This window comes from Nicotiana tomentosiformis, chromosome 1 (assembly GCF_000390325.3).
Source record: "Nicotiana tomentosiformis chromosome 1, ASM39032v3, whole genome shotgun sequence".
Lineage (NCBI taxonomy): Eukaryota > Viridiplantae > Streptophyta > Magnoliopsida > Solanales > Solanaceae > Nicotiana > Nicotiana tomentosiformis.
The window spans coordinates 106,249,915-106,316,058 of record NC_090812.1 but is presented as its reverse complement, the minus strand read 5'-3'; the positions used below and the strand labels follow the sequence as shown (position 1 = coordinate 106,316,058).

General features: G+C 38.0%; 4 protein-coding genes across 8 annotated transcripts in view; 3 read left to right on the top strand and 1 right to left on the bottom strand.

Annotated features, from left to right (window-relative positions):
• Window positions 1-29,027: 29,027 nt before the first annotated feature.
• LOC104098102 (F-box/LRR-repeat protein 17) lies at window positions 29,028-33,770 on the top strand. Its single transcript, XM_009604758.4, has 11 exons — window positions 29,028-29,772; window positions 29,940-30,041; window positions 31,113-31,257; window positions 31,365-31,549; window positions 31,676-31,780; window positions 32,212-32,309; window positions 32,406-32,626; window positions 32,701-32,767; window positions 32,859-32,944; window positions 33,266-33,364; window positions 33,531-33,770. Exons 1-11 carry the CDS (start codon window positions 29,165-29,167, stop codon window positions 33,594-33,596), a joined length of 1,782 nt encoding a protein of 593 aa, XP_009603053.1. The 5' UTR covers window positions 29,028-29,164; the 3' UTR covers window positions 33,597-33,770.
• Window positions 33,771-35,905: 2,135 nt separating this feature from the next.
• LOC138908293 (spindle pole body component 110-like) lies at window positions 35,906-37,593 on the top strand. Its single transcript, XM_070198951.1, has 2 exons — window positions 35,906-36,730; window positions 36,802-37,593. Exons 1-2 carry the CDS (start codon window positions 35,906-35,908, stop codon window positions 37,591-37,593), a joined length of 1,617 nt encoding a protein of 538 aa, XP_070055052.1.
• Window positions 37,594-47,669: 10,076 nt separating this feature from the next.
• LOC104086552 (E3 ubiquitin-protein ligase RGLG3) lies at window positions 47,670-55,114 on the bottom strand. 4 transcript variants are annotated; one of them, XM_070188953.1, is made up of 12 exons: window positions 54,957-55,114; window positions 53,584-53,859; window positions 53,119-53,203; window positions 52,894-53,034; window positions 52,686-52,799; window positions 51,929-52,026; window positions 51,757-51,836; window positions 51,576-51,681; window positions 49,339-49,466; window positions 49,127-49,253; window positions 48,960-49,016; window positions 47,670-48,140 (listed from the first exon to the last, which is right to left on the bottom strand). In XM_070188953.1, the coding sequence occupies exons 2-12, from the start codon at window positions 53,824-53,826 to the stop codon at window positions 47,973-47,975; spliced, it is 1,347 nt and encodes a 448-aa protein (XP_070045054.1). In that variant the 5' UTR covers window positions 53,827-53,859; window positions 54,957-55,114; the 3' UTR covers window positions 47,670-47,972. The 4 variants fall into 4 exon arrangements, with proteins under 4 accessions (XP_070045054.1, XP_009589140.1, XP_070045059.1 ...); XM_009590845.4 differs by having other exon boundaries at window positions 47,670-48,056; XM_070188958.1 differs by having other exon boundaries at window positions 53,584-53,870; window positions 54,957-55,110.
• A 6,447-nt stretch (window positions 55,115-61,561) lies between these two features.
• Window positions 61,562-66,144, top strand: part of LOC104086550 (putative uridine kinase C227.14) — an 11,326-nt gene continuing 6,743 nt past the window's right edge. Inside the window, exons 1-4 of one of the 2 annotated variants that reach the window (XM_009590844.4) lie at window positions 61,562-61,822; window positions 62,441-62,556; window positions 62,710-62,753; window positions 65,061-65,138. In XM_009590844.4, the coding sequence (XP_009589139.2) occupies window positions 61,768-61,822; window positions 62,441-62,556; window positions 62,710-62,753; window positions 65,061-65,138 (293 nt within the window). In that variant the 5' untranslated portion in view covers window positions 61,562-61,767. Of the gene's footprint in view, window positions 61,823-62,422; window positions 62,557-62,709; window positions 62,754-65,060; window positions 65,139-66,144 lie in introns of both variants that reach the window. The other variant, XM_033653497.2, reaches the window with a different exon arrangement.

Here is a 66,144-nt window from a genome sequence, read left to right as displayed (position 1 = left end):
TGGCGACACAACCTGTGGTTCCAGTTCAGCTCGTGGTCAGGGCAACATCATCTGAGGAAGGGCAACTTAGACTTGCAAGGTTCAAGAAATATGACCCTCATACATTCGGTGGTTTGGCTTCAGAGAGTGCACAGGGTTTTCTGGAGGAGTGTCACCGCATTCTCTGTACTATGGGTATTGTGGGGATGAGCATGGTTGCTTTTACTATGTTGCAGCTTAGGGGAGCGACTTATCAGTGGTGGCGTGCATATGAGTTGGGTAGCCTAACCGAGTTAGCTTCACTTACATGGGTTCAATTTTCAGAGATGTTTCTGAGAGAGTTTGTACCTCAGTCCCTTCGAGATGCATGGCACGCGGAGTTTAAGCAGTTGCGCTAGGGCACCATGTTAGTGTCAAAGTATGTCGTTAGATTCAAGGATTTGGCCAGACATGCACCTGCTTTGGTCGCTACAGTTAGAGAGTGTGTCCGTAGATTCATTGAAGGGTTCAAGAATGATATTCGGTTCATCATGGCTCGGGAGTTAGAGTCATATGTTTTATTTCAGCAGGTGGTAGGGATCGCTCGCCATGTAGAGGGCATGTGGGATCAGGAGAGAGAGGACATGCACGACCATGAGAGAGAGTACATGCGAGATCAAGAGAGAGAGGACAGGGAGGCGAGGAGGCCTCGTAGACTAGAGAGATTTACTGGTCCTTATTTTGGAGGCAGGGTACAACATGGTAGAGGTTTTGTGGGCAGCCAGTTCAGTTTGCACTTAAGGCTTCGCACAGTGTTTCAGGTGCTCATCGGTCTCAAAGTACCAGTACCACACAGTTCCCACAACCACGCCAGCAGATAGGTTGCTTTGAGTGTAGAGATACCACCCACAAAGTGAGAGATTGTCCTGGACTCCGGACAGGTGTGTCACAACGGAGTATTCAGGAGAGTAAAGGGCGCCCAATAGGGGAAGGCCCGACCCGTTGATGTGTCTCATATAGTAGGTTGGAGGCTGTTGCCGTTGTGCCAGATGATGTCATACATGTATGCTTTTGATTTGTTACAGAGGAGCACCATTCATATTTTGATTCGGTTCTGCTTATCGGAGCGAGTTCCCGTATTTGTTGTCCCACCTATGGGTGAGTTCATGACTTAGTATTATGTTTATGTGTTTGCCCATGTTGGGAGATTCTATGAGTGATAGCCATGTCTATCATTGTTTTAATTCATTACTGAAAGTCACGAGACTAGAAGTGAATTTAGGTTGTCCATTATTATAGGTTTGATGTGATTCCTTAGTAATTGGTTACGATTTGTGATTTGATACTCTACCGGGGTGAGAGTTCAGTAAGTGTTGTGATTTTATTGGAAGAACTGAGTTAATGGAATATTTCAATTGGTAAGATATGTATTCGGCTTGTGATTCACAGTTGAGGGTGAGACCCTCGCGATTTCCATGTGATTTGATATGTTTGAGCCCAGGCTGCGTGCCGCAGTTGAGAGTTATACCAGGATGTGATCCTTGTGATTTGTTCATATACTTTAATTTTTCCTTTTAAATTGATTTGTAGGATGGTACTGATAGAGAGTTGTGCATGTCGGGCTTGTTTGATATTTCTCTTATGTGTTTCTCTTTACATGTTCAGTCATTTTCGTTATGTGTTTCTTGAGTTTTAGCTTGCGGGATGTGTGCCCGGTGGTGTCATTTGTGACTAGTGGATTCGGGCGTATGGTTATGAGGTATTCATGTTTCTTGCATCATTGTCAGCATTGTGGAGGTTTGAAATAGGTCTCTAACGGATATAAGGCTAATTGTCGGTGTTGGTTTTGATTACGGGCATCTATTATGATCAGAAATGTTATTATGGTCCTATGTGTGGTCATACCTTGTGGGTGTAGGCATGAGTTGTTATAGCTGGTTGAGATTAATACTGGTTATAGATTTAGAATTGGGTCTTTTGAAGATAAATGGAAGGTGAGAATTTTTGACTCTATGGCTTATTGGTATTGATAAAAAGTATAAATTACAGTTGGGAATGTGTCGTCAGGCTTATGTGGATTGGGGTGATGCGGGGTTACCCACGGGTGTATGCTGGATATGTGCATTCAGTGATTTCAAGACGTCGAGGCAATTCTTGGCATGTTCGAGGATGAACATTTGTTTAAGAGGGGAAAGATGTAACGACCCGGCCGGTCGTTTTAAGAATTTAAGTCCCGGTCGGCGGTGCAAGGACCTGAGTAGCTTCGTATTATGAGTATAGACTTGCATGCGTTGTCAAAATTCAGTTATCGGATGATTCGGAGTCAAATCGGAAGAAGGATTCAAGTATTGGAAGCTTAAGCGGTAAGAGTTAACCGGAATTTTGATTTTTGTGTAAACGGCTCCGGAATGGGTTTTGGATGATTTCAACAGCTTCGTATGGTGATTTTGGACTTAGGCGTGCATCCGAATTTAGATTTGGAGGTCCGTAGGATAATTTGGAGCATTTCGGCGAAAGTTGAAAACGTTGAAGTTTTGAAAGTTCGTCATTTCGGGTTGGTTTGATAGGTTTTGGCGCTGGTTTTAGAATTTGGAAGATTTGAAAGTTCATAAGTTCGATTCATGGTGCGATTCGTAATTTCGTCGTTGTTTGATATGATTGAGACCTTGAGCAAGTCCATATTAGGTTATGGAACTTGGATGCATGCTTGGACGGGGTCTTGAGGCCCGAGGTGTGTTTCATATGAGTTTCGGAAGGTTTTAGTGGTTGTGAAGAGGTCTGAGTTCTGGTGTAATCGCACATGCGGCCCTTTGGCGAAGGTGCGATGGTCGCAGGTGCGAAGGTGGAGGCGCATGTGCGAAAAGAGTTGAACTTGGAAGCCTCCGCAAATGTGGAGAATTTGTGCGCATCAGCGCCGCAGAAGCGGATTTTGATGCGCAGAAGCGAGAAGAAACGCAGGTGTGGTTTGGACATGCGCACCTGCGGTTGTGCAGATGTAGCTAATTATGTCGCACGTGCGGTCACGCCTGGGCAGAAGGTTATAATCGAGGATTTGGCCATTTTCACCATATTTTGAGTTTTAGACCTCGGTTTTGGGAGCATCTTTGAGGGTTTTTCAAGAAAATCGATTGAGTAAGTGTTCTTCATCTAGAATTTAATATATTCCATGATATTATCTTAGTTGAGGCAAAGATTACCCCTATACTGCTTGTCCTTAGTTGAAGTTGTTGTACCTCTTTCTTAATTGCCTAACCTTAAAAGAAGTTAGATATCCTGTATGTTAGTGATTTGTCCTTATTTGGAATTATTCGCCTTGCGTTAGATCCCTCATTGTCGAACTATACATTTTGGACCGGGTTACATGATATCTCCTTTCTTGTTGAGTTGTTCTTATTATGACCTATTATTGCTGCTCCTTGTGAATTAGTTACTCTGTTTCCTGGAGTTCTGGAATTTCTGAGTTGACGTATTTGTCGTATCCTTGTATTATTGTCACTGTTGTTGTTGTTAGTGTGATGCACGAGGTTTCTATCATGCGACTGTGAGTGCGACTGTGATTATTGTGATGCACGAGGTTTCTGCCGTGCGGTTGTTGTTATGGGGTTGCACGAGGTTTCGGTCGTGCTATTGTTACTATTGATATTTTCATATGTGGCGTGACAAGGCAGTATATATATATATATATATATATATATATATATATATATATAGGTTGTGCATATGGCGAGACAAGGTGGGAATATTATTATGCACGTGTGGCGAGACAAGACGGGCACTTACTTTATTATTGCACACATGGCGAGACAAGGTGGGTTGTGTGAGGAATTGATTTGTGATGATTATTTATGGCCTGGGGGCATTCTTGTTGTTGATATTTGTGTAGTGGTACACTTACCTGTGTGAGCTTTATCTTGTGAAAGCTGTGAAAAAATATTCTACGTGATGTCCATTCGTTTTTCTTATGCTTATTTGCTGGTATGGACTATGTTAGGACACTTGCAAAACCATACACGTAGTTAAGCACTCTTATCGGATAAGAGGTTTTCTTGATATTGTTGAGCATGGATGCTCACCCTTATTTACTTGCCTTCTATTAGAGAATGGCTCTATTGGCACATGAGTCGTCAGTGTGGTTATGAGGTGTTATGAGGGCACAAGATACCAAGTGTTAGGGTTCAGGTATTGAGACTCGTGAGTTATGATTTGTCCGAGGTTGGGTACCTCGTGGAGTTTGTTGACTGAAAACCTGATATAAAAGCGGTTGTAGTTGCTCAGTTATTACTTGTCCTTGCTGTATTTATGATTCCGGATTTAGGTTGTATTCCATTCACTTTTCTGATGTCATTTTTATGGTATTCCGTTGATACTTGTTGTTTCCTTTCTTATTGCCATTACTGTATTGTGAGCCATATTGCATAGTCTTTATGTAGATATCATATTTCTGTTGTTCATATACTTATACTCTTTCAGTTTATTAGACCAGTGAGTGTCTTGACTGTTCCTCATCACTACTCCACCGAGGTTAGTCTTGATACTTACTGGACACCGTTGTGGTGTGCTCATTCTACATTTCTGCATATTTTTGTGCGGATCCGAGTATTTTTTTTTATTAGAAACTGTGCGGGTCGTTATTGTGGAGACTCAAGGTAAACCTGCTGCTGCGTTCGCATGCTTCGGAGTCACCTTCAAGTTTTCGTTCTGCATTGTTTATTCTTATTTCTGGACAGTTATATTTAGAAGTTTTCTAGCAAACACTATGTAGAGCTTATAACTTGTACTACCAATTTTGAAAATTGTACTACCAATGTGGAATAGTGATATCACGATACCCAAACGGAGGGAAAATTGAGCTTTGACATGTACCTCGTCACTATTCCACCGAGGTTAGTCTTGATACTTACTGGGCACCGACTGTAGTGTACTCATACTATACTTCTGTAAATTTTTATGCAGATCCAGATATTAGAGATAACGGACTCAGGCAGAGTTAGCTTCTTGATCGCGAGGATTTAGTGTAGAGATGATTGGTCGTCGCAGTCCCATATAGTCCTTTTTCCTTTTGATTGTACTGTTAATTCGATATCCGAACAGTATTATATTTTGTTTGAAGATATTTCTATGTATTCAGTTAGAGTGTGACTATGTATTCCTTAATCTTGGGAGGTTGTTGTGATTATTTGCGTAGGCTTGTTTCACCTTTATTTCGGTATTTATATTAAACTCTATTTTAAAATATCATTGTTAAATTGGCTTAATTGTTATAAGTAATCGGCTTACCTAGTTTTAGAGACTAGGCGCTATCACGACACCTAAGGTGAGATTTTTAGATCGTGACAGAAGCATCTTTGAAGCATTGAGATATTTATGAGAAGTTCCAATAATCCTAGCATCTGTTACTTATTGACCATACACTTGTTGAAATCTTAATGCTTTTCTAGAATCACTAGACTATGGTTATTCGAGAGAAGATTTAGTTTAATTATTTTTAGGGATAGATGATTATGTTCGAGCTCAGAAGTAATTAATATTTACATTCAAGAATATATATTAACTCAAAAAGTGAAATCTGAATTAATCATCTCAAGTCAAGTCCTTTGTCTTCTTCCTTTGGTAAAATTTTTCAATATTAGTTTAGAACTTTTGGTCACTTTAAATGCTTGTTTTAGAAATTTAGGAAAACATACTTGAATTTTATACTTTCACTTATCCAAGAAGAAATTAATTGATAAGTTCTCTAGCCCAAATGGGTTTGGCACTTTTCTATACTATCTTTGACGCATCATGAGTTCAATTTTATTATTGTATTCTACGCTCGTCAAATTTTGACGTTGTTACGGGGACTGACAACAAGTGTCAATTGATTCTTGGCATTTTTAGTATTTATATAATTTATATAACTTTTTTAGGAATTAACTTTTTTTTTTTTGTGGGGGGAGGGGGGTATTTTATTTGTTAACTTGTCTCTAAGGTTTCTTTTTTAGTGCCTGACATGTGCTAGGGAGAATCGTTTGAAGAAAATATTCCTAATATTGAACTCCAAATGCTATGAAGATGGAGTACAACCTCGGTAAAAAATAATTACAGAGTTAGCATGTGAATGTTGTTAAAAGTCAAATATCCATTTTAAATGCAGTGAAAATCATTAATGATTTGATTGTCGAGCAGATAGACATTACTCCTATAAATCGTATTATGAACGTTCTCATTTAGCTTCTAGCTTTTGTTGTCATGATGATTCATATGGTTGTAATCTAAGCGACATGAGTCAGCCACTTGAAGAGAAGAATAAGAGCTTAGAAGATCGCATGTGTAAGTTCATAGAAAGGACCGATGAGCAACCTGCACAAACTGATGCATTTATTACGAATTTGATAGCACAATTGAATCAATTAGTAAGTATATTAATCTCCTTGAATTGTGATGGTGAGCAACTTGGTGAAACAATGTCATATGATGATAGGGCAATTCAAAAGGATGAGCTAAAGACTATAGGAACATGATTATTCGAGATGATTGATGTTAACGGTTTGATTGATCTTAACTCGACATATGAGTTTATCTCTTCTTTTAGTTTTTCACAAATGCAACCTATTGTGGAAGTGAATAATAAACAAATGGGTGTTGACTTGAAAGAAGATCTAAAATATTCTATCGATCATTATTCTTTATCTTCTTTCTCTAACAATGATTCTTTGAATTTCACCATTGGAGATTTTCAGGAAGTGCATGGAATATGATCTCTTTGGATGAAAGCAATTTAAAATTTAGGATCGCCATGTATGAATATTTTACCACTCATGAAGAAGCTAATAGTGCAAAAAAAGAGCATGATGTGCATATAGGGTATGATGTACTTGGACAAATGTGCTCCAAAAATAACCCAAGGAGTAAAAACAATGAATTAATTTTGAATTAGGAGTTGATTTCATAAGTTCTTAGAGAAGAAAAAAACTATGAAAGTTTATTTTACCTCCTTTTGCTTTAATTTTTTGTGTCATGGGGACATGACAGAAGTTAAGCACGAGGGCGGGGGATAATTGTATATGTGTATTTTTTTTCCTCGTTGTCTTTTTTGTTTTCATTTTTACCTTTTTAAAATTAAAAATGACAAAAATCTCTTTTATTTTTAGGATAACTTCTTTACTTTTACTTTCATGATTTTCTTGTTTGGTTCTTTACTATGGTCGCAATATTTTGAACCATATACTTTCTTGAATTAGATTGTTTGTTTTTCAAAGTTACTTGACTCAAAACTATTATATTTTATTTGAACACTTGGGAAGGGCGAAGTTGACTGAGTAAGCCTTTAAGATACATACTCACATTTTTTTAAGTTGAATGAGCTTATTGGTAACTGAGGTTGAGTCGTGTGCCAATCCAGAATATTGAGAGGTGAAGTTATATTTACTTAATAATCATGCTCTAAAGAATCTAGAACTTGGCTTGGTTGTGATTCAAAATAAAATCCTAGGATATATTTGTGTTAAGAAATGATCGTAGGCCTTCTTTTGTTATCCCTTTTTGCCTTACGGTGTCCTACCTTGATATATTACTTAAAGACTTATGAGCTGAAAAATCTATTATTTTCTTTGTAGCTTAATTTTAACCTAGCTTAGTTTCTGAATTGGTGCTTATCTTGTTTATCTTATTATCTTATTTGACACTTTATTGAATTTGAGCATATGATTTTACCCAAGTGTGGGGGAATTTTCTTTTATGTTAATAAATAAATTAATGTTGAGAAAAAAAATTCAGATGCTTATTCTCATGAGAAGAACAAACAAAAAAAGAAAAAAAGGAAGAAGAAAAGACTGAAAAAAATGGCTATGTAAGGGTTGAACTTAAGAGAAGTAAGATAGAAAGGAGGATGTGACTTTTGCTAAAGGATCAAGAGAATAGTTTTTTGTGTATAATGCTCAAAATGTATAGTGTCAAGATAGGAATTATGCATCACTTTTCTTCATCTATCATTACTTGTCCTCGAGTTTATACTTTAACCAAATAGTCCTACATGATCTTGATTCATTTGTTTCTACATTAGCGGAAAGTCACACAATTGCCAAGCTTATGGTATTCTTGAAAACATATTTATGAGTGTGAGAGAAATAATGCATAATTGCGCGATTTTATTCTTAATGAGTACGTTGTCTGATGTAAGGTGTTAAGAAAGGGATCACGTAGGATTCTATGAAGTATAGAGGGGTAGAATAGTCTATTTTATATTCTCAATTAGTGCGTGTATTAAAAGTAGTTGGCTAGATAATTAGCTCTTGTATATATAGAAAAATCAGTTACTGATCAATAACATATTTTATTATTCTCCGCTCACTTTCTCTCTCTGCTTTACGAGCTCTCACATCATTCTCCTCTCTTATTTGCTTCTCAAATAAAGGTTTAAACAATTTGATCCCTTAATTTTATCATGGTATCAGAGCCATAAGCTCAATACTCAAGCTCGTGGATTGATTCAATCCTTCCCCTCCTCTATATTTTCTTTCCTCTGTATTTTTTTCTCTTCGTCAATTCTTTGTCTTCTTCACCAATTTCAGAGCTAATTCACCAATGGTGGTCGACGATCTAGACCATGAAAATTCGACCGATGTTGCTTCAAAAGCATCATATGATGATGAATTTGATGAAAGAATCACAGTAGCAATCACTCACCCACTTTATCTGGCTCAGGGAGATACTACCGGTATCTCCTTAATCTCATTTCAATTAATTGGCCTGACAATTACTCGTTGTGGCATCGCTCCATGCGTATTGCATTATTAGGAAGGAACAAACTTGGAATGATGGATGGAAACGAGCAAGAAAAGGTTTCGTGACAAATATTGGTACCAATGGAAGAGGTGCAATGCAATTCTATTATCGTGGCTGATGAATCATGTTTCTCAGAACCTGTTCAGTGGTATTGCATACGCTACCAATACCCACACAATATGGGAAGATCTCGTAGAGTGATTTAATAAGGTGAATGATACTTGCTCCTTCAATTTACATATGAAAATTACAACCCTAACTCAAGGTACCTCATCAATTTCTATATATTATATGAAATTGAAAGATTTGTGGGATGAATTTGATGCATTAGTCCCTTCCCTGACTGTGTTTGTCCTATGTCTAAGGACTTTGTAGTATTTTTGGCAAGACAGAGAGTATATAAATTTCTTATGGGTTTGAATAATTCATACATGCAAGCTCTAAGTCAAATCTTATTAATGATCCCCCTACCCAATGTTAATCGAGCACATGCCATGCTTATCTGTGATGAGATTCAAAAGGCTATAGCAGTCACTACTGGTATTCTTGGTTCTGCTCCTAATATGAACTTGAATATAAGTAATTTTGAATCAACAACTTTATACATTTTTAGATATTGAGGTAATCATAGTGCAAAAAGAAATTATATTGTTCAATGTGAATTCTGCAAGCTTAAGGGACATAGTAAGGAAAACTGCTATAAGCTTGAGTTAATATAGCGGGTGCAAATAGTGCTCTATTAGTTACTCAAAATTATAAAGAATGTATCATTGACACTGGTGCCACCAACCATATGATTTCTGACATCAATTTACTTGATAACTCTTCTATTGTTGAATCTCCTAAGTCTAGGACAGTCTCTCTTCCCAATAGAGATAGTATCATATGTCACACGCACTAGTGCTAGTTTGATCTCAGCCAGAAGCACACTTAAAAATATCTTTTATGTTCTAGAATTTAAGTACAATCTTCTATCAGTGTCTAAAGTGACTAGAAATATATGTTGCTCGATGACTTTTTTCCTGATATATGTGTATTTAAAGATATCTTCAGTGGGAAGGTGAGGGAGATTGGTAAGGAAGAGGATGGACTTTACCTTCTACTCAATCAACCTTCTGGAAAGACTATAGCAAGAACACTTGCAGCTGATGCTCATAGTGAAGGGAATAAAGTGGACATATCTCTATGGCATAGAAGACTTGGGCATGTCTCCTCAGTAGTCCTTAAGAGGATTTATTTCTTGTTCCTTTTATCACATATCTACTGCTACAAGTAAGTGCATTGTTTGTCCTTGTGCAAAGTAAACTGGACTATCATTTCCTGCTAGCAATGTTAGAAGTTCCAATGCATGTGACTTGCTTCATATGGATATGTGGGGACCATATAAGACTGCAACGTTTGATGGTAATAAATACATTTTGACTATAGTTTATGACTATACCAAGATGACTTGGATTTTTCTGTTGAAGCTTAAGCCTGATGTCTGTGTAGCCTTACAACAATTCTTATGTATGTTAGTACTTAGTTCAACAAAATAATAAAAATTATTAGAACTGATAATGGCATTGAGTTTGTAAATTCTGTATGTGAAAATTTATTTTAAAAATTGGGTATCATTCATTAGAAGACTTGTGCCTACATCCCTCAACATAATGGGGTAACTGATAGGAAGCACATGCACACCCTAGAAGTCACTAGGGCAATCAGGTTTCAAGCTTTCATTCCTCTCAAGTACTGGGGACACTATATACTTGCAGTAGTCTACCTTATCAACAGAATGCCATCCTCTATTATTGGAGGGAGATCATCCTATGTGATTTTATATGGCAGAAAGCCTCAGTTGGATCACCTGAGAGTGTTAGACTGTCTATGTTATGCTAAAAATGTGCATGAATCTCACAAGCTCCTATCCAGAACAAACGTTACAGTGCATATGGTCTATTCAGATGTTCAGAAGGGGTACATTCTCTATAATTTAGATAACCATGTATTTTTGTGAACAAGGATGTGGCATTCAGAGAGGAAGTATTCCCATTTCAAAAGAATACCTCCTTATCTACATCAGAGTCATCTGGTTCTCAAGATGGAACTCACCCTACTCCAAGTATTTCTACTACAAGTAATTCAGACTACAGTATACCTGTTGATATATATACAATTGATCTTGATCCTGACAATCTCTCACTTGGTGATGGAAGCTCAGCTAGCAACCCTTTTCTAGGTGATGATAACACACAAGTAGAAAACCTGGTGCCATCGTTGGAGAGTTCATAAGCACCAGGCCTTCGAAGATCCACTAGAGAGAAGAATCCTCCCATTAGGTTAAAGGACTTTGTTACTCTGAATGTCATTAAGGATGTTCCTTATCCCATATCGAAATGTGTGTCATATGACAAATTAACTCCAAAATATCAGGCTTACATAACAACCTTCTCTACTATTGTGGAGTCTACTACCTATGAAAAAGCTAGTAAGGATCAAAGATGGATAGAGGCAATGGAGGCTGAGATTGCTGCACTTGAAGACAATCATACTTGGGACATAGTATCCTTACCAGTAAGCAAAAACTCAATTGGTTATAAGTGAATTTACAAAGTTAAGTACAAGGTCACAGGAGAGGTTGAGAGGTTCAAAGCCAAGCTTGTTGCAAAAGCATATAGTCAACAAGAGGGTATTGACTATCAGGAGACCTTTTCTCGTATTGTCAAGATGGTCACAATTAGGACTATCTTAGCTATTGTAGTTGCCAAACAATAGCACATCCATCAAATGGATGTATATAATGCATTCTCGCACGGGGACTTGTATGATATATATATATATATATATATATATATATATATATATATATATATATATATATATATATATATATATATATATATATATATATATATGAATCCTCCTCAAGGATTTCAAAGCTAGTGGGAGTCAAGGCAAGTCTGTAGGCTCATAAAATTAGTGTATGGGCTCAAACAGGCACCCAGACAGTAGAATGCAAAATTAACAAAAACTTTGCTCAAATTTGGCTTTCTACATAGTCAGTATGATCACTCTCTATTTGTTAGAAAGACAAGAAATGGAACCACAACCATTTTGGTATATGTTGATGATTTGTTAATCACTGCACACATTTAGAGTTGATTACTAAAACTAAAATAAGACTACAACAAACCTTCAAGATAAAGGACTTAGGGGAACTAAAGTACATCCTAGACATTGAATTTTCCAAGCCAAAACAGGGATTGTAAATGCACCAAAGAAAATATGTTTTGGAACTTATATCTGAAGCTGGTTTAAGAGTAGTTGGCCTATGTCAAACTCACTACAAAAGCGTTAGATGATCATATGACTGCTACCAGTGTCACGACCCAATTTCCTATAGGTCGTGATGGCTCCCAAAATCGCCACTAGGCAAGCCAACGGTGAATTAACCGTGTATCTACTCCTTTACCATTCTTGAAATAGTTAGTTTTTAATTATTACAGAAGGAGATGAGAATATTTAATAAAATAAAATGTAACAAATTGTAAGATCAAGTGTAGCGAAATAAATACTCAAAATTCATTAAGTGTCTACTAACAAAATTTCAAGACCTGGTGTCACAAGTGTACGGGCTACTAGTAGAATACACAAAACACTAAAGTAGACATAAAGTAAATACAAAGGAAAAACTTTGGGTGCTGCAGAATGGCTCAGAAGGCAGCTCACCGCTAAGTCTCGATGTATCAGGAGTGCGCGCCAGGATGATGTCAAGATGCACCTGCCTCACATCCTCCACGGTTAGTGCCGAAGTATAGTGTGAGTACATAATTAACATGTACCCGGTAAGTATCTAGTCTAACCTCGAAGAAGTAGAGGCGAGGGGTCGAATTCGACACTTACTATGGGCTAACAACAAAATACCGAAATTTTAAGTAAGTATGAGTTATGTAAACAACCATAAATCTCCATAACAAGCGATAAACAAATATTTCTTTCACTAATCATAAATTCCAAGACAATTTTTATCATTTAAATAATTGTAACCTCTCGAGCCAATAAAATAATATCAAGAAGATTAGGCTCCAAGTATTATTATGCACGATTTAAGTTGAGTTCGTACGGCCCGATCCAAAATATATGTATATACTATGTGCATTATCTAGGGTCGAATGACACGAACTATAGATGCATCTATTAACATGTCGAGGCGAACAACCCGCTCCCCTGAGAGTAGAGAAAATTTACCTCGCAATAATACTTGCGACGCGAGAGGACATAGATTTCTCAAAGTTATTATAAAATTCTTCCATTCTTCCTCACACATAAGAAAGTTAAACGGGAGACTTTAAATCTTAAAATCCTTAATCTCAGCTCTAGTTAAGGCAATTAATATGTATGACCAACATAATAGAGCAAACAAAGTATGGTGTAAGCCTAAGACTACCCGGACATCACATAGAATATAGCTACGCACGGACTCTCGTCACCTAGTGCGTTCGTAGCACTCCACACATATAATTCACAACAAAAATACGCTTAAGGGGATGAGTTCTCTCTTACAAGGTTAGGCAAGAGACTTACCTCATTCTCAAGCTCACTCTCGATCCACAAATATGCTTTAAAACCTCAACTCATTGCCAAACGACCCAAAACTAGTCAAATATTATATAAATTAATCAATACATGTTCAAAATTTCATAATTTAACTATTAGAGTAATTACCCAACCCAAATTGAAAGATTCCTAAAATTCACTCCCGGGCTCACGTGGCCGGATTCTGAAAATTTTTGAAGAAAGTGGTTACCCATAACCTCACGAACTCAAATATAGTTTTTACTCAATTCCATAACCATTTTCGTGGTTAAATCCTATTTTTATCAAAACCTAGATTTTTCACCTAAATCCATGATTTTCAAATTTTTAACATGTTAAACCCTATCCATAATCTATTTATTTAACTCACCTTGTATAGAAATTACTTACCTCAAAGTGCTAGGTGAAAACCCCTCTCCAAGAGCTCCAAAATCCCCTCAAGAGATGAAAGAAAGTGAGCCAAAATAGCCTAAGTCCCGCATTAAATGGACCATTCTGCCTCCAGCGATTTCGCACATGCGCTCACCAGGCCGTATCTGCGGTACCGCTTCTACAGAAATAGGCCCGCTTCTGCGAAATTCCACAGGCACATTGCTGGCCGCTTCTACAGACATGATCCCACTTATGGGGTCATGCTTCTGCGGACAGGGAAGCACATATGCGGCCTTCTCGCACCTGCAGCTCCTCATCGTAGAAGCGAGTCCGATTTTGCGCACTCCTCTTAGCTTCTGTGGACCATTGGCCAACTGCTCCCAAGCTGCTTCTGCGGCCAAAATCATGCACCTGCGGGCTCGCATCTGCGTCCAAAAGCTTGCAGGTGCGGGCATACCAGAACTGGTGCACCAACATCCCTTTCGAGTCCAAGTTCAATCCGTGCATCGCCCGGATTGCACCCGAGGCCCCTTAGGCCTCGCCCAAACATACCAAGAAGTTTGTAAACATGAGACGGGCTTTCTCAAACCCTCGGAACGCAGAAAACAACAACAAAACTAAGAATCACACCCCAAACCAAATTGAATCAATTTATGAACTTCAGGTTCTTCTCACTTACTCTGAACTCGTCGAAACATACTTAAACTACTCGGAATGACTCCAGATTTTGCGTGCAAGTCTTAAATCACCATACAAAACTATTTCCAGACTCGGAATCCCAAATGAACATCAATAACACCAAAACATACTCTAAACAAAATTTAAAGAACTTTAAAACCCTCAAGGTGCCAACTATTAATATTAAGCGCTGAAACGCTCCTGGGTCACCTAAAACCCGATCCGAACATACGCCCAAGTCCAAAATCATCATATGAACCTATTGTAACCATCAAATCCCAGTTCTGATGTCATTTACTCAAAACGTTGACTCAAGTCAAACTTATCCCTTTTTAGCCAACCTTAAGGAACCAAGTGTTCCAATTTCAACCCGAACCCTTCCAAATCCTGAACTAACCATACCCCGCAAGTCATAAAATAGTAAAAGCACATACAAAGAGTCTTATTTAGGGGAACGGGGATCTAGAATCATACATAGAGTGCTGAACACGTGTGGATATCTGCTTCGCATGTCCTCCTCGGTCTCCCAAGTCGTCTCCTCGACTGGTTGACTCCTCCACTGAACCTTTACTGCAGAAATCTTCTTGGACCTCAACTGGCGAACATGTCTGCCAACAATGGCAACTGGCTCCTCCTCATAACCCAAGCTCTCATCTAATTAAACCGTGATGTAGTCCAACATATGTGACATGTCGGCATGATACCTCCGGAGTATAGACACGTGAAAAATCGGATGAACTCCCGATAGACTAGGAGGCAAAGCAAACTCATAAGACATCTCCCCAACTTGTCTTAATACCTCGAACGGACCTATAAACCTTGGGCTCAACTTGCCCTTCTTTCCGAACCTCAGGATCCCCTTCATCAGCGAGACCTTCAAGAGAACCTTCTCTCCCACCATAAAAGATAAATCACATGCCTTCTTATCCACATAACTCTTTTGTTTGGATTGTGCAGTGCGAAGTCGCTCTTGGATCAACTTTACCTTTGTCAAGGCATCCTTTACCAAATCAGTACCATATAACTTAGCCTCGCCGGGCTCAAACCATCCGATGGGCGAACGACATCACCGACCATATAAAGCCTCAAATTGAGCCATCTCGATGCTAGACTAATAACTGTTATTGTAAGAAAACTCGGTCAAAGGCAAGAATCGGTCCCACTGCCCTCCTAAGTCAATCACACATGCTCTGAGCATATCCTTCAAAATCTGAACTATCCGCTCTGACTGGCTGTCGATCTACGAATGAAAGGCTGTGTTGAGCTCTACATAGGTCCCCAACTCACCTTGTACTGCTCTCCAAAAATGCGAAGTAAATTGAGGGCCTCTATCTGATATAATGGAAACAGGCACACCATGCAACCGAATAATCTCCTGAATATAAATCTGGTCCAATCTCTCTTAATAATACGTGGTCACAACCGGAATGAAGTGTGCCGACTTGGTCAACCTATCGATAATGACCCAAACTGCATCAAACTTCCGCAAGGTCCGCGGTAACCCAACTACGAAGTCCATAGTAATGCGCTCCCATTTCCACTCAGGTATAGTCATCTGCTGAAGTAGGCCACCTGGCCTCTTATGCGCATACTTGAACTTCTGGCAATTTAGGTACCTCGCCACATACTCAACTGTATCCTTCTTCATTTGCCGCCACTAATAATTCTGCCTCAGGTCATGATACATCTTCATAGCACCTGGATGAATAGAATACCAAGAACTGTGTGCCTCCTTTAGGATCTTCTCTCTCAAGACATCAACATTAGGAACACATAGGCGACCCTGGAGTCGCAGATTACCATCCTCGTCGATAGTAACTTCCTTGGCACCACCATGTAGTACCGTCTCTCTAAGAACCAACAAGTGCGGATCATCAAACTGGCGAGCCTTGATCTGCTCGAATAATGAAGACTAAGCGACGTCGCATGCGAGAACTCGACAGGGCTCTGAAATATTAAACCTCATAAGTCTATTAGCCAAGGACTGAATGTCTAAAGCTAGTGGCTTATCCTCTGCTGAAATGGAGGCCAAACTACCCATACTCTCCGCCTTTCTGCTCAAGGAATCCGCAACTACATTCGCCTTGCCAGTATGATAAAGGATGGTAATATCATAATCTTTTGGTAACTCGAGCCACCTGCGCTGCCTCAAATTGAGATCCCTCTGCTTGTACAGATGCTGAAAGCTGCAATAATCGGTGTAAACCTCACAAGACACCCTGTAAAGATAATGCCTCTAGATCTTAAGAGCATGAACAATCGTGACCAACTCCAAATTGTGCACGAGGTAATTCTTCTCATGTGGCTTCAGCTGACGTGAAGCATATGCAATAACTCGCCCCTCCTACATCAATACATAACCTAAACCAATGCGTGAAGCATCGCAATACACGGTATACATCCCCGAACCAGAAGGCAACACTAACACCAGTGTTGAAGTCAATGCGGTCTTGACCTTCTGAAAGCTCGCCTCGTAATCGTCGGACCATCGGAACGAAGCACCCTTCTAGGTCAATCTAGTCAAAGGTGTTGCAATAGATGAGAAGCCCTCCACAAACTGACGATAATAACCTGCTAACCCTAGGAAGCTCCTGATCTCAGTCGTTGTAGTAGAATGAGGCTAACTCTGAACTGCCTCGATCTTCTTGGGATCTACCTTAATACCCTCGCCCGATACAACATGTCCCAATAATGCCACAAATCTAACTAGAACTCACACTTGGAGAACTTAGCATATAGCTTATGTTCCCGCAAGGTCTGGAGCACCACTCTCAAATGTTGCTCGTGCTCCTCCATGCTACGTGAGTAGATCAAAATGTCATCAATGAAGACAATGACAAACGAATCGATATATGTCCTGAACATCCGAATCATCAAATCCATAAACATCGCTGGCCATTAGTCAAACCGAAGGATATCACTAGAAACTCATAATGGCCATATCTAGTATGAAAAACCGTCTTCGGAACATCCAAATCCCGAATCTCCAACTGATGGTAACCCGATCTCAAGTCGATCTTGGAGAACACCTTAACACCCTACAACTGGTCAATTAAATCATCAATACGCAGCAATGGGTACTTGTTCTTAATGGAAACTTTGTTCAACTGGCAGTAATCAATGCACATCCGCATAGTCCTATCCTTATTCTTCACAAATAACACCGGTGCACCCCAAGGCGACACACTTGGACTGACAAAACCCTTTGCTAGCAATTCCTCAAGTTGTTCTTTCAACTCTTTTGTAGCCACGTGGTACGATGGGATAGATATAGGCTAGGTACCTAGAGCCAAATCAATACAGAAATCGATATCACGATCTGGTGGCATGCCTGGAAGATCAGAAGAAACACATCGTAAAATTCCCAGACCACGGGAATGAAATCAAACGCCGGAGTCTCTGCGGTAGTATCCCGAACATAAGTGAGATAAGCCAAACACCCTTTCCCGGCCATGTGTTGAGCCTTCAGAAAGGAGATAACCCAACTAGATGTACTGATGGATGAACCCCTCTGCCCCAATCCAGGCAACTCTGGCATCACCAAGGTAACAGTCCTGGCATAGCAATCAAGGATGACGTGTTATAGAGACAACCAATCCATGCTCGGGATGACCTCAAAGTCGGTCATATCAAGCAACAAAGCATCTGATAGGGTCTTATAACCACATAAAGTAAAAATGCAGGACTAGTAGATCTGATCCATAATAATAGAATCGCCCACTGGAGTGGACACATAAACATGAGTACTCAAGAACTCCCGAGTAATACCCAGGAAATGAGCAAACAGAGATGAAACATACAAATAGGTAGACCCTGGATCAAGTAGTACTGAAGCAACCCTATCACAGACAGAAATAATACCTATGATCACGACATCTGAGGCCACTGCATCTGGTCTGGCCGGAAAGCATAGAATCTAGCTGGAGCGCCACCTACCTAGCCTCCACCTATCTGACCTCCACCTCTAGGACGACCCCTACTCACCTGCCTTCCTCCTCTGGGCGGGCGTATGGCTGGTGCGGTAGCTGGTGCGGTAATTATGGGCTCGTAACCCTGTTGTACTGCCTTTCCCCGAAGTTTGGGACAAAACCTCTTCATGTGGCCAAGGTCCCTGTACTCGTAACAACCCCTCAAAATGGAGGACTGCTGACCTGAAGTCTGATCCTAATGGCCTGAATACCCATTGGAGGAACCCTGAATAGCTGGCGGCCGGTAGGAACTCTCTGGCATGGAGCTGAAGTAGGGTCATACTGGAGCACCCCGAGGAGGCGGCAATGCTGGATATGTGGGCCTGCAAGACTGACCCCTCACGAACTGACCCCTACCCCCAGTCAAGGAACCATTGAACTCTCTAGAATACTGAAACTGCTTATCCCTCGTAGCCTAATCCCGACCACACTGACGTGCATCCTCGATCGAGCTATCTCTACAACTACCTGGTAAGAAGTACCCAACTCAACCTCTCGGGCCATAGTGGCCTAGCTAGTAGAGTGCAAACCTCCCATAAACCTCCGCACTCTCTCTATATCAGTCAGAAGTATCATAAGTGCATAAGACAACTCAGAAAATCTCGCCTTATAGTCGGTCACCAACATCTGGCCTTGTTGGAGTTGCTCGAACTGAAATCGCAACTATTCCCCTCTGAGAGGGTGGAATATATATGTCCAATAAGAGGCGTGTGGACTGGTCCCAAGTCATGGGAGGAGAACCTACTGGTCTGCCGAGAAGATATGACTGCCACCACCTACGGGCTCTGCCCTCCAGCTAGAAGGTAGTAAAATCCACCCTATGGGACTCCAATATCCTCATGTTGTGCAGTTTGTCCCTGCACCGATCAATAAAGTCCTGAGGGTCCTCGTGTCGCTCACCTCCAAAGATAGTAGGTTGTATCTTGGTCCATCTGTCCAATAGCCTATGCGGATCGCCAACCAAAGCCGGTATGGGCCCAGGTATAGCTGTTGCAACTGGCTGAACTTCTCTCATGGGTAATACGCCTGGGGTATGATATACGGAAGTTGCATGCCCTGAAGCCTGAGCGGTAGGGGTCTGTGCTCCCCCTCCCGCCTGAGATGTGGATAGGTCTACTGGAAATAAACCAGCCTGAGTCATAGAATCCATGAACCGTAACATACGACCCATGACCTCCTGGAATCCCGGTGCGGGCACGAAATCCACTGGGGTTGGCTCTACTGCAGGCACCTCGCCCTGCTACTGAATAATAGGATCCTCTATTAGATCCATTGGTGGCATAACTAGAGCAACTTTGGGACGTCCTCGTCCTCTACCACGAGTTGGAACCCTCCCTTGGCCTCTGCCCTGGCCTTTAGTGACAGGGGGAGCAACTCTTCCATGGTCGGGTACATCTGCTACGCGCGTTCTCACCATCAGTGAGAGAATAAGAGAGAGATACTTAGCACAACATCAACTGCACGATTGGAGATGAAGAAAGAGTAGTTTCATAACACCCTTTAGCCTATCGAAGATAAGTACGGACGTCTCTGCACCGTTCCGCAAGAATCTATTAGGGCTGCTCAAAACTTGTGAGACCTATGTGAACCCAGGGCTCTGATACCATGTTGTCATGACCCAATTTTCTATAGGCCGTGAGAGCTCCCAACATCGCTGCTAGGTAAGACAACAGTGAACTAACCGTGTATCTACTCCTTTAACATTCTTAAAATGGTTGATTTTTAATTATTACATAAGTAAGAGATGAGAAGATTTAATAAAATAAAATGTAACAAATTGTAAGATCAAGTGTAGTGACACAAATAATCAAAAATCATTAAGTGTCTACTAGCAAAATTTCAAGACATGGTGTCACAAGTGTATGAGCTACTAGTATAATACACAAACACTAAACTACTGTCTGAAATAAAGTAGACAGAAAGTAAATACAAAGGAAAGACTTCGGGTGCTGCAGAACGACTCGGAAGGCAGCTTACCGCTAAGTCTCGATGTATCAAGAGTGCACGTCGGGATGATGTCTAGATGCACCTGCCTCAGATATTGCATGGTTAATGCAGAAGTGTAGCGTGAGTACATAATCAACATGTACCCAGTAAGTATCTAGTCTAATCTCGAAGAAGTAGTGACGAGGGGTCGACTTCGACACTTACTATGGGCTAACAATAAAATATCAAAATTCTAAATAAGCATGAGTTATGTAAACAACCATAAATCATCATAACAAGCGATAAGCAAATATTTATTTCACTAATCATAAATCCCAAGTCAATTTCCATCATTTAAATAATTGTAACCTCTCGAGTCAATAAAATCATATCAAGAAGATTAGGCTCCAAGTATTATTATGCACGATTTATGATGAGGTCGTACGACCCGATCCAAAATATATGTATATACTGTGTGCATTGTCGAGGGTCGAACGACACGAACCATAGATATATCTACTAACCTGTCGAGGCAAACAACCCACTCCCATTAGAGTAGAGAAAATTTACCTCGCTCGCGAAAATACTTGCGACGTGAGTGGACATAGATATCTCAAATCTATTATAAAATTCTTCCATTCTTCCCCACACATACGAAATTTAAAAGGGAGACTTTAAATAATAAAATCCTTAATCTCAGCTCTAATTAAAGCAATTAATATGTATAACCAACATAATAGAGCAAACAAAGCATGGTGTAAGCCTAAGACCACCCGTACATCACATAGAATATATCTATGCACAGACTCTCGTCACCTAGTGCGTATGTAGCTCTCCACACATATAATTCACAACAAAAATACGCCTAAGGGGATGAGTTTCCTCTTACAAGATTAGGTAAGAGACTTACCCCGTTCTCAAGCTCACTCCCGATCCACAAATATGCTTTAAATCCTCAACTTATTTCCAAACAACCCGAAACTAGTCAAATGTTATATAAATTAATCAATACATGTTCAAAAGTTCATAATTTAATTATTAGAGTAATTACCCAACCCAAATTGGAAGACTTCTAAAATTCACCCACGGGCCCGAATTCCAGAAAATTTCGAAGAACATTGTTACCCATAACCCCACGAACTCAAATATATAGTTTTCACTCAATACCAATCAAAACCTAGGTTTTTCACCTTAACCCATGATTTTCAAAAAATTTACATGTTAAAACCTACCTATAATCAATGTATTTAACTCACATTGTATAGAAATTATTTACCTCAAAGTGCTAGGTAAAAACCCCTCTCCAAGTGATCCAAAATCCCCCAAGAGATGGAAGAAAGTGAGCCAAAATAGCCTAAGTCCCGCATTAAATGGACCATTCTGCCTCCAGCGATTTCGTACCTGCGGTCACTGGGCCGCATCTGCGGTACCGCTTCTGCAGATATAGGTCTGCTTCTACGGAATTCCCCAGGCCCAGCGCTGGCCGCTTCTGCGAATGTGATCCCACTTCTGTGGTCACGCTTCTGCGATCATGGAAGTGTATATGTGGCCTTCTCACACCTGCAACTCCTCTTCGTATAAGCGAGTCTGCTTCTGTGCACTCCCCTCCGCTTCTGCGAACCAATGGCCAACTGCTCCCAAGCTTCTTCTGTGGCCAAAATCACGCACCTGCGGTCTCGCATCTACGACCAAAAGCTCGCATGGGCGGGCACACTAAAACTGGTGCACGAACAACCCTTTTGAGTCCAAGTTCAATCTGTGCATCGCCCAGATTGCACATGAGGCCCTGAGGCCTCGCCCAAACATACCAACAAGTCTGTAAACATGAGACGGACTTACTCGAACCCTCGGAATACGGAAAACAACACCAAAACTAAGAATCAGACCCCAAACCAAATTGACTGAACTTATGAACTTTAAGTTCTTCCCACTACTACGAACGCGCCGAAATATACTTAAACTATTCGGAATGACTCCAAATTTTGCATGCAAGTCTTAAATCACCATACAGAACAATTCCCAGGCTCAGAATCCCAAACAAACCTCGATAACACTAAAACTTACTCTAAACCAAATTTAAAGAACTATAAAACCCTAAAGGTGTCGAGTATCAATATTAAGCGTCGAAATGCTTCCGGGTCATCCAAAACCCGATCCAAACATACACTAAAGTTCAAAATCATCATACAAACCTATTTTAATCGTCAAATCCCAGTTCCGAGGTTGTTTACTCAAAACGTTGACTCAAGTCAAACTTAGCCTTTTTAGCCAAACCTTAAGGAACCAAGTATTCTGATTTCTACCCGAACCCTTTCAAATCCCAGACTAACCATCCATGCAAGTCATAAAATAGTAAAAGTACATACAAAGAGTCTTATTTAGAGAATGAGGACCTAGAAAGTAAAACGACCGATCGAGTCGTTACAACCAGTAAGGAATCATATGAGCTACTAGTTGATGTAAGGAGTTACCAGAGATTGATTTGGAATTTATTGTATCTTACAGTATTCTGATCAAACATAGCATACAATATGCAAACACTAAGCGAGTTTCTACATAACCCTAAGAAATCCCACATGGTTGTTGCTCTAAGAGTGGTGAGGTATGTGAAAACTCAGCATAGACATGGTATTCTACTGTCAAGCCTCAACAAAGACATTGTTATTGCATATTGTGATGCAGATTGGGCAGCCTACCCATATACCAGGAAGTCTGTAACAAGATTTTAATCAACTTTAGAGACTCATTGGTATATTGTAAATCAAAGAAACAAAGCATTGTATCTAGAAGTTCAGCTAAAGCTGAATATATAAGCATAGTTTCCACAATTGCTGAACTAACATGGCTATTAGGATTGATCCAAGTCATTGGAGTGGAGGTCCGGCTACTAGTGAATTTGTTTAGTGATAGCAAATCAACACTGCAGATCGCAGTAAAATCGGTGTTCCATGAAAGAACCAAACGCATCAAGATAGACTGCCATTTCATATGCGAGAAAATTCAACAAGGCTTAGTTAAGACAGAGTATGTGGCAACAAGAAATTAGTTGGCACATATACTGACAAAGAGCTTGAATATAGTACAACACGAGTACTTGAATTCTAAGCTAGGTGTTTTCGATCTCTTCATGTGTCACGACCCCAAATTCCCTCCGTAGGAGGTCGTGATGGGACCTAGTCTCTAAGACTAGGTAAGCCTATCAATGTAGAATAATCATAAATATCTGAAATAAATAAACTATAATTCAAATAATTACAACTCCCAAAATCCGGTAGAAATAAGTTACAAGCTTCTAAAATTTATTATCAATATTTCTATGTATCAAGGTCTAAAGAAAAATAAGGAAGCAACATAAAATGATAGAAGGGAACTCCGGAGTCTGCGGACGCTGGCAGATATACCTCGAAGTCTCCGTGCGCAGGTAGCTTCACTGACGTCTAAACTGGTAAGATGTACCTGGATCTGCACAAAAAAATGTGCAGAAGCGTAGTATGAGTACACCACAGCGGTACCCAGTAAGTGCCAAGCCTAACCTCAATAGAGTAGTGACGAGGTCAGGTCAGGCCCTACTGGAGAATAGATAATGACATGGGAAAATGCTTAAACAATTTAATAAGATAAAAATGACTGCGGAAATGAATCAAATAGTATGTCACATTTAATGACACCAATTAATTGCAAATAATATCTCGTGGAATCAAAACAGAATTTCCTTTTAGCTTTATGAAAATCACAACAATTAATCAAAGGCAACTGCGGCCATAAATCAATATCAACAAGGGCACTACTGAGGTACCACCTCGTAGTCCCAAATTATAAATAATTTCATAATATCTCATTTCCTTATATCACCGCGGGAGCCTTCACAATTTATTTAAAAAAATATTTTTTTCCGAAATAGTATCCTGCGTTTTAGCCTCCCTTATCACACCGCATGACTTCTAGTAGTCACCCCTACTAGTCACGCGTATCAAGCTACCCTTATCTCACCGCATGCGTTTCAATCCCCAGACCTTATACCACCGCATGCATATCAATATTACAATATATCACAATTTGCACCTCAAGTGCCCAATATTTTGATTTTTCAAAAATAAATCAACAACAATATTTTTTTCAATAATAAAGAGCTCACGGCTCATGCCAGAATAATCCAAAAATAATATTTTTTCACAATAAAGAGCTCACGGCTCCATCACAATGAGTACCAAAAATCTTGCGAAAATAATCAGGAATAAAATAATTCAGGAAAATAATATTTCATATTAATAATATTTAATTTAAAGAAAAATCAACCTTCAAATAATGCACAGTATAAAAGAAACCAAGTTTCAATCAAACAGGTAAAACAATTAGCAGGAAAATGTCAAGCAAATTTAAGGTATACAAATCAAATCATTAATGGAGAATATAACAAGATTTAATAATTTAATTAATATGTAACAGTGATCTTCATAATTTGAACACATAATCCTTCACATTTAGTCCGTGTACACACTCGTCACCTCGTGTACACGACTTTCATCATATTACAATTAATACCAATCCTAGGGAAATTTTTTCCACACAAGGTTAGACAAGTCACTTACCCAATATGTCTTTCCTTGAAAATCTGTCAAAAGTCGCCTCTGTTCAAGCTCAAGTTTGTCAAAAAATGACAAATGTTGAATGCCACTTTTTTTATAACTTACAGATCTGTCCAGTTCGATCTTGGGAGCTCGATCTGTCCAGTTCGATCAAGGACCTCGATTTGTCAGGGACCTCGATTTTGTCAGGGACCTCGATTTTGTCAGGGACCTCGATTTTGTCAGGGACCTCGATTTGTCAGGGACCTCGATTTGTCAGGGACCTCGATTTTGTCAGGGACCTCAATTTGTCAGGGACCTTGATTTGTCAGGGACCTCGATTTTGTTAGAGACCTTGATTTGTCAGGGACCTCGATTTGTCAGGGACCTCGATTTGTCAAGAACCTCGATTTTGTCAGGGACCTCGATTTTATCAGGGAGCTCGATTTGTTAGGGAGCTCGATTTTGTCAGGGAGCTCGATTTTGACAGGGAGCTCGATTTGTCAGGGAGCTCAATTTTGACAAGGAGCTCGATTTGTTAGGGACCTCGATTTTGTCAGGGACCTCGATTTGTCAGGGACCTCGATTTGTCAGGGACTTCAATTTGTCAGGGACCTCGATTTGTTAGGGACCTCGATTTGTCAAGGACCTCGATTTTGTCAGGACCTCGATTGTCAGGGACCTCGATTTTATCAGGGAGCTCGATTTGTCAGGGAGCTCGATTTTGTCAGGGAGCTCGATTTTGACAAGGAGCTCGATTTTGTCAGGGAGCTCGATTTTGTTAGGGAGCTCGATTTTGACAGGGAGCTCGATTTTGACAGCATTTCCAGCAGAAAAATTGCAGCAGCTTTTGCAGCAGCTAAATCCCACTTTTGATCCGTTAACCATCCAAAACTCACCCGAGGCCCTCGGGACCTCAACCCAAAACACCAACAAGTCCTAAAATATCATACAAACTTATTTGAAACCTCAAATCACATCAAACAACGCTAAAATCACGAATCATGCTCCAATTCAAGCTTAATGAAACTTAGAATTTCTAACTTCTACATTTGATGTCGAAATCTATTAAATCAAGTCCGATTGACCTCAAATTTTGCACCCAAGTCATAAATGACATAACGGAGCTGTAAAATTTTTTAGAACTGGATTCCAACCCCGATATCAAAAAGTCAACTCCCCCGGTCAAACTTTCAAACTTTAAATTCCTATTTTAGCCATTTCAAGCCTAATTTCACTACGGACTTTCAAATAAAATTTCGATCACGCTCCTAAGTCCAAAATCACCATACGGAGCTGTTGGAATCATCAAAATTCTATTTCGAGGTCATTTGCACATAATTCGACATCCGGTCACTATTTGAACTCAAACTTTAAATTTTTTATCAAAATTCCATATCTCGGGCTAGGGACCTCGAAATTTGGTTCCGGGCATACGCCCAAGTCCCAATTCACGATACGGACCTACCAGAACTGTCAAAATACTGATCCAAATCCGTTTGCTCAAAATATTGACCAAAGTCAACTTAGTTATGTTTTAAACATCTAATTCACATTTTAATCTATTTTTCACCTGAAAACTTTCCGAAAAATTTTTACGGACTGCACACGCAAGTCGAGTAATGGTAAATAGTGCTTATATCATATAATTAATTATTAAATTTAAAGATGATATTTTGGGTCATCACATCATGGCATCTAGCTTGAGGGAGAGTGTTGAGAAAGGGATCACATAGGATTCTATGAAGTATAAAAGAGTAGAATAGTCTATTTAATATTCTTAGTTAGTGCATGTATTAAAAGTAGTTAGCTAGATAATTAGCTCCTATAAATATAGACAAGCCAATTACTGATCAATAACAAATTTCATTTTTCTCTACTCACTTTCTCTCTCTGCTTTACATGCTCTCACATCTCTCTACTCTCTTCTCTACTTCTCAAATTAGGGTTCATACAATTTGATCCCTTGATTTCATCATAAGGGCATAATCTTTCTTGTGAGGTATGTCGAGGATTGGTAGATGGCTCGATTTCGATTCCAACAGATTAGAATGATTGATGCTTGTCCATTATCTTGAGGAGTCGATCAAGCTTATGTGTGAGTTTATTTCTTTTCTTTGCTCGAAGACGAGCAAACATTTAAGTGGGGGGAGGGGGGAAGGGGGGGGGGTATTTGATGTGTACATATAAACTGTTTAGTTTGGTTATATTTTATGTGTTTACTAGTTATTTTGGTGAGTTTTTTTTATCACAAAGCTCACTTTTATATTTTGTTGATGTGCATGCAAGCTTTGAGCTTAAATGTTAAAAGAGAAAGGTGAAAAAGTTCAAGAATATATAAAATATAGTAAATGGGATTTTTTGTGTTTTGAATATGAATTTCTAAAAGTCAAATGGCGACAAGTAGTGAAATTTCAAGTAATAGATATTGGGATTTAGAATTTGGAGCAATTGTTTCCCTCCAAAAACATGTGATCCAACTTAAACAGATGATATCTCCAAATCTATGAGGAGTTTTATCAATATTCTTGTGGTAAAATATAAAGCTTTGAGTCTAGTTTCCAGTGATTCAAATGACTCGTCGTTTCGACTCTCCCTACACAAAGTTATTATATTTTTACTGAACAATGCTAAGTCTGCGTGCCCACCGGCGTGTCTGGGGCTTCATGTGTGTTGTCGTGCATTGTATTGACGAGATTCTTTTTTCAAGGTTAATTTTGGAATTGCATTTACTTATCCCTTGACCTATATAATGCTTGAGCTCGTCCTAATTAGGTTATCTTGGACTTTTACAACTGTACCAGAAGATTTTTAATACTTTAGATTGAAGTTTTCAGCAAAGGAACAATTGAGAGATTTTATTCCCCAACTTGGTTGTAATATTTTTTCTTCTTCTCTTTTACATGGTTTATAATATGAACTACTTCATGGAGTAATTTTCTATGGGAACTTGATGATGAATTAGTTTAGACTTTAGTTTCTTGTTTTAACATCTTTCGTGTATGATTGACAGTATGTCCTTTGGGTTTGACTATATTATATTCAAGAGAACTAATAAAGTTGTTAGTGTACTTGAATTGATTGTCATAATTTATTTATTCGAGAGAAGAATATATTATAGGATTAATTCTCTATAACCCGCTTATTTGAGACAAGATTTAGTTATAGAAGCATCTTTAAAGCATTGGGATATTTGTGAGAAGTTCCAATAATCCTAACATCCGTTACTTATTGATCATATACTCGTTGAACTCTTAATACTTTTCTAGAATTGTTAGACTATGGTTATTCGAGAGAAGACTTAGTTTAACTGAATTTATATTCGAGAGAAATAATTAATATTTATGTTCAGAAATAGATATTAACTCAAGAAATAAAATCTGAATTAATCATCTCAAGTCAAGTTCCATGTCTTCTTCCTTTGGTAAAACTTTTCAATATTAGTTTAGAACTTTAGATCACTTTAAAATTTTATTTTAGAACTTTAAAAAAATATACTTGAATTTTATATTTTTACTTAACCAAGAAGAAATTAATTGATCACTGCTCCAGTTCTTATGGGTTTCTATAATATTTTTGACGCATTACGAGCTTAATTTTATTATTGTGTTCTAACTTCTACGCTCGTCACTAATCCATAATCTCAGTTGATGATATATCTGTGACCCGCTTACTAGGAAAATAATTATAATAGCTAAATAGTAATGGTCAATAAAATATCCAATTATTGAATTTAGTTGAAAAGTAAGAAATTCTTTATCTTTTTACTAAATCAAGGTGAAAAAATAAGATTACTCACTTTCACAAAACTAGAATAAAATTAAACAAAAACAATTCAAGATAAATTCACAAGAAAGTAATATCCTTCCCTTAGAAGAATAAGCAATTCAATCTCCTACAAGTGAAGGAAAAAAAGGAAAGAAAATAAATGAAAAGACAATTATGGGCATGACAAAGACTTCCTTCCAAGTTCCAAATAAAAAATATAACAAAACAAAGATAAAAAGCATAATAGTTCGAGCACAGTTTATAACATGATATTTTTCACTCTTTCCTAACTATGTGTAGGAAAAGAATTGTCTTTACTTTCTAGCACTCGAGCCAGGTGGGTGACGACACAGTAGCACATAACACGCTCCTTCGAGCGCTCCACCCCATTTACAAATATAACAAAATTCAAAGACACAGGCGCCAAATTTCCCCAAAACTCCCGCGCCTTTCCGACCCACATCCCCCGCCCTTTATTTCTTCGCCCATTTTACACACACACACACACACTCATCTCCTTGATTCTCTCCTCTCCCCTTCACTTTCACACACTCAAATTCATTTTCATATCCACTCTCAAATCCAGAAATGCAAATCCCCCATCCCCACCCCTCCACCCCCATCTCCGACGCCTTCGTCCACAAGCGCGGTAAAAAACGCGGTAGCTACAACTGCGGCCGATGTGGGCAACCCAAAAAAGGCCACGTTTGCCATATCTCTAACGACCTTAATAATCATACAGATGTTCCTACTCCCACACCGACCGATGCCAAATCATTTGTTCTCCCTTCTCCGCTATCCGTTATTCGTCCTCAGCAACTTCCACCTCCGCCACGTCAGCCACTTCCCCAGCTCCGGCGAGCGCTTTCTTTCGATGACGTGGATGTCAGCGATGATGAGTCGCCTGTATCTGATGATGATGACGTGGATTGTTTGGATCTGGAGAGTGAGTTGGATTTAGGTGGGTCCGGGAAGTTACCCGCGAGTGCTTTGTGGGAAGTGCTTAAGAGATTGCCTCCATCAGCGCTGCTTTCTGCGGCGAAGGTGTGTAAGGGTTGGAGGGATGTTTCTAGAAGGATCTGGAAGTCGGCTGAGGAGCTAAGGCTTGGAGTTCCTGTGAAAGCTCAGATTGGGCTTGTTGGATCAGTGTTGCAGAAATGCCCTGGACTTGTTAAGCTTTCACTTAGAATGGAAAGGTTGGCTTAATTAATGAATGATGGTTAGAACTTAGATCTTAGATCTAGAGATTAATTAACTGGATTGGCTTTTTAGGAATAAAAATAGCAGCTTTATTGAAGGCCAATGAAGATATTAATGTATATCACATGAAATACTATTAACTTACTGCTTTTGGTGTTGACAGTGATGTGGACGCAACGATGCTGGCTTGCATTGCATTTTCCTGCCCTAATCTGGATTCAATGGAGATCCTTACTTCAGATACCTCAGTTAATCGGATCACAGGGTATGCTTTGGATCTCTAATTATCGCAAATGAATATCATAGTTGTCTTTTAGTCAGATTATGTCTTCTATCTTTCATAAGTCATGCGCAGCATATGCGCTTTATGTATGAGTCAATGCACAAGTAGAATATTCCTGATAATTTTTGTGGATCTTGATTTCTTTAGCTGGTACTGTTGTTAGCAGTACTCTTTTGCCAATGGATTTGTTGCTAGTTTATTCATTCATTTTCAGTTTCATTGGATGCAAAGAGCTATGTTTGGGAAGTCAGTGATTATGCTACTTCACTTTCTAACAACTACATGAATTATGTGTCAATTCCAAGTTAGTTGGAGTTGGATATATGATTCCTCACTATTCGTTTTGCTTGATTTAGATCCTTTTCTATCCACTATTCGATACTTTAGGTTTTCTAACAGACTGCCACTAGATGTTCTCTGCATTTATTATCATTATACAAATATATAACAAAATCAATACATTTCTAACGAACATAGGATTAGAAGTAAGTTTATCAACATGTTTGAGCCTTAATCCCTATAAATAACTTTTATTGCATTGTGTTCTCGTCCACGTTTAACAATGTCAATCACTATTGTTTTACACCTATAAATTGATGCAATCTCAAACAGCCTTACCTTATTTATCCTCTATGTTAGTACTTACATCTTCTGTTAAATGTGATCATATTTAATCTTATCTAATGACTGCACATGTTATCTACCTCGCATCATAAACCATATTAAAATTGCACGGTATATTTATAGCCCCTGCTAAATATCATACGAGAAAGATTACATGAATCTCACTACCAATCATAGCTGTATCAATTTTTTTTTGAATTGACACAACATGATCGGTTCTTGTTTGGCATCCGTATTGTTATACTGTTACTATCTTAATTGGTGTCCAACTTGGAATGCTGGTAATTTTTGCTTAATTAGACATCTTCCGGAAGATCCCTAATAGAATTACAAGAGCTGGCATATTTTCCTATTCAGTAATGTTTTGATAATATTATCAACATCAATGTGATCTAATGGTATCTAGTGAAACCCATATGTCTTATATAGGGATGAATTAGGCCGTTTTGTTGCTGACAGAAGGTGCCTTACCAATCTCAAGATGGAAGGCTGCTCAAATCTTGGGGCCTTTACTCTTTCTTCAACCAGCCTTTCCACTCTTTGCCTTTCGGATCTCTTTTGTCACTCTAAGATGGTAAACTGTTTGATGACATTATGGCATTAAGTCACACAAATAGCTATCTAAGTTTAGTCCATTTTCCCTGGCACAAACCTATGTCTTACATGTATTCACTTGCTTAGGTCTTCAACTGCCCCAATTTAAAGGAGATTTCCCTGGATTTTTCTCGCCAAGAGAAGGATAGCACTGATCTTACTGCTATGGTAGATGGTCTTGGAAGGAGCTGCCCAAGACTACAGAACATTCATGTTGCATCTGTTCGGCTTACACATGCTGTTGTGCTTGCTCTAACAGCAGCAAATTTAAGGTTTGTAATGGTCTTTGATTTTGGATTCTTTCATTTTTTCCTTGACATGTTTGTGTTTTATGAAAGATACATCTAATATACCTTCATGAAGCTTATTTGTTTCAATTTTACTGCCTTAAACTTCAGGGGATTACGAATGCTTTCCCTAGTACTAGGGTCAGAAATAACTGATGCATCTGTCGCTGCTATTGCATCGAGCTACTCGAGGCTTGAGTTACTTGATTTGAGTGGGTAAGTTTCACTTCTTGCCGCTTTCTTTGGTTTCTCCATATTGCCGGGGACAGAAAATAATGGAGTGTTGGGTTATAAGTGGACATATTTTAATATTATCCTAGTAGTATGACAGGTGAATTATTTTCTTCAAGTTTTATTTTCTTTTTATTGGGATGTCTTAATATCCTCAAAGGTTAGTACATTCCTAAAGTAAAACAAAAAAACCGTAAAGTGAAAAAAGCTGCCCTTTTTATGGTATGCTGAAGGCTGCTTTAGCATCACATTAGGGTAGCAATTGAACCAACTTTGACGGTTGATTAGGAGGCTAATATACTTCTGTGGATTGGGAAATTAATTTAGAACAAAATTTTGCTTATGTCACAGCAACGACTTCAGTGAGAATGGGCATGGGCCTGGATTTCTAATGTCAACTATTTCTCTTGTTACAGGTCAAGTATTAGTGACAGTGGCATTGGGATGATATGCAATATATTTCCAGAGACATTGTCTAAACTTCTCCTTGCTCTTTGTCCAAATATCACTTCAAGTAATACTCGAATTTGCTTCTTTGACTATCCAAACCCAGCATCCTTTGTGGCTTACTCACTAATATCTTTTGCTTTCTTGTTGGATTACCCTCTAGGTGGCATTCAATTTGCTGCAGCTCAGTTGCCTAATCTAGAGATAATGGACTGTGGAATGACCATATGTGATCCAGATTTAGACAGTCCAACAACTCAGGAAAATGATAACGGCGAATTACAAAGAACACCGATTAGTAAATTACACCTTATATATCAGAAACTGATTATCAAACACAACCGCTTAAAGAAACTCAGCTTGTGGGGTTGCTCTGGCTTAGATGTAAGAATTATCTGTATTACATATAAGGTTTCTTCATGTCATTGCTCCTGTAGCTTATTGAAATTTTCATGCAGGCATTATATCTAAATTGCCCAGAGCTTAATGATTTGAACCTGAACTCCTGTACAAACTTGAATCCAGGTCTGCACTTCATGACCCTCATTTAGGTTGTGATCTCTTTGAACTTTGGGGCTTTTCTTTCTTTATGTGATCTATAAATACTTGACTACAGAAAGATTGCTACTTCAATGCCCCAATCTGGAAAGTGTGCATGCATCATGCTGTCAAGACACATTGGTTGAAACTCTTCAGAATCAGGTAGACCAGCAGATGTCTCCTGCATTTAGAGTTAGTTTTCAATTCTGCCTCATCCTTCTGGCTAAATGACGGTCTTTTCCACATCATGCTAGTTAGGACTGGTTGTACTCTTGTGTATATTGGCAGAGCAATTATATGCCCTTATTTTGGCAATCTGATTACACCTTTATAATGTTGGTTCCCTCCTGCTGTATAAGGAACCAAACTTTCTTAGTGTTATCGAGAAGATTCACTTAATTCACTTTTCGCCCAGTTTGCTTCTGTTATGCCTATACTGCTCTCCAAGAATGGGTTCTAAAAGATTGACTCCCTTTTCTGCAGGTTTGTGGTGATTTTATGGCTGGAGACAATCATTTTCCATCCAAACGTCTTCCTGATGGCTCAAAAAGGATCAGAGTTCCTCATTTATTCAGCCCCCAGGTAATACCAAAGAGCCTGCACCACTACAAGCTGATCACACAACAAAATACAAGCATCACACAACTGCATAAGGACATTTGCTTATATTCTAGCCATTTCTGTTAATTTGTTTAGATATTGCTTTTCACATGATTTCTATATAAAAGATTACTTTATTTATGTACAGCCATTTGATGATGAGAAGAGAAAGAGAAGGATTTCAAAGCGACGGTGCGCGGTGCTTGTTTATTAGTCAAATACTTGTCTTGTACTGGCTTTGTTGTACTCTAGACCAATTGTCCATTATTTGTTATATAGTGATCTGAGGCTAAGGCCTGATCATGTAATTTTCATTGATTAAACTATACTCAACGTCAATACAGGGATTGTATTTCCTCTATCAATAAAAAGTACTTGGTTCCGTGAACTTGTGATCAAAGTTAAAAGTTTATGTCATAGCTTTAGCAGTTTACCCCTCGATAATACAAAGGTTGGTTTGAAGAAGGTGCATTCTACTTGTACATGTCAATTGCTCTTTTTGGTCAATGTGTTTACCCAAAAAATCGGATAACGTTGAATTTGTATATGGTTCTAAGGGTACGTAAAATCTTTTGATACAAAGACAACAATACAAGAATTTTGGCTATGAGAGCAGAAAAGATGAACAGGAATTTTTTTTATAGGATGGCGTAAACACAGGCTTAAGTAGATCTCTTTTTTTGTATGAGTCCTGGTCTCCCTTTTGTCTACAAAGGATGCCCTTTTTATAAGAGAGGGTCATTGCTCTATCTACAACAAAATATAAAATAATACATATAGTGGAGGACCTATGATGATTTGTCTCCTCCTTGATTTCCGTTAAGATTCTCTACCTTGGTGCGGTTGCAACAACTTTTGTCCGCGAGCTCGATACTGGTTCGAGCTCGATACTGGACCGAGCCATCGGCCTTGGTCGAGGCTCGATTCTGACCTGGGGATCTCGGTGTTTGGCGTGCAAGTTGGTCGGTCTCCGTATCCTCGATGATCTCTACCTTGCTTCGTAGTCTGATTTGGGTATGAGCTCGATAATGATATTGAGCTACCATAGGTCGTTCTCGATGCTCGATAAAGATATCGAACAGGTCATTGACCGGTCTTGAAGCTCGGAGCTCGACGTCCCTATTTCGTACTTTGACCGGGCATGTTATGCAGATGTCCTTTGATCGATACACCATTATCTTCGACCAGCCCGTATGAATGACTAAAATCGGTTTTAACCGTATACAGATAGTCCCCTCGTTTCTCGGAGAAGAATTTAATGAGAAACTATATGATTTCCCAACATCTCGATTAAATATATACTGACGTTTTCATCGATATCGACCATGATGTAAATGATAGCTATCCCGTCGGTTTGGTTTTACCGAGGCATTTAATGTGTCAGGCGGCGGTCGGCCACATATGATACTGAACCGTTATTGCTTCAATATATAAATGGCCTTTTCTTCCACCATTCGTCATTTTCATGTCTTCAAACTTCCCAATTTTTCAAGTTCCCCAGAATTCTTCCTTAGAGCACCAAAATACCCTCATTCTTTGTCTACGACATTTTCAAATGGCAAAAACGTCTAAGTCTGTTCCGCAAAAAGAGACCGCTTCTTCTTCTCGACCTTCTGGTGGTGAGGATGTGGGAGAGCCCCGCCTTGAGGAATTCGTTCCGATTGGGTGTTCGACTGTAGGTGATTTTAAGATTGAAAAGCCTTCTCCGATACCGGGTCGGTGTGAGCCGATGTCGAGGTACCAATGTTTGATTACCGAAAAAGTTCTTGATAAAGTTATACATGAATGTAATTGGGATAATAAACTCGTGGTAATCCCATCGCCCGATGAATCAATTATTACCTACGTCGACGGGTTCTTAAGTGTTTATACTTATCCTTTCACGTTGGGACCCCTGGACCCTGTCGTCGTTGCCTTTTGTAAGAGGTACGACGTGACACTCGGCCAAATTCACCCTTCCTTTTGGAGGATAGTGATTCTTCTTCGATTTTTCTCGAGCAAGATCGAGGGGCCTATCTTCACCCTCGACCATCTTATACGCCTTTACAGTCCCCGACTTTATCGAGGAGGGTTGATCAAGCTTGCTCGCCGAGCAACCAAAGCGCCATTCTCGAGTATTGACGAGACTCGGGATCGGGGTTGGATGGGCCGCTTTGTTCGGGTCAGAACCTCGGACCTGATATCAGCCGATGACTTGCCGTTTCCTGAGAAATGGAATATGAGCCGTGAGCAAAAGTTTTTATTTGCCTGTTTTGATTTCGCTGATTGCCTTCTATTTTGTTGATCCATTTTTCGTTCCTAATCGCAGCCATAGCTCGAGTGCCGGAACCGATCCCGGACCTTAGGCAATGGGTTGAAAGCCTGGTGTTGCAAAGACCATACTCCGAGCGTGCTTGGGTAGAATTATCAAAGGGTCGATGGGAGGGCCGTAATCATGGTAAATCCTTTTTAGACTTGCTTTTCCATCGATTCGTATGGTAAATCCCCATTCTCCTTTTTGTAGGACTTGGGAAAGATGTAGTCATGAGGCCCCCATCTGGTGACGAAAACGTTCCTGTCTTGAAGCAGGTAAAGGAAAAGAAGAGAAAAGACGTACCTAGTCCCCCGATCTCGGAGAAGAGGAAACCGGCTAAAAGATCTCGAAATCCGAAGGGGGGCCCTGGTGTTGTGCTTCCGGAAGCGGTCTGCCATTCAAGGGGCGAACCCGAAGAAGGAGAGGAGAAATTTGCCTGCGTACAGGCTAATGTTGTGATTCAACAGTCTTCCGATTCGGTGGAAGCAAATCAGGGAAACTTGGCCATAATCCTCGAACAAAATGAAGCCGAGATTATTCCATCTCGAACCAAGCTGATAGAGAGGAAAGCCGAGGGCGGATCTTCTCGGGCAGTAGAGGATATTTTAAGAGAGGAGTTCGGGACAGTTGACATTGGCGGATCCCCTCAGATTTCGGATGCCATGATTCGAGACGCCGTCTTGTTGGAGGATCGGTCCTATGAGGGTATTCAGGAGTCGACCTATATCCATGATTTTCTGGAGGGGCTCGAGTCAGGTGCCTCGGAGGAGGTTACTGGTATTGGTGAAATGGCGGTTCCCAAAAAAGCATCGTGGTCGGGTTCTACCGAGCCTCTGTTGGTTTATAAACTGGTGGACCGATTTCTGGCCCCAAGTATCGATCCTGACCGGAGGCGGAAGATAGAGTTTTTCGTACCTGCGGATACCCGAATTTTTTCTTCCCCCATGGGGGTCGCCAGTTACCTTCGGCCCATAATGACCGAAGAGGATCAATCAGTGATGAATGCGGTGGGGCCTGCTTGTCTCTTCAACGAGGCCCAACATGCTTTGAATCGGGTAAATCTAATGGTAATTAGGTTTACATTAGAGTTTGTTGGTAATTTTAATGCTTCTTCTTTTGTTCGCAGGCTTTAGTGTTGCATCACGAAGCCTTTCTTCGCATCCGGGAGGAGCATGATGCCGAGGTTCGGAGCCTTACTGAGAAAAGTGACTCGTACAGACACCTTAGTGAAAATCTTCGAGCGGACTTGTCAGCGGCTCGGGAAGGACATGGGGAAATGGCCGAGCAGGTATTCCGAATGTTCCATGATAGTGAAGATGAAGAAGAGATAACTACTAATGATCCGGTTCTGCAGGTTCGGCAGCGGATTGAGCAGGTTGGACGGCTTAACTCGCAGGTAGAAGCGCTACTGGCCGAGGCAGCTGAATTCAAAAAGTGTATGGATATACTTGCCTCGAAAAAGGAGGCCGTTGAAGCTCAGTTGGAGCTGTCCGATGCCCAACTTCGATCGGCGAAAGATAACGCCTCGGGGCTGATCGAAAAGATGAAAGATCTTCAGCACCGATTTGATTTGGCCACTTCCGACAAGGCAAATTCGGCCAAAGAACTTGAGGTGGCTAGATCTGAGGCGATCGAGGCCAATAAAAGAGCTGATGCCAAAGTGGCTCAGTTCCGGATTGATGTCGAGGTTAACCAAACCAAAGCTGAGAGCATGGTCGAACATGCAAGATGGCAAGCTCGGAGAGAGGCTCTCGAGGAGGTAAGAGTTCAGGGCTTCGATGTTGGGATCGAGAATGAAGTTGCCAGGGCGGAAGAGAACAAAGCTCGGAGGTTGGCCTTTCCCGAAGAGGACTCCGATGATTCGGGGGAGTCTGAAGATGAGGACGATGCTGCAAATACAGCCTCCGGTGAAGATTGAGTCACTTAAGTGCTTAGGTCGTCTGCTTTCTTTTGGTATCGTTTTTTGGTTTTCGCATAAAGAACCTTTTGGCAGAGTAGATGTCTCTGTAAATATAAATTTCTCTTCTTTTGAAGCAAAATAGCCTCACGGGCTAAGTAGATAGCTTGAATTTTAATCTCTGTTGCCTTGTGGGTAGTCCCCTTTGTTTTGAAAAGCTCGAACATCCTTCAGTTTTAAATAGTCAGCTGTTCGTTTGAATTCGGAGATATGAGTATCTTCACTTGAAATAATGTGGCCCGTAGGTGTAATGGTCGAGTGAGTGCTGATCTTGAGGTAAAAGCAGCCCGTAGGCTTTGCAGTCGAGTGAAGGATTCGAACTTGATGCAATGTAGCCCATAGGCATAATAGTCGAGTGAGCGCTTTGGTTGAACTCGAAATAAAAAGAGCCCGTAAGCTTGGTGGTCGAGTGAATGCTTGTTCGAACTCGATGCAAAATAGCCCGTAGGCATAATAGTCGAGTGAGCGCTTTGCTCGAACTCGAAATAAAAAGAGCCCGTAGGCTCGGTGGTCGAGTGAATGCTTGTTCGAACTCGATACAAAATAGCCCGTAGGCATAATAGTCGAGTGAGCGCTTTGCTCGAACTCGAAATAAAAAGAGCCCGTAGGCTTGGTGGTCGAGTGAATGATTCGAACTTGATGCAATGTAGCCCATAGGCATAATAGTCGAGTGAGCGCTTTGCTCGAACTCTAAATAAAACGAGCCCGTAGGCTTGGTGGTCGAGTGAATGCTTGTTCGAACTCGATGCTGTTTGCATAATTAATCGTAAAATATCGATAAAGAAGATTGATCACTCAAGTCATTATACATGTGTTCATGTTTTGCATCAGGCTCGGGCCAACTACATAAGCATTGTTTGTTTTGTTGAGACACTGTTTGTCATGAAATAACGAAGTAACATCCTTTGCTCTGAACTTTGATAATCATCACAGATGTGTTCAGTGGTAAAGCCCCCCCATGCAAGGTTGATTTTAAAGAGGCCTCGGATACTTAGCAATAGCATTGTTTCCGCTATATGGCTGGTATCGATCTCCGGCCGATTTTTGTTCGGTAGTTCTTTTTGTAACTGACCTAGACATCGACTGGTCATCCTCGACTCTTATTTTGGCTTGATATCGATTGTGCACATCGGTCCAAGTAATAGCTGGGTACTCGATCAGATTTTGTTTCAGCCATCGTGACGCTATCGAGCCCCGCTCGTTTAGACCTTGAGTGAAAGCTTGAACAGCCCAATCGTCTGTGACCGGTGGCAGATCCATTCGTTCCCTTTGAAAACGAGATACGAACTCCTTTAGCAACTCGTTATCCTTTTGGGTTACCTTGAACAGGTCCGACTTTCTGGTTTCGACTTTAATGGCTCCGGCGTGCGCTTTTACGAAGCAATCGAATTTTTTCAATAACACTGATTCGATCTCATCATCTTCCAAATCATTGCCCTTGACGGCAAACGTGTAAGAAGTGACGTGCTCGTTGGGGTCGGTCGTTCCGTTATATTTGGGTATTTCGGGCATACGAAATCTCTTGGGGATTGGCTTTGGGTACGCACTCTAAGGGAAAGGCTTTTGAATGAATTTTTTCGAATCTAGCCCTTTCATCATTGGTGGAGCTCCCGGGATTTGATCGATCATGGAATTGTTTCTACGATTTTTTCGTTGGCTTCGACTCGTTTAGTGAGTTCCTCGAACATCTTGGTAATTTCGGGAGTAGACCCCGATTCCTGTTCATTCGACTTCTCTACGGCTGGTTCCGTTCTCGGGGTGATTTCTCGAAGTGGGTTGGATTCCGGTGTGCTACGTATGTGATTTTGGCTCTGTAGCTAGGTTATCGCTGCTTGTTGGACTTGTAACATCTCGGAGATCATCCGTAAGCTGACTCCGATCTCCTCCCCGTTATGGGTGTCTCGAGCTATAGATCGAGTGTCGCCCTGAGCGCTTTTTTCCGGTTCGGAATGTTTGTTTGCCTCAAGAGCCACTTGTGAATTGACATCTGACGGTACTTCGACTTGAGCTTTGGTGACATCGTTAATTTGCCTTCCGGCCCTGGGTGTCAAGTTATTGATTTCATCTTGAAGGCCGGCGTCGAGGTTGATAGGCATATCCATTGTTGACTTTCAAGTTGCAAGCTGGAGTGTACTGTAGATTTATATCAAACAATTACTGTTATCCTTAGCCCCACGGTGGGCGCCAAACTGTTTACCCGAAAAATCGGATAACGTTGAATTTGTATATGGTTCTAAGGGTACGTAAAATCTTTTGATACAAAGACAACAATACAAGAATTTTGGCTATGAGAGCAGAAAAGATGAACAGGAAATTTTTTTATAGGATGGCGTAAACACAAGCTTAAGTAGATCTCTATTTTTGTATGAGTCCCAGTCTCCCTTTTGTCTACAAAGGATGCCCTTTTTATAAGAGAGGGTCATTGCTCTATCTACAACAAAATATAAAATAATACATATAGTGGAGGACCCACGATGATTTATCTCCTCCTTGATTCCCGTTAAGATTCTCTACCTTGGTGCGGTTGCAACAACTTTTGTCCGCGAGCTCGATACTGGTTCGAGCTCGATACTGGACCGAGCCATCGGCCTTGGTCGAGGCTCGATTCTGACCTGGGGATCTCGGTGTTTGGCGTGCAAGTTGGTCGGTCTCCGTATCCTCGATGATCTCTACCTTGCTTCGTAGTCTGATTTGGGTATGAGCTCGATAATGATATCGAGCTACCATAGGTCGTTCTCGATGCTCGATAAAGATATCGAACATGTCATTGACCGGTCTTGAAGCTCGCAGCTCGATGTCCCTATTTCGTACTTTGACCGGGAATGTTATGCAGATGTCCTTTGATCGATATACCATTATCTTCGACCAGCCCGTATGAATGACTAAAATCGATTTTAACCGTATACACAATGTTTTATAGGATATTTCTGATTGAGTCACTAGTTTTGGCTGGAGGGGATAGAACTGTGAAAGAGCAACTGTTAGCAATGATGCATAAATGCTAAAACCATAAAACTGAAGATGAAATTGATAATCAGACTCTAAGCTAAAATCTGCTCTATCGAAATTCATTCCCTTGCCAAGGCCAGCTCTAGTCCAAGGGCACTGAAATAACAGTTGTAGGCTTCAAAAATTGAAGGTAACAAATTTATTGTTATTATTAGTCTTAGCATATGTGAACCTCTATCAATGAACCTCTATCAATGAATACAAACTTTATAAACACCAAATAGATATTATTTAAAAAGGGAAAATGTCCAAATTTGGCCTCGAACTAAGCGAAACTGTCTAGACATGCATTTCGTCAATAGTTGGGGGTCATGTGTGTCCTTATTAAGGGTGGCAAGTGGGTCGATCGGGACCGCGGTTCAAATGGGCTAAGTGGGCCGGGACCGGTATATGTGATCCTGGACCGGTCTCGTGGGTCGGTTCTTGGCTTTGGAACCGAGACTGTTTGGCCCGCCAAGGGTCCGGACCGGTCCCTTGACGGGCCAAACAGACCCAATGGTAGTTTTTTTTTAAAAAAACTAGCCGTTCGGAAAATTTAAAAGACAAATGTTGGGCTTGTAGACACAGAAATTTTAAAGGATCAAGCTAAATCATAAATTCAAGATACTACAAGACTCTTGAAATCCTAGGAGTCTATCAGATTTTGTTGGAGGTTGCTCTACCTAAATCCTAACGCACACCTATATAAACGGATACATATTCCCTTGAAGATGCGTCTCAAAAATCCCATAAATTCTCAGGATATTCACAAAGGGATCAAGGCATAAAATAATGTCGTGATCAATAGATGTTCTTATTGATAATCAAATACTTCAAGAAGAATATCCATACAATGATCGACTTTCATGGAGATCAAGTGATCCAGAGAGGTCTGTATTATCCTACTTTCGAGAATACGTTGATCCATCACTCGAATCACAGAGAATAATCCGGAGGAAGAATCAAGGGATAAACATAGTTGTACCCGTAATGTTTTTAAAATCACTTTACTCTTTTGTGATTAAAGTTTATTTTTCGTATGTTAAAAATTTATTGCAAACAAATTGGCACGCCCAGTGGGACCAGTTCTGGCCTTCATCTCTTCCTCCTGCAAATTGAAAACTACAAGTTTCAAGATTATCTGTTGTGAGTGGTGGGGGTACTTCAAGTCTCGTATTCAAGTTTTAGCAAGCCTGCACCTCGACAAACCTTGAAGTAGGGGGGATTTGTAGACACTGAAATTTTAAAGGATCAAGCTAAATCCTAAATTCAAGATACTACAAGACTCTTGAAATCCTAGGAGTCTATCAGATTTTCTTGGAGGTTGCTCTACCTAAACCCTAACGCACACCTATATAAACGGATACATATTCCCTTGAAGATGCGTCTCAAAAATCCCATAAATTCTCAGGATATTCACAAAGGGATCAAGGCATAAAATAATGTCGTGATCAATAGATGTTCTTATTGATAATCAAATACTTCAAGAAGAATATCCATACAATGATCGACTTTCAAGGAGATCAAGTAATCTAGAGAGGTCTGTATTATCCTACGTTCGAGAATACGTTGATCCATCCCTCGAATTACAGAGAATAATCCGGAGGAAGAATCAAGGGATAAACAGAGTTGTAACCCATAATGTTTTTAAAATCACTTTACTCTTTTGTGATTAAAGTTTATTTTTCGTATGTTAAAAATTTATTGCAAACAAATTGGCACGCCCAGTGGGACCAGTTCTGGCCTTCATCTCTTCCTCCTGCAAATTGAAAACTACAAGTTTCAAGATTATCTGTTGTGAGTGGTGGGGTACTTCAAGTCTCGTATTCAAGTTTCAACAAGCCTGCACCTCGACAAACCTTGAAGTAGGGGAGATTTGTAGACATTGAAATTTTAAAGGATCAAGCTAAATCCTAAATTCAAGATACTACAAGACTCTTGAAATCCTAGGAGTCTATCAGATTTTCTTGGAGGTTGCTCTACCTAAACCCTAACGCACACCTATATAAACGAATACATATTCCCTTGAAGATGCGTCTCAAAAATCCCATAAATTCTCAGGATATTCACAAAGGGATCAAGGCATAAAATAATGTCGTGATCAATAGATGTTCTTATTGATAATCAAATACTTCAAGAAGAATATCCATACAATAATCGACTTTCATGGAGATCAAGTAATCTAGAGAGGTCTGTATTATCCTACGTTCGAGAATACGTTGATCCATCCCTCGAATCACAGAGAATAATCCGAAGGAAGAATCAAGGGATAAACAGAGTTGTAACCCGTAATATTTTTAAAATCACTTTACTCTTTTGTGATTAAAGTTTATTTTTCGTATGTTAAAAATTTATTGCAAACAAATTGGCACGCCCAGTGGGACCAATTCTGGCCTTCATCTCTTCCTCCTACAAATTGAAAACTACAAGTTTCAAGATTATCTGTTGTGAGTGGTGGGGTACTTCAAGTCTCGTATTCAAGTTTCAGCAAGCCTGCACCTCGACAAACCTTGAAGTAGGGGGGATTTGTAGACACTGAAATTTTAAAGGATCAAGCTAAATCCTAAATTCAAGATACTACAAGACTCTTGAAATCCTAGGAGTCTATCAGATTTTCTTGGAGGTTGCTCTACCTAAACCCTAACGCACACCTATATAAACAGATACATATTCCCTTGAAGATGCGTCTCAAAAATCCCATAAATTCTCAGGATATTCACAAAGGGATCAAGGCATAAAATAATGTCGTGATCAAAAGATGTTCTTATTGATAATCAAATACTTCAAGAAGAATATCCATACAATGATCGACTTTCATGGAGATCAAGTAATCCAGAGAGGTCTGTATTATCCTATGTTCGAGAATACGTTGATCCATCCCTCGAATCACAGAGAATAATCCGGAGGAAGAATCAAGGGATAAATAGAGTTGTAACCCGTAATGTTTTTAAAATCACTTTACTCTTTTGTGATTAAAGTTTATTTTTCGTATGTTAAAAATTTATTGCAAACAAATTGGCACGCCCAGTGGGACTAGTTCTGGCCTTCATCTCTTCCTCCTGCAAATTGAAAACTACAAGTTTCAAGATTATCTGTTGTGAGTGGTGCGGTACTTCAAGTCTCGTATTCAAGTTTCAGCAAGCCTGCATCTCGACAAACCTTGAACTAGGGGGGATTTGTAGACACTGAAATTTTAAAGGATCAAGCTAAATCCTAAATTCAAGATACTACAAGTCTCTTGAAATCCTAGGAGTCTATCAGATTTTCTTGGAGGTTGCTCTACCTAAACCCTAACGCACACCTATATAAACGGATACATATTCCCTTGAAGATGCGTCTCAAAAATCCCATAAATTCTCAGGATATTCACAAAGGGATCAAGGCATAAAATAATGTCGTGATTAATAGATGTTCTTATTGATAATCAAATACTTAAAAAAAAATATCCATACAATGATCGACTTTCATGGAGATCAAGTAATCTAGAGAGGTTTGTATTATCCTACGTTCGAGAATACGTTGATCCATCCCTCGAATCACGGAGAATAATTCGGAGGAAGAATCAAGGGATAAACAGAGTTGTAACCCGCAATGTTTTTAAAATCACTTTACTCTTTTGTGATTGTAGTTTGTTTTTCGTATGTTGAAAATTTATTGCAAACAGGGCTATCAAAAATAGTCGTTGGCTATTTAGAAAATAGTCATTTAACCCCCCCTCCCCCCCCCCCAACTTTATTTTAACCCTAAACTTTTTATAATTACACTTTTCCCTATTTTTAACTATAAATACTTCCTCATTCTTTTATTTTTTTCTTACAAAATTAATATCAATCTATCACAATCTCTCTCTAATTTTCTCATATACTTGCTACTATTGCTTATTTTATTCCAAAAAATAGTTCAAAAATATTGAGATTGTTACCATTTGTGAAAAAATTGTGAAGTTGGTGAATTGAAGTATTCAAGTCTTCAACGATAATCAATTTTCAACAAGTTGTTCGTCAATTCGGTAAACTCGTTCCAACTCTTAAGTATTAATATTATAGTTTTTGTTTGTTTTATTTATTTTCTATTACTTGATTAATTAAGATGGCTTCCTTAAAAAATTATTTTAAGGGAAAATCCAAGAGTGGCGAATCTAGTGGTCATGTTGTTCCTCCTCCCATGCCCCCGGCTCCCCGAACCAAACCGCATATCCGTCCTACACCTGCTATTCTTGATAGCGATAATAGTTTATTACAATTTACCGAGAGTCAATTTTGCCATAATATAGCCCGGTGAACAATTAGACCATGAATTAATGAATGCTATTTATTCTAATAATCATAATACTATTGATGAAAATGATGATGAGGAAGTTGATCTTGATGAAACTCAACCGGATGATGATACACCCACTAGTCCTGCTCCTGATGTTAACCCAACTAGCGATAACCCTGCTAATCCAAATAATGCCCCATCTGATACTCTTGTTACTGCCCATAGTTTTTCTAAAAGAACTGCGGGAGTAACATCACTTAGTGCTTGGGCGGAGTTTAGGGGTTCTCAAGGTTCTAGTAGTAGTATTTTTTTTACAACTAAATGAGCTTGAAGTTTATTTGTCGCAGGGAATTGAGGAAGTAAATCCCGATAGCTCCTTTAATCTTTTGCAATGGTTGAAGGACAAAGAAAAATACTTTCCGGTTCTTTCAAGGATGACTCGAGACATTTTAACTATTCAAGCTTCAATAATGGCATCAGAGAGCGCTTTCAGTCAAACAAGACTTCAACTCGGTGATTATAGAACGTCTATGAGGGAGAGCTTGGAAAAATCAATACTTTTCACAGATTGGATCCGTTCGGAAAGAAAAAACTTTGGACTTGCTAAATCAAAACTAGAGGAAGACGAAGCTTACGAAGAAATGCTAGCTGAACTTGCGGAGGATGCTGCTTCGCCCAACAATGGAAGCAACGATGACCAAGCTACTTTTCCGCCACCACCAACGGAAATTTCTCCGGACCTTGAAAGATTTATGAAGTTTGTAAGAGATACCATGTAACTTGTATGAACAAAAATTAGTATGTATTATGTAACTTGTATTTTGGCACATCTTAATTAGTTTCTTTTTCTTCTCAATGGTGGTATTAGCACCTTGTTGTGTTCATTCCATAGGGGGGAGGAAGACTAAGAAAGATATTGTCATATTTTTTTAATGCTATAATAAAATTACAAGGCATTGCTTTGGATATCTCTTTACAATATTTTTGTCTTTAAATTTAAATTAAAAAATTTAGGTCACAATTCTATAACTGGGACCGGAACCATTTGGACCGGCCCACTTGACCCGTTTAGGGACCGGCCCACATGCCAGCCTGGCCCTTATTGTTACTAAAGTGGCGCACAACCGTTAGTTGGATTTGATTAGCATGGCTACGACGCCCCCATGAGACCAACTATTCATGGAGGGATATCCAGACCATTTCGCAATGTTTAGGAGCAAATTTGACTAATTTTTTTACTTTCATTCACTATCTTTCATCTTCCAAAAAGCCACCTCACACAGTCACCTTCTTAGCGAAAAATCCTTCTCCACCGGAAAATCAAACAAAGCCTAGCAAAGAAGTTGAGGAGGCAACAAACCTCCCATCGTCTCTCTTTTCTCGCTCCACCACCAGTATACAACAAAAGGCCTTGGTCCTTCACACTCATTACATGGCAACACCATAATCTCAAATCATACACCACCAGTAGGCCTCTATTGGTTCCTCACAGAAAGAAAAAAAAAACTCACCAGAAAACTACATCTGAACCGCCACCTATATAATGTTGTCCCAATCATTAATAGTACTACATTAGTACTGTCATGGGCGGCTTTCCAGCCGTGCCCCATGACCCCTTGGACGCGCCCCATGGCGTTCTAGCAAGCCTCCCCCAACGCCTAGCGCCATGGACGGTCCCCTGGTCTTGGCCGCGCCAAGCGGCAAGCGTGCATGTGCCTGTGTTGCCCCATCGATAGCCCTCGCCAGCGCCTAGCCGTAGGCATATGCCAACAGTGCCGCGCGTGCAGACTCTGATGCTAAAGACAAGGTTGCTGCCAACGGACCTGCTTCTACCTTGTAGGAATCTAAGTCCTTTTTATTGTAAATATAGAGTAGTTTTACTTCTCGTATTTCCATTATGTCTCTCTAGCTTAGTTATGTCAAGTCCTCTAACTTTGATTTATTTTTTTTAAGCATTATTAGGGGGATCAAGTAATCAAACTTTCAAGCAAGCAAACAATCATCTGTATCGGCGTTCCCCCGGACACCATGTTGCCTTTCTGTAATAGCTTTCATTAATGCAATCAAGCTTTCTTTCATTCTCATTCCCTTTTCTGTTCTCTCAATTGCTCTTGACATTGGGTTTCCAGTCTCGTCTAGCTTACGGAGGGGACCCTAGTTGGCGGATAGTAATTGCACGGACATCGGTTGCTTAGCCTTATGTCACTTTTCCAAGAAATCTCAGGAAGGCCTCATATGACACAGTTGAACCTACAGCAACAGAAAGAACTGGAGAAGCTGTAAACTTCAGTAGCTGGAATATATTTCTTAGCAATTCACTAGTTAACTTCCGAAAGTTTGACCAGTGAGAGCCACAACTTACCAGGTAGTAGAGTGGTCGGTGATGGTTAAATAAGACTTGTGCAAAACAAGCAGAATAAAAAAGAAGCAAGAACTGATCTTTGGTCGATCAACTGAATGAATTTTCGCTGCTGTGAACTGACTTCCACAAAGCACCTTTGGGCAACAGCTACTATTGAGATCCAATTTCGAGATCAATTCAACAATAAACTCTTTAAGAATGTTCTTATCCCTCTCATTTCTCGACACGATACAAAAGACTGACTTTTGAGAGTCACTTAACCACTGACCTTTGCTCTCGAAAAAATCCTATGTGGTTAAGCCGATTAAAGACAGAGAGATAAGGTAAGATCGTTTGCTCATGGATATATTGTGCCAAAAGATGTAGGCGATTTTCAGTAGTATGGAAAATTTTGTTTTCATCAAAAACGAAGAGGTAACAGAATCAGTGACAAGAATATCAAGTATCAACATAGAAGTCTCTCATACATTTAGTTATGTACATTTTGCTAAATAGGTACTAAAAATGTGCACAAACAAAAAATAGGACAGGTGAAGAATTCTAGATAAGCTATACATAGGTTACAGCTCATTTACAGTTTTGATATATTTCACATCAGCTATGATATGACGACAACCTGAGGGCTCTTCTTCAAGGCACAAGGAAAGTTTACACCTCCGGAATATCGTCTTTAGTTGACATCCCGGAGAAACTGCGGATTTTCGGTAGTTCAGGAGATAGTTCTGTGCATCTAGCCGTACAGTCTTATGCGAGTTGTAATGGGCTCTCGGCATAAAGGACACGTTGTTATTGTGACACCACACTCCTTGCATGTCTGATTCAGAAAACGCAAGGCAAAAAATTTGATAGCCATTTCTCGGTCATGAGTAAGAGCTGTAGGTAATCTAACATTCAAATGCTAATAGCAAAAATTAGACGATACGTACTAGGAGAATCCAGAACATGAGAATCAGTGGCAGCATGAGTACTAGGACAATTGAAAGCACTAAACATGGGCCCTTTCATCGGTCATGATGAAGTAGCCTTACTAAGTGACCTCGAAAGAGCTAAACATTATGATCATTCAAATAGGGCACACATTGAATCTCCTAAGTCACAGGTTAGATGTGCTTATTGTCCAAGCTTTAAAGAATGCTTTGGAGTGAATAAGTTCATTAGGATAACCGTAGTCGTGCAGTGAACAGTAAATAGAGATATCTTAATTTCATACAAGTATCTTAATTTCTATTATTCTGGCAGGATATGCATGATTAAGTAGGAAATGTAGGTGAATGGTAATTCACTATGTAAATGTCAGAATGCCAGTATTCAAGCTTGTTTTCCTTTTGAATAACGTTTGCAAGGAATTCCAGAAAATGATACCCTCACTATTTAGTGACACTCTCAAATGATTTCTTTTAAAGGATTGGATAGGGAAACCAAAACAAATTGCAAACTAAACGTGTCATCTCTGACCACTAACTTCCACCATTTTGTTTACCTTCAAAGATGAGATCCTTATTGTCATCATTCTTTATGGAAAATGAATTGATCTAAGCAGCATAATGTTAATGCAATTCAAGAAGACGTGGCCATTTAGACATTCTCAAATCGTATACTCCAGTTGACTATAGGGTCAAACGGCACATGTAAACATGAAAATATTATGCCTTGGATAGATTTTAAGGATTGAATTCAACACTGATAGTAGCTAAGTGTCACTTCTATACTCACTTACCAGATGACCACATCCAAAAGCCATGTCCTTTGGGTTTGTCAAGCAAATGGGACAATCCTTAAGGAAAATGGAAAAGATTATTCAGAAAAATGAACAGAACGAAAGAAATAGACTGGTGTGATCAATGAGTTTACAACAAGAGCAAGAACTATACAATAAACACTTACTCTTTCTGCAGCTCCAGAGTCAGCAGGTTCATAGCTTTTCGCATGTGGCAATGATTTGACTGCACTGTCATGATCAATTACTTCACGAGGAGGAGGAAGTGGCCTTGTCCGAGGGCCTCTTTTGCTTCTAAGGAACACATTTTGAAGAGGTTAGGCTTCATGTAGATGCTTTCTACTTGCAAGAAGAATATACACAAATAGATGCTACTCACTCTCTGAATTGAAGCCTTTGTGTGGCTCGGTACTGAATCGGAATTTCCATGAGTGCGGCAAGAGCAAAGGCTGTTTCCTTCTTTTCCATCGCTGAACGCTCAGACATGATTTTTGTAAAATTGACGAACTGCAAGTGGATACACAAGTAATTAGGAAAACTGAAGTTGATTAGCATTGGAATTTTCAGCGCAAGAAGAAGAAATAATCTCCTATAGGAACCCCACATATGGTAGGACTGTGCAAGGAAATTTCCTTCCAGAAAGCTAACCTAAGTATCTAACAAGGGGGAATTATACAAAACCCAGCAAAATTCAGTCCATTTTGTAGCATGAGCTACTAGCCTCATGCTTTCCTTCTGTTGAATCTGCTCCTGAATCCCCCGATATTCCAAAAGCTCATCAGCTGCTTTACCCTATTTGGCATGACCCAACATGTGCCAAACATGTTACGTGTCTCCTACCACAACTTCAGAGCAAGATTTCAATGCAAAAGACGAGGATGAGATTTCTTTGAATTCCCTTACATGTAAAGAACCATATCACAAGGATCTTTTTTCTCTTTCTATAAATTTCAGTAGCAAGAATGATGCCCATGATTGTCCAAACAAATACAAAACTGACTTCCCTAGGAAGTAGGAACTATTGAGTTCACAATTTGACGATAGCTTACATATTAAAAGTGACGTACAAAAGGATTTAAAAGAGAAAATGGACACAGCATTACCCTGCCAGCCCCAATGCAACACAAATCCTTGTTGTTTTCAATTGAAATTTCTCCACAAATCCTTGTCTTTCTCTTGAAAATTGAAGGAATGAAGCAAATTTATAGACAACTTCCCCCATCTCCTGATAGTCATGCAAGTTTCTTTTTTTTTTTGATAAGAGGGAAACCCGCAGCCGCTACAACTGGTGCGCACCGGGTAAACCTCCCCCTGTGTAATAGCCTGCAAACCACACAGGGGAGGTAAACCGCACTAGGCAAGCCATGTGCGACAGGCTCAACCCAGAAGGCATTGAGGGGGATTCGATCCCAGGTCATCCGTATGGATGACCGCCCTCCAAACCAACTGGGCAACCCCGAAGGGTTTGATAGTCATGCAAGTTTCTCATAACTTTGCAATCCAAAACCATGGTTCCTCTCTCTGTTCGTAAATTCAGCTACCATTAAAGTTTTATTCAAAAGAAAAGTAGCATATATCTACTGAAATCTGCTTCAAAACATCCACTCCACACCAATGTTTATCACAGAGAGAAAAACTTCTGCTATCACCAACCACTCAAATCATCTCCTTTTCTAAATCATTTAGTAGCTTCATGATGTCCTTCCATTAGGCGGTGCCATTTGCTCACTATCCCCTTTTTCTATACCATATATCTCGCCTATCACACAGCTACTCCGTGTTACCAACTTATTGTCTTTTGCAAAGGCTTTCCCTTTCTAGCATCTTCACATTCTCATCCTTATGGAAAAGAAGCTTGTTACTATGTTCTATCTTTTCTAACAGATTATAATTCCAGACAGAAAATTGGTTTACAACTAAGAGCAGTTGGAGGAGTGAGGGTGGGGAGTAGAGAGTATGAGCACGCCTAGAAGTTGTAAGCAAAATCATTCACAAAAGCATGGTAACCGGCAGCATATGAAGAAATAGAGCAAAAAATCCCTAAAATTTGCAGTAGCTTTTATTGGGCACAGATGTCACAAGCTGTTTAGAGAAGGTTCCCGCAAATCCCCTAACTTGAAATCAGTTCCAATTCATCCCTCAGATTCGACAATAAATCCCTTTTGTGGTATCTGTTTAGAATACGTGAACCAGCTAGCAATCAGACTGATAACCTCCAACTGGAAAAGGCACAGTCTCTGTATAAATTTTCCCCCCCCCAGATATGCTAGACAGACTAGGATCAGGTTAGTTCAACATTTTTTTCCGAGAAGAGTGAATGAAGACCCCCACGGAGCAGTAAGGAGACCGATGTCAATTATTTCCTAGTCGACGTCAACCAAAAGGATAACCAGCAACCAAGCTTGTCAAAAAGAAAAGGAGAGGTATTATAACATGGTAAGACAATGACTTATCTTAGATCTCTAAGTGCCAAAAGGAAAAAAGGACCAAAGGTAAGCCTCATAACAAAAAAAAACATAGCTGTTTAATCCAGATGAAATAACAAAAATATCTAGAACAGATCAAGACATGCGAAAGAGATTGAAGGCAAAGCACAAGAATGTCTTTCAGTCATGCCTGGAAGTTATCAAATGCCCGTTGGGGAATGTTATCATCAAACCGTTGCATTTCATCCCACGGGCCATCTCCAACACCGACCAGAATAATTGAAAGAGGATATTCACTGCATGTAAGCATCTCAAGTCAGGCAGGAGAATGGCACTATAAATCAACTTCCCAGAAAAGGTCACCCGTTTACCTAGCAGCAACAATAGAATTTACAGTAGCCTGTTCTTGAGGGCTAAGGCTTCCAGGTGGAGTGTCAGTTCTCCTTGTTACCTGTATTTTTTTTTTAATTTAAATTTGGAATAACTAGGGGTGAACCAAGGAAGAAGTCAAAGGAATCAAATTATTTCCAAGGAGATATGAACCTGTCCATCTGCAACAATGACAAGGACATGGTACTGCCCATTATTTGCTTCCACTATATCTATTGCGGCGTTGACTATTGGGGCAAATGAAGTTGGACCTACATGTTTCACAGATGAGTTAGGATAATCATAAATCCATATATAGCTTTCAAACAGGAGCATCTCATCTCTGACTATTCATTTTCTAGTTATTACTCCTTTAACAGTAACTTTCCTGGCGTACTCGACCCTATTTTGCAAACTCAAAATTCACCACCTCATATTTGAAGATAATAAGAATGTAGGAAATAAGAGCTAATTTAGCATTTGAGATAAAAAGAGTTAATATAGTATTAAGAATTTATGTACATTGGAAAAGATAAGATCATAATCATCAGTTGTTGCTCGTGTACATATAAGATTTGGTTAATGTATATAAAATAGCCGAGTGCCAAAAACACTAAGCAAATTAAAATTAAAAAAAGTTAGTTCCTCCATTTTTTTCCAATCAGATTTTCAACTGTATTTCAACAATGTAAAGAGATACACTAACTATTAATCAGGGGTTCACTAAAACTATCATAACACAGTTTAAACTTTGTCATTGAAGACACGCATAAGATGGATGAGATGTCCTTATAATAAGATTATGGAACACCCCCCTAATAATTTAAGATTCAGAAATGCAGCCAAGAATATCAAATACTGTATACCACATAGATTACCGCTATCCGGCCACTGAATAAAGGAAATTCTGAAAGCAGTATTCAGCTCAAACCTGATAATTTCAGATAAGGAACAATTTCCTTATATCTTGCAAGAGCTTCCTCAAATCCATGGCAAGGGCGATGATCAGGGTAAAAGCTAAACACGTGCTGATCGTGTGTGGTTGCTGAAATTTACAGAGACAACAACCCATGGTCAACACTATTCAAAACCATCTTGATTGTCTGTGAACAAAATAAGGATCAGAAACAAAAACTAACCATCACCAAATCCAAAACAAGGTATCAAGTTGTCCTCATCAAAAGGAGACAAAGTTCGCCCAATTATAGAGATGGCTTGCTCGTATGGGTTAGCTGTGTGACCAACTAAGTGAAGGCTTCTTCTGTTGAATGAATGCTTTCCTACAACCTTAAATTTTCAACCATCGCCTCCACAGATAGAGACAAATACTAAGACTAATAGTATAGTGGAATGAAGTAGTTCACCTGTCCACTCATTGCTTTTGGTGAAATCAATGCCAAGAATCAAGTTTGACGATTCAAGGCCTGCTTCTCGCAACGCGGTAATAACCTACGCATAAGAGTATCACTCTTTCTGTGATTTATATATTACATTGCTCAAAAGACCAGCTACTGCAGTTCATTAGCAAAGTAAGCAGTAAAAATAGAAACTCCACATGAACTGATTCATTGTTGACTTTTTGCCTAATATAAGTTGACCTGTCAATTCTAAGTTTCTAACTAGAGAAAATGCTCAAACAATGAAACCAATGCTTTTGATGACCATCTTTCAGAATACTAGTTGATCTGTCAATCCTAAGTTAAGGGGAAAAACACAAAATTGCAATTTTTTGTTCATTGAATCTGATCTCACCATGTTGTCCACCATGAGGTGTTCTGTGGAACTCTATAAAACTCTGCAAAGAATGATCAAGTAATTAAGAAATTAACCTCATCCAAAGAGTTATAGTTATCAGCTATGTAAGAGGCTTGCTGGTTCCTTTGAAAGTTCGCTCTATCTGAACCTCCGGCATGTGATGTAACTTGAGCTCGATAATTAGAATCCGTGGAGCTTTCTGCATGAGTAGTAGGTTGATATTGAGGATTGGAGCCATTTTCATTTCTTACATGTTCTGGGCTGTGGTGATAATAATCACTGTGAGCGTCATTTAAGGCAGACTCTTGATTCCCCATTATGTATGAATATATTCAACGATATTAAGAGCTCTGCAAAGACACTATGATGAGCTATATTATATACCAGTGATTTGAATTGTATTCACAACTCCATACTAATTAGAAAAGCGGATGTATTTCTAGAGCCCATGAAACTATAAGTGTGAAATCAAAAACTCGTTCCATGTACATGAAACTCATTTTTAGGATTGATATTGATAATAATAAACAGGTTTTTGGAGCTTTGGGTAATAACATAACAGCAACATGCTTCTAAAGAAATAGAAGTTCCAAGCACATAGCATTGTGCCTTAACCCAAACTTCTGATCGAGTTCAATAATTCCTTTTGAACATCCCCTTACAGCAGACACCATTAAGCATAGTGAACAAACTCTAGCACTCTATCATAGAGCTAATAGCTCGTCGTGAATACCTCCCACTGGGGTTTGCTATGCCAAAAGCGAGAGAAAAATCATTCCTTTAGCAACACATAAAAATATTCCTCTTAGAGTGGTTCATAAATGTTGGAATCTTGGGTTACTAATTGGCACGCCTCACACGTAGAGTCTAAGAAATTCGTGCATTGATGGATGGTGAGGCTGGAATTCACCAACCCACTTCATAAAAGTAAGTTTGTACACACACACACACACGCATATATATATATATATATATATATATATATATATATATATATATATATATATATATATAGAGAGAGAGAGAGAGAGAGAGAGAGAGAGAGAGAGAGAGATGCTGAATTCGTAATTGATGTTTACATATTCCTCCAGATGCAATAAAGTTACTACTGACCAGATGCAAATAACCATTAAAAGGACCTGTTTTCTATTATTTGACTTCCCATGTACCTAAAGAAACACCAAAGCAGCCTTGTACCAAATTTCTGATCTCAAAAAAAGCAAACAAAGACCGGACAATTCCGGCATTAGATATTCTCATGCTTAAATTGTTCAAGGAAAACTTAACAAAACCTAGCAACCCCCCCCCCCCAATCCCAACCCCAACACACAAATGCAACCGCACAGAAATCAAGAACCAGAAAGCACCAGTAAAGAAACATGTAAGCCTATGGAAGAGAGAGAGAGAGAGAGAGAGAGAGAGAGAGAGAGGGAGAGAGAGAGCAGACCTGAAGGATATCCTGGTTCGAGAAAGAGGAATTTCAGATTCACAGTGAATCTGTTGGCAGCTACTTTTGATAAGTACTTTCCAAGAGTTGCAGTAGTCAGAGTTGTCAGCCCGCTTACTAGGGGAATTAAATTCCTAAGACACTCTTATATAAATTTTAAAGACAAAAGTGTTAAGAACGGTAGAATTAGCGTTAATGATATAATTTTTAAAAACTCAATTTTTTTTTTCTTTACGTAAAGTCCCCTCCTCCTACACCCCTATTCCTCCTCCCACTCCTCCCCTCCTCCTCCTCCTCGTCCCGCCACTCCTCCTCCTCTCCTGTTTGTTCGTCTCGCAACGCTCCTGTCTATCCACCCTTTGTTCCTCCGTCTCGCAACACTCCCCTCTATCCCCCACCACTCCTTATCCTCAAACATTTACAAAGATGTTTCAAACATCTACTTATCCTCCATCTGAGATCAATGAGAACAACACTAGAAAAAAAGATAGAAATAGAAGAAATATCTTGAGATGTTTCAAACATCCGGGATGTTTCAAATATCCTTAGAGATGTTTCAAACATACCGGGGATATTTTGTAGAATACTCATTTATGGGGATGTCTCAAAATATCTCGAGAGGTGTTTTGCAAAATACTCACTTTGTAAAATTTCGCATTTTTCTCTTTCTCTCGTACTAGTATTAGTACCCACGCGATGCGCGAACATGAACCATGTCAAATTATGATTTGGGTTATTTGGATTATATGCAAATAACCTTAAAATTAAACCTTCGATATAGAAATTATAAATAATTATTAGATATAAATTAAAAAGAACGACATGAAATTATTTTTCAAATCTCATAGTGGATAAGTTTGTTTTATATCTGTAATAACCCAACCCCTTAATTTTGGCATTTGTATTTTGCTTTACGCTCAATATTAAAGAATACTAAATATATAATGTTGTGATCTGTTTAGTTTGAGCACATTAAATCATATTATTTTTAAAAAAATATTATTACTACCACTTTGTTTTTCATCTCAAATTCAAATAATTCTTATCCTTCTACATTTTTAGACAATTTTTTTCTCTCTTTATTGTTCCTTGCTTATAGTTTTTGCATTATTTATTACTTAATATTGTTATATTGTAATGTGGTCTTTTATTAGCTTATGAATTGACTTAATGTCTTGCTTATTACCCTTTTAATAATAATCAATAAATATAATTTTTTTTATTCTTGAAATATAATATATTTTTACACTATTATCCTCATACTCGGAACTCTTTTATCATTTAAATCTACCAATAATATTTTTGAATATTATTAACAATTTAATTTATTTATTTTTAAATAAATTTAAAATATAAGTATCCTCGCACTATCTCTATTTTCCTCTTTATACATTCTCTTCCCTACTAAGAAATTTTAATTAGCTTTTTAGATAAATATTTTACCTATGCTCAAAATAATATCACATTTTATTTTAAAATATAACTTTGAATTACTCTAAAAATTAATACATAAGCTCTTTTATAATATTTCAAATCTATTGAAATGTCTTATAATTATTTTTGCATCACATATAATGAATTGTTTTTCTCTTTAGTTATAAGATACAGATTCGGCTTTTTTAATTTTTAAAATTACCTACGCGAGATATTTATGTAGTATACTTAAATTTTTAATATGGTATCAATTTTTATTTTTCTTTATCTAGCAAGACTTTAATTCTATTGTCATATCTGTATTTTGAGCATTCTCATAAGAACTTTAAAAACTTTCTAGTTGCAAGTTCAAATAGTCTTTTCCTTTTAGTTGAATTTTAATTATTTTTCTTACTTTTGTTATAACGTTATCTAATATATAATATTATTACGTTTTCATGTGAGTTTTTATTAACTTTTGACTTTATTTAATATTTTTATCCACTACTATTTTCAATATAATATAGATATATATATAATTTTTTAAAATTAAATTAAATATTTATTTTATTTTTAAACTATTAATTGAAATTCTTAAATTACTTAAATTTTTAATAATATTTTTAAGTTGTGTATACTTACTTGATTTTATTTTCTAAAGTAATTCTATGTATAAATATCCTCACATTATATCTAATTTATTTTATTATTCAATACTTTTAATTTTTTTTTATCTGTTTGACTTTGGTTATATGGCCTTATCCACATGCATGTCATTTCTTACCATATTTAAACAAAATTTTCTCATGTCAAATTTAAATAAGTTTTATCCTTCTTTTTTTGTATGATGAAATTTTTGATTTTTTTCTCTATTTGTTCCTTGGTGTTGCTATTATATTATTCGACACTTAATATTATTACATTAGCTTGTTTAAATTTAATATCTATTTTTATCATGCTCATTCTAATACAATACAAATAAAAATAAAAATTATTTCATTGGTAACTTTGACTAAATTACTCAAATTTCAAAGTATGATTTTTCTTATCATAATTTTTGTAGAAAAGGGTCTTGTCTCAAATTCTTACAACAATAGTTCCACTATCATTCTTTTTACATAATGTTTCTAAAAATAAAAAAATTATGAAATGAAAGAAAACAAATCACGTGGTTAGTAAATAATTATTAAAATGGAAATTCTTATTTTTTAAGTTTTGGAATCTATTTACAATAAGAATAGGAGTCAACCTGAATTGATTTACAACTTTAAATTAAATTGATTTGCCTTAATTCTTACTAAATTTTGGCTAAATATTTTTAGATTTTATCCTAAAAGTACCCAAGTCATTTTTTTCAGTAAGTCACTTAGCTTAATATTGACTACCCTCTTTCTAATATAATATAGATATAAATATCTATATCCTCTCACTATTTAAATTTGAATTTAAGCATATATAAGAAGCAGAATTAGTTGTACTTTATGTATATTCTTTCGCATAGTAATCCATTTGCCATTTTTCCGAGTGGTTAAGATTTGTTCTTACCCCAAAAATTAATTCTTGTTAGAATCATTAGTTTAGATATTTTAATTATATAAAAAATATTTATTTACGTTTAATATATTCATTTGCTTGATTTTTCAATATTAATATGACTTTATTATTTTTGTTATTGAAATATTTTAATGATTATTTAATTTTTTCGTACCTTATACATAATTTGTATAGTTTATGTAAGATCTTATTTTGGTGCTTGAAATTTTTTAATTTTTAAAGTCATCAAATCTTTAATATCTTAAGTAAATTTTAGTTTTATTTTATATTTTAACTTACTCCAAAATATAAATAGGCATAGTTTATCTCAATTTACATCTTTCTATATTTTTATTTTTTTATTATAGTTTTTTAAATAATTCTTTACCTCTATATTTCTAGTTAATATAGAAGAAAATCTATGAATGGATCAATATATAGATAAAGATACAGATATATAGATAAGATTTGTCTAAGATATATTTAAATTATGTCTAAGATCTATTTCATTCAACTACTTCCGTTAATTATATTCCATTTATAGTTTTTAGTTATTAATGTTGTCCTAAAATTGTCAAATGGCTTCCTTTTAATTTTTTACTTGGCTTAACCACTATGCACACTGCCCTCTTTTTAATATAATATAGATATATATATAGATTTATATATAATTCATATGTAATATGTGTATAATCACGTGTTGTCGGTATATCATTTATGTATATCAGCTATAAAAAGTAAAATATAAATCTAGCCAGATTTTTATGTAAATATTCCATAAGATCTTTGTTACTTTATTTTATCCATGATATGACTTCTATTATAATAATTTTTAAAAACTCTCTACTAAAATTCAAAAATATCTTATCCTTTTATTTTAAAAATTATATTACATTTTAAAAAATAATCCCATTTCGAAATAATTTATTTATATATATTTTTTTAAAAATCACGTCATACCAATTTTATTTTTTTAAAATATACATTTTGTTACACTTGAAAATCGATATGGAAACTATCAATTAGAAACTAATATCCCTCTTGTTGAAATTCGTGAATTTTTTTTTCATATAATCTAATAATTCACAACTAATATTCTTCAACGGAAAAAGTATTATACCCTTGCAATGTTGGCTTGACTGCAGCTAAATAAAGAGATTTCAGCTTATATCCTTCAATTCCTAGAAGGTGCTAAATTGAAATTAATGATAGCAATTGTATAGCCAAAGTTTTGCTATTTGTTTGATGTTCATTTATACAAATTGACTCGTCAAACAAACATTCTTCAAAAAGAAAAAAAAAATAACTTTTTTTGAATATTGACCGATTTTTGTGATGTTTCTTTCTCTAGCATGTAGGTTAACTTTATTATATATGTAAGTAAACTTTTATTTAATTTTTAAACTCTTTATTGTTATCTGGATAAACATAGACGTGTACCCTATATATTATATTTATTTTAAAAGAAATTTCCTTTATTCAAATCTAGCTATAGTATTTTAAAGAACTTTGATTATATGGGTTTAGATGTGAAAGAGTTTTATAGTTATATGGAGTAGTTTTATTATTATTATTATTTTTTGCCAGAGGCGAAGTAATATTTAAATAATTAGAAAAAATAATAAAAGTTCCTAACATGATTGCATATGATCATTAAACCGAATTAAGTACCAAAAGATAAATTTATTTTTTATTTTAATTCAAATTTAAAAACTTATCTATAAATTAAAAATTATCCTTTAATTTAAATTCAGTTTTATATATATTTGACTAACATAGCCAAATATAGAATAAAGTTACCATATATTATTGCTATTTATTAGCTTGTCACTTGGCTTAACCACAATGTCAATTATATATGATAACTTTATTCTTTTAATATATATATATATATATATATATATATATATATATATATATATATATATATATATATAGATGATACCAAAAGATAAATTTATTTTTTACTTTAATTCAAATTTAAAAACTTATCTATAGATTAAAAATTATCCTTTAATTTAAATTCAGTCATATATATATATATATATATATATATATATATATATATATGACTAACATAACCAAATATAGAATAAAGTTACCATATATTATTGTCATTTATTAGCTTGCCACTTGGCTTAACCACAATGTTAATTATATATGGTAAGTCCAGAGGCGAATCCAGGATTTAAATCCTATGGGTTCAATTTTAAGATTTTTAACATTGAACCCATTATATTTTTAAAGTTATGGGTTCATATATACTATTTTTGTAATTTTAATGAATTTTTACATACAAATTTTTACTCTGCGTCGAAAGTTATGGGTTCAGTTGAACCCGTAGCTAGTACGCTACATCCACCTCTGATGGTAACTCTATTCTTTTAATATATATATATATATAGATATTTTAAACCACCAGAAGAAAAAAAAAAGAAAAAAAAAGAAGAAGATGAAAATGAGATGAAGAGGGAAAGAAGAAAAAGACAAGGAAGAAAATAAAGAAGAAGAAGACGACATAGACGAACCAGCACCGCAACAACGAAAGTTGAAGAGAAAGAAGAAAGTAAGTAAGAAAAATAAGAGAACGAGGAAGAGAATGAAGGAAAAGAAGAAAAAGTAGAGAGGGGAAAGAAGAGGGAAATAGAAATTTAAAATAATTTGAATGTGTGTGGTTTTTTTAAAATTTTTGAAAACTTTAATATTTATCTACAACTTTTTCTACTTGTAATCTGACCGCCGACCCCCTTTAATTAACCTTCTTTTGATAACTTGTTCTTGAGTTCTTTAATTTGGAATAGGAAGCCTAGGAATCTCGACCTCTAATTATCCCCAACCTCTCCTAAACGAAATTATTACCCTCTCAAAAGATTAGCAACAAAAATTCATCCGGACAACATTTAACTCATAAATAAGAGTGTCAGAATCTTTAAATAATCGATTGAATCGCAACTGTAACTTACCAAATCGACTATATTAGTTTTTTTTAGTAAAAACAAAAATACATATAGGCCAAATACATTAACGGCAGCTCAAACTTAGGCATAATATCTCATGTTGTCACTTTATCTTTACGTTATACATATTGAACATCTTAAATTGTCTAATATGTGTTATGTAAGTTAATCGTGTGAGATTAACCGCAATGATATGACAAGAGTACGAAGAAAGAATGATACTTGGTTATTTCAAATTTACGTTTTATTTCTTTTCTTCCTTTGTTATTCGTCTTCTTCCAAGATATTTATTCCATGCGATCCAGAATAGGTTATATATACAACGGTAGATTAAACAATGATTAGGGATATAAATTAACGTTGTGTTATTAAAAATGACGTTAGTAGGCTATGGTAAGCATGGAAATGTGTCTAGATTTCACTCTAAGAACAATAATTATGATTTGGGTGGCAAGTAAAAAATGGACAACTAAAAGCGAAGGAAATAAGCGAGAAAGGAAAATACAATCGAGCCAAATAATAAAATAATAGAATTAAATTATAGATTTATTATCAATTCAAATATTATATTCACACAAAATACAAACAACCATCAAATAATTTTTTCTTAATTATGTATCATACTAAATTATAATTATGTATTTCGGGTTCCAACTAATCTATATTATTCACTAAACTAAAAAGGGGAACACTCAGGTTTTTTTCTATTTCCAGGCGAACTCGAGAGTTAGAGAGATTCTATCCATTGGTTAGAAATAAAACCCATAAACGACGGAGGGAGTTGAGCAAACCGGAGCTGGGAGATTGACACGCAAGGGTAGGCGTGTGATACACCGGAGTTGAGCAAACCGGATGTTTCAGTCGAGCAGCGTAATTTGCCTATGAAAATTTGCGACTGAGCTTCTCCGATGGAGGTTTCATCATTTTCGACGAGCTTTGCGAAACTCCGATATCCGTTTTCAGGTTTTATAGTTTCTGGATTTTACTGCTCTAATTTAGTACTTACTCTATATTAATTCAACAGCAATCTCATATAGTCAGTCATATAGATCAGCTGAGAGAACTCTTGATTCCATTTTTGAATCAATTTCTGCTTGGCGCATAAGTGTTGCTGTATTCTTCTGTGTTTAACATTTGAATTTTCGATTATGGAAGTGTATTTGCTGTTTTGGCGATTGCCGTGCTCAATAATGATTTTGGCGCCAATTGATGTATTTAAGTCTCAATTGAGAAGCATAAATTTTCTTTCATCTTTTTAAACAGATGTTTTAAATCTCGTTAAGACCGTGGAATACTATAGTGTGCAACACTCGGTCAATCAATCAATCGTTCAATTACACCTCAATCCGAAATCCATTTCATCCTGTTTAGTCTCTGAATTTAGAGGCTAATCATAGTTAGTATAAATTTATGCTGCCGTCACCTGCTGTAGCCATCTTTTTTATATGAGATTTAGATTGGCTATGGTTTGTGGGGAGCTCAAATAGGCAGACTTTGCACATTATATTATGTATTCTTCAAAAATTATACTCCTAGCTTACAACAATCATTTGGGCTTTGCAGAGACATTGCTGACAAAAGGTGAAAACTTCCCTGCGTGGATTAAGTGTTATGCATCCCCTTCATCCACGAACAATGCCACTGGAAGTTTACTCTGTCAAGCTGGGTTTCCTACTCGGAAGTGGAGTCTTTTGCAGGTTCAGCTTCTATGGCCAGCTTGGCTTATATAAAACTGACATTTTTGCTTTCATGTGACTAGACCTGTATATTTATCTAGAATTGCAAAAAGTTCTTGTTTTTAAGTCATTGATGATTTCTCTTTGCAAATGTAATTCATATTTCTTTTTCAGGTTTCATGTAGCCGAAAGAGTGATATTCCTGTCATAGAAGCTGGGTATGCTAGCTATCCAAGATCAATTAACAAAATATTTTGAATTTTACATTTTGAGAACTATTTCAGTTTTGCCATACCCTAAGGCATTCTATTTGCTTCTGTCCTGGATTTGCTTGTTGAGATTTGTTATTGTTCAGTCTCCTGCCGCTCCAGTTATCTATATCAACGTATAATACTGTGTAGTAGGATCATACTGCTCGAAAGATTTCATATCGTAAACTACGAGTCAATATTAAGAGCATTCTGGGCCTGGGCACTTTTCTTTAGTTTCTTTACTACTATTTTCTTTATCAGTCATTTTTGTACTGCTAATGTTGAGTTGTCCCACATCGGAGGGATTTGAGCTCCTTGGTATCCTTATATGGTTTTGGGAAATCCTCACCTCATAAGCTAGCTTTTGGGGTTGAGTTGGGACCAAGGTCCATTTATCATGGTATCAGAGCCAGGCCCATCCCAATTATTGTTACCGATGTTGGGCCCCCATTTATGTTGTCAACGCTCCAGTTTGCATGCCTGGGTGTGAGGGGGGTGTTGATTGTCCCACATCGAAGGGATTTGAGGTCCTTGGTCTCCTTATATGGTCTTGGGCAATCCTCACCTCATAAGCTGGTTTTTGGGGTTGAGTTAGGCCCAAGGTCCATTTATCATCTAATATACACATTCTTCTGCGAGGCTGCCTTTAAGCAACCTAAAGAAACCTCCAACTTGTAACTTGTAAGAGAGCTGACTAAATCGGTTGTGAGTCATCTCATAGTCTGAGTTCTATTGTTTCTAGTGGTTTAAGCTAATTGAAAGAAGGTTGAAATTCGAATAGCTTCTTCTATTGAATAGACACTGCAACACCTTTTAATGACTTTGTGGCTCCATATACATCAATTTATAGCAACAGTTTTCGTGTTAAATGAGCGAGGATAGGACCTTGCCTCATTTCTTTCGTCAATTTCCAAGACATGTCATGGTATTTATTTACTTCTGAGTTGGACAGGGCCATATGCACTTCTCTGGGTCGCACTCCTGGTTGTGGAAGTCAAATTATTAGCACGAGCCACCTTGTAGGGACCTCTTCATAACCTAACTGTCTGATTATATAGACTGGGGATTCTCAATATAATTCATATGAGACCTTTTTAAAATTTTAAATAAAAGAAAGACTAGATCCTCTCTCTTTCCAGAATTACTTGTTGACTTGGTTGCAATGAGTGTCAATTCTATGGTTGCAATGAGTGTCAATTCTATACCAACTATGCTTTACTGGCATTGTTCCTGGGGCATATGTGCGGAAAGAACTTGCCAATGTTGTGTGGGGCTCATCCTTGTTCAATATTAGGTCAATAGTATGGTGACCATGCTGCATCACTTCATGTTTTTGGCAAGCCTAGTATTTATTCATTTATTCATTCAGTTCCGAACAGGCTCGTGGCAATTGGAGATGTAGGACCTCCTTAGATATGTAGGACTAAATCTCTCTAGTGAACTTATGGTGGATTACAACAATTATTTAATGCTTGCAAAGTAGGACAAGCAATTGGAATGCTTCAGGCTCCTTGGAGATGAAATACCGGTTACCACTATTGGGATGCAAGCAACCACCAAGCTGTGGACCCCTTTGTTGTTTTTGTGTAGATTGATCAAGCTGATATGGGAGTTTATATTGCTCGTACAATGGTCTCATGCTGGAATGTTACTGCAGGAATATTAGAAAAGACTTGAAGAGGACAAAAGGGCATCTGGAGTGATAGAGGAGCATAACTAGGATTGAAAAATGATGGTATAGATTGATATGAGCTCTACCTGTTTATAAGATGTTCCTTTGTATATTATGTGGACTACAGCTCAAGATCAGGCCATATCCATTTGTTGTTGACACTTAATATTAGTTGATTGTTTTCTATTTCTTGTATTTTTTTTGGCTTGGCTTGGACATGCCTAATCCTATTCGCAGTATGATATCTTCTATAATAGCCCCTTATCTGTGTTACCTTCTCTCTTATGAGTATGACTACTTATTACGTAAAAAAGAAAGCTCAACTCCGAAAACAAATCAGTGTCTAACTGGAACGATAAGATCAATCTAGACTGAATACTTCATTTTTGCGCTTCCATAGATGATAGATACCTCCTTTTCTCTCATATGGTGATTTCATTAGCTATTAGTATTTCCAGCCTGTATGCTGGAAAATAAAGTCTGTGCAATTGCATGTCTCACTTTGCATGAGAAAAATCTGTGCTTCTGGGAGAGAAAAAAGTAGATATTATTTGACTAATCTGAATTTATATGTTTTACTTCATATTTTCTGCACCTTGTAGGTGCATGGATGACATATATGATGCTTTGGCCGAACACCTTGTTCCAACGGCTGCAGCAGCATCAAGCCCTAATTTTAAGTAAGTTATCATTATGCAAATCTATTTGATGCTTATCTGCATCTCAAAACGGAAAGTTTGATTGCTATATACATGTAATTTTTCAAGATAGCCATGGTTTATCTCGAATAGATGCACTTCCTAACTTTAAGGCCTTACTGACTGGAACCCGGGAAGGGAAATGAACGAAAGAAGAGAGGATTCCTTTAAGTTTTTGCTATTTCTAATTAGCCTCTATCATTTGGCTTGTTATGTGAATGAGATGTATATGAATGTAGAGGAATAATATGACCTGTGCCGTAAAGAAAAGGAAAAATGAGACGACAGACCCTGCACTCCCAGAGGAAAAAGAGGAAGAAAGAAGAGGAAGATATACCCCAAGAAGCGACGACTAGAATGTATATGTCTAGATTATTCGTGTAAATATGTTACTAAAAGAGAGTTAATATCCATAATCATCATAGTCACTGAATCAGTAGATGAGTCAGTTTCAATAATAAAAATATGTATATTTGAGTTTCTAAATAAGAAGTTGAGCCATTATCAATAACATAAAACACATCTCTGAGTCTGCATAATTAACATACATATTGACTCATTTAAAAGGGTAGAATGTGTATCTTAATTTAGTGATTATGATGTTTATGGATATAAACGTCTACTCATCGACTCCTCCTCCTCCTCCTCCTCCTCATCATCATCATCATCATCATCATGTGTTATTATATTTGTGTAATTTTTTATGGATATGATTCTCTGTAATTTTTTTATATTTGTGTTATTATTTACTTCTATCATCTCCGATCTCTTCCCACTGCTTGTACTTCATGACTTTTATATTCTTCTTCTCTCCTCTTCATCATCATCATCATCATCTATTTAATGACGGTGGTGGGCCCCCACAAGCAAATGGGAAGAAAACACAGAGTGTTTTTAGCCTCCGCTGGGATTTGAACCTTAGACATCATGGTTCTCCTCTCACTTTATTGACCACTAGGCCACACCCTTGGGTGCAACCATAAACCGC

What these genes read in the sequence shown, in the direction of transcription:
- LOC138908293 (XM_070198951.1), top strand. Translation starts at nt 35,906, where the DNA reads ATGAGGCCCCCATCTGGTGACGAAAACGTTCCTGTCTTGAAGCAGGTA. An exon ending in CCCAACATGCTTTGAATCGG is followed by an intron (nt 36,731 to 36,801) that starts GTAAATCTAATG and finishes TTTTGTTCGCAG; the next exon opens with GCTTTAGTGTTGCATCACGA.
- LOC104098102 (XM_009604758.4), top strand. Translation starts at nt 29,165, where the DNA reads ATGCAAATCCCCCATCCCCACCCCTCCACCCCCATCTCCGACGCCTTC. An exon ending in CTAACAGCAGCAAATTTAAG is followed by an intron (nt 31,550 to 31,675) that starts GTTTGTAATGGT and finishes CTTAAACTTCAG; the next exon opens with GGGATTACGAATGCTTTCCC. An exon ending in CTGTACAAACTTGAATCCAG is followed by an intron (nt 32,768 to 32,858) that starts GTCTGCACTTCA and finishes ACTTGACTACAG; the next exon opens with AAAGATTGCTACTTCAATGC.
- LOC104086552 (XM_070188953.1), bottom strand. Translation starts at nt 53,826, where the DNA reads ATGGGGAATCAAGAGTCTGCCTTAAATGACGCTCACAGTGATTATTAT. An exon ending in TCATTGTTGCAGATGGACAG is followed by an intron (nt 51,837 to 51,928) that starts GTTCATATCTCC and finishes AAAAAAATACAG; the next exon opens with GTAACAAGGAGAACTGACAC. An exon ending in CTTTTGGATGTGGTCATCTG is followed by an intron (nt 48,141 to 48,959) that starts GTAAGTGAGTAT and finishes TTTTGCTATTAG; the next exon opens with CATTTGAATGTTAGATTACC.